The sequence below is a fragment of the Cyprinus carpio genome, chromosome B14 (assembly GCF_018340385.1).
Source record: "Cyprinus carpio isolate SPL01 chromosome B14, ASM1834038v1, whole genome shotgun sequence".
NCBI classification, from domain to species: Eukaryota; Metazoa; Chordata; class Actinopteri; order Cypriniformes; family Cyprinidae; genus Cyprinus; species Cyprinus carpio.
This window is the reverse complement of record NC_056610.1, coordinates 11,609,275-11,680,039: the sequence shown is the minus strand read 5'-3', so window position 1 is coordinate 11,680,039 and position 70,765 is coordinate 11,609,275. Positions and strand designations below refer to the sequence as shown.

Genomic DNA, 70,765 nt, shown 5'->3' with positions numbered 1-70,765 from the left:
ATTCCAAAGGAAAAAAAATCTTAGTGTGTATATTGTAAATTGCTAAAACTTCATTATGTTTATAGCTTTCTCTAGGCATTATAAACCTCTTTGGATGTAAGTAACCTCTTTTATTTTCATTTTGTATTGCATCAGGTTACAGAAGTAGAATGGGTTGTGAAGGCTGTCATGTTGACTTTAAACAGTCAGTCATCACAGTGCCAGAGCTGAGCTTTTTGGTTTGAGGCTGCAAGCTTAAGAAATTAGACAAAGCCAGTTATCTTCAGAGGAAGTCCATGGAAATTGGTCAAAATTGTTGTTGACAGAGCTGGGTAGATTACTTACAAATTGTAGTCCGTTACTGATTCCAAATTACATGACAATAATTGTAGTTAGTATAGTAATCGGTTACATTATATATTTTAAGTAATATAGTCAGACAAATTTTTGATTACTTTTGACCTAGCTTGTTTATAAAAGAGTAAGAAATATTCTATTTGTTGTAATTAACAACATGAAGTGCATTAAACATTACATCAAGGTTTAAAGAAAAGCTAGTAATTAATTAAATCATACAAATTGAAAATTAAGAAAATCAAACATTTAAAATAACATCAAACAAAATAAAACACTTACTAAAAAAAATGAAATGTTTTATTTGTTTACCTGCATGTCATGTGACCATTAACCAACATCAGAGAACCGTGAACATGCAAATGCAGTACATAATTACCAGTTTATATCTTAAAGTTTTTGTGTGAATGTCCATAAAACTAGAAGATGATCTGTATAGGCAAACGAGCATTTAAAAGATGACAAAGAGGAATTAGGGAGATACGATAAGTTATGAATTATTTATTGATATAATGCGTGATAGTGTAATCAATATAAAAGTACTGCAGTCTGATTACGAACATTTTGAAATGTAATTTGATTTCACAAGAACTTAATTTTTGGAGTCTGGTTACATAATCCAGATTACATATAATCAGTCACTATACCCAGCTCTGTTTGTTAACATTAGTTAGTGCATATCGTGAACTAACGCTGAATATCATTTATCAAATCAGTTTGGTCATTAATCAAAGTTAATTTTTACAAGAAAATACTTCATTTTTTCTACTTAAAGATTTCACAATCTCTTACTCGCAGATTCTGTAAAATAAATTTCACTCTGAAATTGCACAAATAATTACAAAGCAGTTCCTGTGTAATTTTTTCTGTGCATGTACAATTAACATTAGCCAAGAACAATCAATCAGTCAAGTCCTTTACAAGAACTATTGTAAGTATATATATATATATATATGTGTGTGTGTGTGTGTGTGTGTGCACGACGCACCAAAAAGCTATTCAGGAAAAATGTTTTCTAGTAGTAATTAAAAATTGCAATCGATGAAGCTGACTATTCATGGAACAGTAGACTATTCCAGAGTTTAGGACCCATCATATATAATTCATGGTCACCTTTAGATTATAAATAAAGCAAGGAACCTTTGATCAGAAGCAATTGATCAGAAGACCTAAATGTTCCAGAGATAACTAAAATACAGGGATGCAAGCCCCGACTGTGCCTTGCAAACATAAAGTAGATTTAATAAATTCAATACAATATAATTTTTATTTAATGCATCAACTGAGCAAATTCAACCTTATTTTAAAATATTATAGTGACATTTATTTAGCTACTGCACTTTATTTCCAACAAGCTCAGCTATAAAATCCATACCATCTTCTCCTCACACAGATGAGACCCTCAAGAAAATAACACTGTAGACCCCATCCACAAGACTTCACCTTTTCAGTCTTTTTGTCTCTGAAGTTTTAGGACAAGTTGAGGCATGTGAGTGAAACTGTAGCTGTCATAGCTTTTGCTTTTAACACAGAGTATTCTAGGACATCATACGGATTCTATCATTAGACTGACAATGGAAGTTGAACACGACCACAAGGTGCCACTTCTGATATTTACATACAGTATATATATATATATGTATATATATATATATATATGTATATATATTTATAATTTTTTTTTTTATCTATCTTGTTTGTTCATTGGCTGCATGCTGAAGAGTGATTATGTATTCATGAAGAAATTTCAGTCTGCTGAAGCCTGTGGATTGTTTGCTGAAATTCTGAGAAATTGGAAGTAATTCAACTTTTTGCACAGAATATTCAATAACAAATTAGGATAAGAATGAGTCTCAATTAGTTTTAAAATTCCTGGCAGGAAATTTTGTGCCCAGGATAAATGAAATTTGGTTGTTGAAGCAATAAATTGCTAAAGGCTGCCTGAGTCATTTCGGGTTCCCCTTGCTGAGAATTTTAGTTCCTCATGATTGCATTGAAAAAGAAACATTGACAAAATTGAAGGGTAATCATCCCCATGAGAAATAGCCTGACAAGTGAACCAAAATGCTTGGGTAAAATATTGCCTTGTTTAAATTCTTTTTCAGGGTTTGATTGTCAAATATTAGCTAAGAGAAACTAGTTTTGAGTCCCTGAAGGGAAATGTTGCTTTTGCAAGTACAGGAATTTTAGCTATGACAAACTCATTATGAAATGAGTAGTTGTGATTGGTCAATATAGCGTTTTATTTCACAAGCTCACGTTCTATCAGGGACAGGATTTTCTTTTTCGTAAAACATGCAATTTGCATAATCACATTTTAAATGTTTAATGAAAATGTGTATATTTTTATTATGTACTAACCACTTGATAAAAGCAAAAAGGCACTTAATAGCACTTAAATATTGTGCTATATTTGTAATTCGTAAATGTAGCAATGACCTTTAATGCCCTTTAGCCACTGATTATACTAGGATAATCTTGCATTCCTTATTGTTTAATTTAAACAAAACCTACACGATGCTAAAGTGATTTCTTTTAAGCCTTGTTGTGATGCTAAACAGTTGATTGCATGAGTAATTGTGCAGTATATTCCATATTGTGCATAAACGAGATGTTTATTAAAAGCAATGCTGGACTGTTGCATCTCTTGCGCAGTATGTGTTGTTGTTTTTTTTCCCATTCAGTTGGTTTATTTAGGCATCTGCTTCTGCTGGTTGCCATGAGCAACTTGTTCAGTCAGATGTTCTCTTCTCTGCTAGTAATGTATGCATTCTGATGGGCCTTAAGATTGCAACTGTGTCATCAGAAATTACGCTTGCTAGTCAGCTAACACTTGCTAGTGCTTGCTTATCATAATGTGTTTTAGCAGATGTGCCAAATGTTGTTGGAAATGTGTGGCAACTGTGTTCTGCTGATCTTAGTGAAATAGTCATTTAACATTTTATCATTTCTAACTTTCTCCATAACATTCACTTTCTACGGAGCCCCGCACATGAAATACAAGAAAAAATAAATAAATCAATGTACTAAAACGTGCACACGATTACTATTTTGTTCCCTTGATTTATAAATTGTGCGCACGATTTACTAATTCATTCCCGTGATTTTCTAATTCGTGTGCACACGATTACTAATTATTACTCTCGGTTTATAAATTGTGTGCACAATTTAGCAAATCGAGGTAACGAATTAGTAAATCGTGCTTACAATTTATAAATCAAGAGAACGAAATAGTAAATCGTGCACATGATTTAGCCTACTATTTTTTTTCATTTCATTTATGCTCCGTAACAGTTAACATGATTTAGCCTACTATTTTTTTCTTTCTTTATGAAGAACATTACAGTTTGCTATTACAGTTGAAGCATTACACACATCATTCTGACTGAACACTGACCACCAACTCCCATAAACCATTGCACTGTTGACCAAGGGTTGGATTGGCAACCATTGCATACAGAAGGTGCAATCGTCAGCATGCAATAAGAATGAGAGCGGTTAATATAATATGTTTATTAATGTTATTATTGTTATTATTATTAAAAAAAACATAGTTGCATTTGGATCACAAACAACCTATTACTGTAACCCTTTTTTATCATTATATTACATTACATTACATTATAATCTATTGCTGTAACCCTGTGTCAATATTTTTTTAATTCCTTTTTTCTGTAAATTATCCATGCTGTGTTGACATTTGCTAATCGCAAATTGTATTATATTGTATAATATATTATTATATTATATTAACCATAACCCTTTATAATGTAACATAATATACATTTATATATTTTCTAAACCACTTGTACTTATATTTATTCTATTCTATTCTATTCTATTCTATTCTATTCTCCACACATTCATTTCCCAAACGGCTTGTACTTTATTATTTTATACTCTAATTTTATGACACAATATATTTTATTTTAACAATTTTATATAAATTTTTTTGGAATTTACTTCTAATTATTGTATTTTATGCTTTTAGTCATAGGGTATATATTTTTGACACCATCATTCACAATGTATTTATTTATTTATTTATTTAATTTATTTATTTTTTACAAATGTGTGAGAAGACAATAAAACGGAAAAATACTTCTGCTGCTGAAAGAATACTTAGGCTGCTGAAAAAGTGGGCAGTCATTGTTTCGCTTTATAAAACTCCTTATGTGGCAGCACATGTGGCCACGGGCTAGATAAGCCCCATGGGAAACTTTTTCAGGACTGCCTCAGACAAGCATTGAACAGTCCCTCACCACTGATGGATTTCCGATGCGATCTCCACCTCAGCGGACATCAGAGGCGCTTGTGATTAGTCATCCTGGAATGCTTGTCCTTGAGGTGACTTTTTGGAAAATGTGTGTCATATAAAACTTAGGAAAAGGGCCTGAAGCTTAGTTTAAAAGTCTCTGATTATGCTTTAGGTAGGAGTTCTTTCATTTATTGAAATTATTTATAATAAATGCTATTTATTTCTGGCCCATCCTCTTCTTATTGACTCAACTGAACATTGACTGCTCAGTCAACAAATAGCTCAGGCAGAGTAGCTTGAAACTTTTGTTCTTGCGATCAATCCTTTTGGGACCCAGAACTCCTTCTGTTTCATATTAAAGTATACCAATCCATTCACTTTCAAGTTTGTAATCTTCTCCAGACCAGTCTTTTTTTAGGGGGGTCGTTGATGGGAGAAGTTGTTGCTAAGACTCTGTTCCTGTGTTTGCTGCTATTGATTTCTTGAATCTCAACAACTCTTTATTGATCTCTCCGTTTGCGACCCCATCTGTTGACCCACCCTTAGTTTTAAAGCAATTTGCCGCGGCGGTACCTCTGCTAAAACGCCTTCCTGAATTCTGTCGGAGATTATGTATACTGCTGTTTTCAGGCTATTTTTCTGTCAACCAGGACCTTTATTTCATGTCATGTCAATATCAGGAACCCAGATAAACTTTTGTGGAGGGCAAAACAAGTCAAAAACTAAAAAACGTAGACAGAACTCTTTAGAATTGAGTCTGTAAAGAACCATCCAGAATACCCTATAACAACAACTGACCAACATAATGATGATTTCTGTATTTTTTCTGTAAAAATGTAGATTTGTTTCATATTTCACAGATAGACAAATAGAAAAATATAATAAAAACAATAAAATTATACATAAATAATAGTAAAAAAATATAATATAAAATAATTTCCTTAAGATTAATTTATTTTTTAGTAATTTATTAAGTATTTGTTATATAAATCATCATATGTGATTATGCATATGAATAATCAAGATTTTTTTTTATAAATGCAATTGTTTATCTATTGCAATTACTTCAAGCAAAGCAAAGTATATAGCAATTTATATATTCAGATCATTTGATCTTCCTTTAGGATATTTTCCTGAGCCTTCAATATTTTCCACAGCATCAAAGTATCTAGGATTTTGTTTTTTAACCCTGTGGCGTATATAAGATTCTGATCAAATTATTTCTTCAAAAAGCAACTGACCTATTTTCTTTTTAGTAAATCATGAGTAGAGCCGGCAGCAAAGACAAATAGCATTTTTACTGCAACACCATAATCTGGAATTATGATTTCGTGATGAAACTGACACAGCCTGCACTGACAGCATTTATCCATCATGGTTCCATTCATATATTTGCAGCTGGATGTAGGGTTTCTTTCATTTCTTACTTTAAATCACAGGTCTTTGCAGATTAGATCATTCAGGTTGTTTTTCGCCTCTGTATGCCTCTAAAATGGCAGTCAATAGAATACTGATTCAAAATAAGGGCTTTCTCCTCTCTATGAAAAGAGCCTTGACAGGAAATATGTCTCCTTTAAATGTTCCTTTCCTGTTGCCTTTTAGTGTGAACCCTAAAGCTGGGACAGTAAAAGGATTCATGCAAAACAACTTCTTTGCTGTATGTCAAATTTGGTGCAGGAAATATCTTGATGAACCACATTCTATGCACATGGTAATGTATTTTCCTAAACCTTTTTTCACTCTCTTCCTACGTTTGTAGTTTTGCCATCATCAACCTGAAAGACTTTTGTATTTCTAACTGCTCTTTTTAATATATAATTTTGAGCATAACATTTTTTTAAATTAAATACATGAAATAGCATAATATTCAAGTCAGTTCAAGTTTATTTGTATAGCGCTTTTCATGATACAAATCGTTGCAAAGCAACTTTACAGAAAATTACGTTTCTACAGTATTTAATAGTAGCTTATCAGTGGTGACTGTCAGTTTATGTACATATGGCAGAAATGTACGGAAAAATCAATTACAGAAGTAATCAAACAGACGATGAACACTATTAACAGCAATTATCATATGATGCAATCATATAATATAGTTTGACGGGAACCTAACAAACCTTATGAAAAGTAAGCATGGTTTTATTATAGTGAAAGTGTAGTAACCATGTTTTTTGGCATAATGATTACTATTTGTATAACCAGAGTTGTACACAGTACTATGGTTAACTATGGCTAGTGTAGCAAAACCATGGTTAATTGTGGTTACCATGGTTTAACTATAGTAACCATGTAAAAAAAAAAAATAAAAATAGTAAAACCACGATTAATTTTTATAAAGGCAGTTGTAAAAGTCGGTTAGCTAGCTTACATAAAATTTCACATCTACAGTAATTGTGTATTTGGTCAGCTTATTTAGGCTAATAATATCCAAAAAAGCTATAGGCCAATGCAGCACATTTCTGTATTTTTTGTGTTGTGAGTATTTGTAGCGCATTTCTGTATTTAGTTTAGAGCCCTGCACATGCCTCAAATTTAGGCCCTAGCCTGACCCTGGCCCGAGATGTACAGGCCCTAGCTCCGCCCATGTCTGACAGCTTATCAGAATTACTGGTCCGAGCCCGTCTTTTTCCCATTTCTCCCAAAACAGCTTATAATACAGTTTCAGCTCTGTATGTATTGGCAAAGTAATTATTTTTCATTAAGTTAATTTAGAAAAACGTTTGGAGCATTTTTTGTTCGTTAAATATAAGTTTTTGTAGTTTAAAGTAATGACCAAGCGGCCAGCGGCAGACAGTGAACTGATCAAAGCCTATGTTTGATCAATTTAGCCTTTTCAAAATAAAATCTATAGGTATAAAACAGTTCAAGCATATAACAATGTTTAAACGTTAAACCTAAATAAATGTCTAGGCTAGTTTGTGTGGAGTGGAAGCTAAAGAGCGCGTTGCAGGAAATGGAGTCGCCAGTGCAATCGCTTGCATTTTTTCAGTGTAAAAAGCTTAAAATACGCTGTTATTTTTTCTCATAAAGGTAAGAGTAGTACATCATTCAGAACTGTAAAGGGTCTAGTTTTATTTGTGTGCACTCACACAATATCAACAAAACACTGTGCTTTTATAAAATAAAGAAAACAAACATGATGCGCTTTCCACTGACTCGGTCTTGAACAGGAGCGCTTCACAAAAATGCAACCAAAACACAGTGAATACATGCTTCACAGACATGACAAATATATCTGTAGAAAGCTTTAAATTACTACTTAATTAAATAAAACAAATCGAAAACAACAAATCTTTCATTATAATCATAATCCGTAAAGATGCACTTCTCTCTTAAGGCGCGTCTAATGAGGAGATTGTGAGTCAGGATCGTCAACTTCATCCTTGCAACATGGACTCAGAAAACACTAGATTATTAGTAAATACTTAAAATATCTCCTTACTATTTCCCCCTGACACATTTATGGTAATTTTGCTTGGACTTTGTGGCAAGCTTTAGCCTATTGTATGCATTTGAACACAGAACTCTTCAGCTGCTGGACAATAAACACCATCAAGCCGCTCTTGATAGTCGCTGTAGCATGGTCTTGTGTTGGCTCCACCAGTGTGGCAATTTTTTTTTCATCACTAATTGATGGATGTCTAAAACATAAAAATAAGGAGAAGCCTAAAACAGGCCCAAGGTCCAGCCCGCGTCTTAACTATGATGTGAAAATTGGCCTGAAACCCAGCCCTGGGGCATAAAAAAGTCAGGGACCCTTCAGCCTGGGATGAAATGGAGGGCTCTAATTTGGTTGTGTTGTGAGTATTTGCAGCGCATTTCTGTTTTCGCTTGTGTTGTGAGTATTTGCAGCGCATTTCTGTTTTCGCTTGTGTTGTGAGTATTGGCAGCATGTTTCTGTATTTGGTTGTGTTGTGAGTATTTGCAGTGTGTTTCTGTTTTCGCTTGTGTTGTGAGTATTTGCAGTGCATTTCTGTTTTCGTTGTGTTGTGAGTAATTTGCAGTGGCATTTCTGTATTTGGTTGTGTTGTGAGTATTTGCAGTGTGTTTCTGTTTTCGCTTGTGTTGTGAGTATTTGCAGTGCATTTCTGTTTTTCGCTTGTTTGTGAGTATTTGCAGTGCATTTCTGTTTTCGCTGTTGTGAGTATTGCAGTGTTTTTTTGTGTTGTGAGTATTGGCAGCATGTTTCTGTATTTGGTTGTGTTGTGAGTATTTGCAGTGTTTTTTTGTTTTTGGTTGTGTTGTGAGTATTTGCAGCACATCTCTGTATTTGGTTGTGTTGTGAGTATTTGCAACGTGTTTCTGTATTTGCAGCGTGTTTCTGTATTTGGTTGTGTTGTGAGAATTTGTAGCGCGTTTCTGTATTTGGTTTATTTGGAGTATTGGCCGCACATCTCTGTATTTGGTTGTGCTGTGAGTATTTGCAACGTGTTTCTGTATTTGCAGTGTGTTTCTGTAATTATTTGTGTTGTGAGTATTTGTAGCGTGTTTCTGTTTTTGGTTGTGTTGTGAGTATTTGCAGCACATCTCTGTATTTGGTTGTGTTGTGAGTATTTGCAGCACATCTCTATATTTGGTTGTGGTGTGAGTATTTGCAGCACATCTCTATATTTGGTTGTGTTGTGAGTATTTGCAATGTGTTTCTGTATGTGGTCGTATTGTGAGCATTTGCATCACATGTGTTGTCAAACTGATGATTTTTTCTTAGTTTGCTGGTGTTTTTTTGTTTGCATGTGTTTTTTCAGTTGCAGCGTGTTGAGCTCTCTTGGCCAATGTAGTATTGTGGGGGTGCATGAATTTTGGATCCTTCAAAATTGGTCATAGACAAAATAAGGTTGAGGAACTCTGCTCTATTGATTGCATAAATAGTGCTTATTTTTAATACCAAAACAATAACTCAATAAAAATAGATAATAAATTGTTGCTCCAATGGAAATAAATGAACCAAGACAGATGTTTATTCATTTAAAAATTTGTAAACCGGAGCCATGTCAGAATTCTTAAAATGTGCTTCATCAATATGGCATTGCTGCAGAGTGGCTGCATCCATATTTAATCCGATGTTGATGCTTACAGGCAACAAATAATATTTTTTATGCATGAAAACGAAGTTAAAAATACTTGTATGAGGGCAGTTCTCCAGAGAAAGAAAGATTTTATAATGACTTCCAGGATGTACTGTGACCAAGAAAAAGCTTTTTTAATGGTTTATTCAGTCATCTCTGTATTATTAACAATTATGTTGTCATCCTATATGCATCATGTGGGGAAAAAAAGATTTGTTTACCCTGAGGCAACACAATGCAATGGAGGGTTAACTCACTTTCTTTTTTCAATACTCGTCAACACTCTCCAAACCCTGTTTGTCCTTTGGGATTTTCTCTTTGATTCTCTGCTCTGATCCTGCAGCTCTGCTTCTCACAACATGTTAAGAAACCAGGGCGTTAATAGAAAGAACACCATAGTAGACACCCTCCATTCTTCAGGAGGGAACAGCAGAGCACTTGCTATTTACAGCACGTTCACCATCATCTGATTGATGGTGGAGATGTCGGAGAGACGCCAGCTCTTCGTCCAGTTCACCGACGTTGGGCCGCTTCTGTGGAGAGAGTGAATAATTATGACAGGTTGAAAGCTTAGGCATGAATGCGTTATGCTGACTCTGCAGTTGCCCTTCTCTTGTCTCTGTCTCTCTTTGTCTGTCGTCTTCTCTCCCATTCTGAGCTTCAGACAGGTAGCCCTTATCTTTGATGAGCACAGGAAACTCTAATAATAATGCAGAATGTTGTACCTGTATGAATAGAAGCAGTCTTTGTGTCTGCCGTTATCTGTTTTGCCACTACTGAACATATTCTTCTGGATATGCAGAACTCTTACAGTGCCTTTTTGTAGTTATATTTTGATTTTAATTTTGCATGATTATTTTCTACCCTCCCTCTAGCTTCATTAAAATGTCTGGTGCACATTGCAGCTTTTGAGGCGTTTACATAACACCATTTTCATCTAAAACAGAAAACGTTTTATGCATTTTGGCCACAACAACAGCATTTTGGGGGTGTGAAAATGCTAACTTTTGAAAAAAGATTTACCATTATCGTCTACGTGCAAACTACATAAACGTGAATTTGTGTGAACGGTGACATTGTGCATGTGTATTATGTATTCAGGTTGGCCTGGCATGCGTTTTTAGTTGCTTTCATGGATCTATTTGGACGGGGATCATTTTGACAATGTTGTCGTCTGTATGCAAAACTTTTCAAAAACGCAAGTACATCGTTGTTGTAGTAGATGGTCTGACAGCTGACCAGATTTTTCTTGACTTTTATGTTAAATTTTTTTATGGATAGGTTTATCTGAATTAGATGTTTCACAACCATTGACTGCTATGCGGGGGGAAAGCATTGAAAACATCAAATATTATCTAATTGGTTGGTATTTTGCGTTCAGTGTGGACAGACAAAAGTCTCTGTGTAAGACTTGATGACCATGTTTGGCCTCTTTAGGAGTTTAAAAATTGGTAAAAGTTTGTAGTTGGTAAGATTTTTAAAAAATTAATAAATAAATAAATAGTCTCTTATGCTCACCAAAGCTGCATTTATATGATCAAAACGTAAAAACAATATTTTGAAATATTACTAAAATGTAAAACATATTTTAATACATTAATACACTTTAAATGTGAATAATATTAAAAGTATATATATTTATTCTTATGATGGTAAAGTTGAATTTTCAGAATTATTCCAGTGTTAAGTCTCACACAATCTTTTAGAAATTAGTTTAATATGCTGATTTGCTGCTCAAGTAAATTTTCTTGTTATTATCAAAGTTGATAGTTGATAGACAGTTAAAAAATAAAAATTTGTAATTTGAATTTTTTTTTGGAGGAAACCGTTATACATTTTCCCAGGATTCTGTAATGAATAGAAAGTAATATTATTATATTATATTATATTATAAATGTATAAATTATAAATGTCTTTGTTGTCTTTTTTGATCAATTGAATGTATTAATATCTTTTAGAAAAGGAAAATCCTCTTTTCTGTGATACATCCCTGATACGCAGGAGTCAGTGGCGCTCATGAGAGATCTTTCAGAAACTCAGAGATCTTTCAGAAACATCTCTTTCTTAGAATAATTCAGTTGTGCAGTTGCTCCAGGGCCTCACAGCGATCACAGACTCATCCTGATGTGAGGCTCCCAACTTAAACTCGTCATTCTTAACTGGCTGGAACATGGAACTGTAATTATATCTGATATTTCAAAGAGATTATAAATCACTTTGACTCTGCTTAATGAAGCCTATTAGGCAAACACTTGCAGAATTAGCATTCTGAATTGCCGACTATTAGTATAGTGGATACTAATATACAAAGTACAGACATTGTGTAAACAGACGTGATGCTATTTGGTCAATTTCAAAGTCACAGTTATTGTCCCCTGCCTTAGTCTACCAAATTGCTAGATCTCCACTACGTTTAAAATGCAGAAACTGAAGTATGCATGCAAATGAATTGCACTGTGGATAATGTTAGCCCAGCTGTTTAGCTATTACTGAATACTGCATATTTTGAGAAATTTGTCATCCAGACATACTAAGTGGCATATGCACATTTCATTATGTTTACTGCACACATTTCTATTTCCAAACTTGAGTGGTCTGATAAAATGCTGAGTGCAGCATCACTGACAGATGGAGGACACACAGTGCTCTTTACACTGACAGAACAGCAAATTTATCTTTGTAGTGGATCTTCCAAATTTTAACTGTTTAAATTGTTTTAGAATCGAGAGAATCTGGCCTCCATTTCTCAAAGCCTGCATCTCTAAAAGAACATTTCAAGTCAGGAGGGCATGTACAGTTCATGACATGATTTTTAGATTAGATTTTTTTATGGTGCTTTTCAATGCTGGGGTGTTCTGTGTGGACGCCAGACTGATGCTATGTGATTGCTAAGATGTTTCCCTTACAATGACGTAACACACATCACAACTACTGTAGTACAATGCTTTGTTGAAATTAACTAGCAATTTGCAATTTGCGACTGTTTTTTAAACCGTAGAAAAGCAATTGCACCTCTGTTGTTTGAAATACATTGGTTCAATAATATATCACTGAAGTACAGTCATTGTACAGTCGTTTTGGTAGTGACATAAATTTTGTGTTTTGCAAAGTTTGCTGCTTCAATATTTGTAGATTATTTTTCCATATGTTTTTATGGTTTACTGAAAAACAGTGATAAGCATATCATAAGTTTTAAAGACTTTAATTGGCAAAAAAATATAATGAGTCAATATTTACAGTGTTGACCCTTGTTCTTCATAACCTCTGCAATTCGTTCTAGCGTGCTGGTTAGCTTCATGGGCCAAATCATTACTGATGGCGATCCATTCTTGCCTTATTAGTTCTCTGAGTTGATCACAATTTGTGGGCTTCTCTATGGGATTGAGAACCGGAGAGTTGCCTGACCACGGATCCAAAATTTCAAAGTAATGATCTTCGAGCCACTTCTTTATCACTCTTGATTTGTGACATGGTACTCCATCATGCTGGAAAATGCATGTATCGTCACCAAATTGCTCATGGATCGTTGGAAAAAAATCGCTGTTCCAGGACGTTTTGATACCATTCTTTATTCATGGCAGTGTTTTTGGGCAGAATTATGAGAGAGCCCACTCTCTTGGTTGAAAAGCAGCCCCACACATGGATGGTCTCGGGATGCTTCACTGTTGGCTCAACACAGGACTCATGGTAGCATTCACCTTTTCTTCTCCGAACAATCAATTTTCCAGATGTCCCAAACAGGGAGCTTCATCAGAGAAAGTAACTTTGCACCAGTCTTCTGCTGTCCAATCCTTGTACTTCCTGCAGAATTTCAGTCTGTCCTTGACATTTTTCTTGGAGAGAAGAGGCTTCTTTGCTGCTCTGCTTGACACCAGGCCGTTGTCCAAAAGTCATTATGACTGTCGGATTATTATAGTTTATTGATATGAAACAACAGTAAGCCCTTCATTTTTAATCATGTTTATATGCAGTATTTAATTGGTGTACACTTCACTCCTGTATACAGGTGGTACCTTCAGTCAGTTCAACATGAAATCTGATATTCCATTCCTGAGATCCATCCGTCAATGTGAATCTAAGACTTCTGTGGCTTTTTTAATCATCCGCCAAACAGAACTTGTCAGTCAGATTGCTTAGAAAAAGAACAGCACAGCTAAAATATCTGCATGGTTTGAGGTATAATTCATGTCAGTAGAACAAACGATGCATGATAAGATGTGCACCAAAGTTTAATGCTCAAGGTTAGGAGTTCACTCAAATCCAGTAATTACAACCAAAAGGGTTTAAAATGGATTAAAATGGTTGTAACAGTTCGTAGAACGGAAAGGAGGCGGGAACTGGCGAACATTTAAAGACTTTAATAATAAAATAAACAAACACAAAATAAAAGTAAAGTAGCAGCCGCTCACGGATGACTGGCGCACACAAAACACACAAAATATTGTCCTCGCTCTGCTCCCACGGCTCTCGGCTCCGCCCCACTCGTCACAATAGTGTTTAACCTCATTATAGGATTAGTGTTTTAAAAATCCACTTCTGTGAATTATAGAAATGAGCAAAATGTCACTGTCTCAATAATAGAACAGGAGGAAGCTGCAAACACAGCAGAGAAGACATCAACTGCACTACACACTGACCGTCCAGCGGTCTGAATTTGATAAATGTCTTTGTCTTCATTGAATGCTTTCCATTGTGCCTGCACATTACTGAAGCATAGTAAAATAACTCACAGCGGCTGTTGTTTGCTCCCCTGCCTCGAGTTGGAAGGGCTTTCCCCCTCCGTTTGATGTGTTACTTGCACACATTTCATTAAGAGCCCGAGTGCTCAGTTCTTTTTCATGAGTTCATGTTTATTAAAGCCATACACTGAGGCACAGAGGCTTTACAGCAAAATAAATTGAGGTAGGCTGCAGCTGGGTCTTGATTTACCATTCGCCTATTTTCTAGGAAAGACCTCATGGACGTTTTGATTAATCCACAAAGATGAACTACTTCCACGCTCAGACAAAATGAAGCAAGTCAGTTCCCTTGGCGGCTATCATGATACCGTACCCAGTCAGCTATTCCACTAAAGCTTCTATTTCTTGAATGGGGAAGCACTGAAATTTCCAAAAATGCCAAATCACTAACAAAATTTGACAAAGTGATTGCAGATTTTCCTCATCTCAGCTCAAATCAAGCTAAAATAACTGTATTTTACTGGTCAGTTGAGCTAATGCACACACAGTGCCTTTGTCAATAAGGTAATTGGCCATTTCAGCTGAATGTTGAGTTTTCCTTTACTATTATTGCCATATTGAACAGTGTGACTCCTATTCATTTTCAGTCAGTTTCTTACTGCTTATATCGTTCCTGAGATGATATATAGAAAGGCTGATTTTGTCTGTACACAAAGCTGAGCACTTAAGAGTGTAGTTCACACCAAAATGTTTTAAAAAAAGTATTATAAAAGTATCATAAATCATGATTTGTATGAGAAAGAGGCTTTTATGAGAGATTTTTGTGCTCAGCCCAACCCTCAGCTGTGTGTTTTACAAAAGGAATAGAGGTATCTGATTTATTAACAAACTGTTAATTTGAATTCAGAAGGTTTAGAACATAATTAATGAGTCATAATGATCACCGTTGAGATGCTTTTATGATGTTTTTTTTTTTTTTTTTAGTTTGAAAGCTTGTGATTGCATAGAAAAGTACAACCAGTGCAATTCTTCAAACTTTTGTTTCACAGGAGGGTATGACTCAAATGGGTGAGGGTGTGTAAGTGTAAGCTATCCCTTTAAATATTATGTAACTTTTTTTTATTATTATTATTATTATTATTATTATTATTAATAACATAATTTACATGTAAAATTACATTCTGATGTTTTGTTGGAGTGAGTGTTGGAAACTAAAATATGTGTTTATAGTGTTTGTTTCCTATACCATTTTTTTTATTTACTAGTATTTTACTTTTTTTGTTTATTCCATTCCATTGCATTTCTTTTTTTTTTTTTTTTGGAACGTGACTTGTACACTGATGCAAAGTGTGTGTGTGTGTGTGTGTGTGTGTGTGTGTGTGTGTGTGTGTGTGTTTTTCTCTCAACAATGCAATTTTAAAAAGTATTTTGTATTTAAGTTTTTTGAAAAATACTGTATCACTCTTTTGTTAAACATCTGTGAAGAAAATCAAAATCTCTCAGAACATAAGCAATGCATGGCATCTAGCATGCCTGGGCCTGTCAGAGGTGTTGTGGCTGTAGATTGCAGTTCTATAGATCTTGCTGATGGTGGATGTACTTGGCTTTCTATATAGGGATCTTCTTACATCATGTGTCTGGGGAAATGGTAATAAGTGTAGGGTTGCCATAACGGTGTGATTGCATCATTCATAGCACTGGCTGATGAAGGATTTTCCATAGCAAGCTGAATTATTACTCAAATGTAAGGTCTGTTTATTTTTCTGGACTCTTTCTTAGCAGTTTGCTTTGATAGTTTTAATGTGTGTGCAATTTCACCCTGGGTGGGCAGAGAATCGGTGCATTATGATTTTTTTCTCTCTATTCATTTACAAGGGCTCCTGCCCTGTCGCATTTCCCCTTTCTCTGCATCTCAATTTCCCACTGACTTGTTCACCTGTTCTTTGAGGTCGTGCCCAGTGCCTGCACTTTATGTATACAGGCTGTGGGATTTTAGCGTCATGCTGATGCTGAACACCTTTGATCTCTTGGACTGACCCCAGAAAGAAAGGCGTATGCTTTTGAAATACTGCATTCTGCCAGCATTCTCATGATCAGCAGCTCAGAACATTTCCCATTTTGTTACGACCTCCGAACAAAAAACTCAAACCTTACAGCATGAAAGTACAGGATAATATTCTGGAGATTTCATGGCTGTTAGAGAGAGGAGAGTTTCAGCATATAATACAATTTTAAAAAGGATTCTTCGCTGATGGATGCCATGCATGTAATTTGTGTAAAATGAATTTCTGTTTCAAATATGTATGTGCTATATATATATATAGTCTGCTGAAGCTATAGATAGCTTTTTTTGTATTAAATGGGATGGCTTTGGCTGTATGCCCATTGAAAGACAAGATCTGGTAGAGAAGCCTCTCATTCAGAAGTGGCACCATGTGGATATAAATGCCACAGAAAATAGGTACTAAAACTAGCAGCAATAGGCTATGTTGCCTGAATCTCTCAGGGGGCCGTGAGTCATGTGACGTGAGGAGATATAATTCAGAAAACCTCCTTGTTGGAATGGAAATTGCTACATCTCTGGGTCAGTGTCCAGTTTACAGAGGGTTTGACAATGTTGATTAGTGTGTTCACTAGACTATTGTATATTTTTCTGTTTTTCTCTCTTCCATTGTTTTTTAACAATCTTTTTAAATTTTCTTGCATAATAGATTACCGTTCAAAATATATATATTTTTGAAAGTTGCTTGCCAAGGCTTATCAGCCACGCCACAAGGATGCGCTGTTTCTATGTGTATTTAGCTTTGTTTTGGAAAAAAAATCAAATTTGCCGTGGATGATACAGAAGAGCACATGCAGCATACGGTGATATGGAGAGACACAGAGGAGACTGCTGACAAGGCGGTGATAGTGGAGTCATTATTTTTGTTTTTTTCGCTTACAAAAGTGTTCCCGTCGCTTCATTTAAACCAGATTGCATGTCTGATGGCAGATGGAGTATTCTGATGACGACTTTTTTTGTTTTCTTTTTCTGGACACTGTTATTTACTTGGCAGTCTATGGGACAGTCACAGGCCTCCCGGTTTTCTTCCAAAATATCTTAAATTGTGTTCCGAAGATGAACAGGGCTTTTATGGGTTTGGAACGACATGGAGGTAAGTGATTAATGACAAAATTTTCATTTTGGGGTGGAGTATCCCTTTAAGTTAAGGGAACGTGGTCTTTCACCTTGTTTAATCAACAAAACACTTAGAGGTGGGGTAAAGGTGGGGTGGGTCTACATGATGTGGAGGAGAGAGCGTTCAGTGCACAGGACAGACATTAGCTGATTGAATGAAAGATAGAGATGACGGATAAGAAACAAAAGAGGAAAATGTCTGCAGAACAAGAAGGCTTATCGGATCAGCTTTCCAGCACTGGAGGGAACTCAAGGAGCGGAAGGCCTGCGATTGGACGCAGAGGTTGCTTTGTTTCTTCTCGATAGGTGTGTAACACCGTGTTTGCGTCGCAACAGCTAAAGTCTGTCTAGTACAGTGGACGCGACAAAGCGACAGTTGAAAATCATTTGAAATTTGTGTCAATACGTCATTAATGGAACGCAGCAGCAGTTTTCTTTTGGGGATTTGTCTTGTCATGCCGCGCAGCATCCAGTGTAGACCATAGATATGTACTGTATATTTATGGTGTAGACAGCATCACTGACTATAATGAGTCATTATTTGAAGTTAACATGCCGTGTTGAATGGGTTTTTGCGTATGTAAACTTTTGTAATTGTCTGGTGAAGTAAAAAGACCACATTTAAGGTGACTAACAACCAGCCAACCTGAAATGTATGTCGAACTTTACAAATGGAGCGAATTTCAAATGGCATTTATAGTCTCGTTTATAGACACTTCGGAAGAGGAGTCGTCATTCTGAATAAAAATTAACAACTGAATAATTTCACAAGGCCGTTCAAAGCGTCTCAGCCAGTTCCCTAGATAGAGAACCAGTATGTCGTGCACACAAGTTCCTGCAATGGGGAAGGCTGTGGCTCAGTAAACACTGGGATATTTGATCAATCAATTTGTAAAACGTCATCATTGGTATTTATCAACAACAGGCGGTACCATTATATTTTGATATTATTTGTATGCTATTTAAGGTAACCCTATAATATGAAATGTATATGTTCTATTACAAATCCAGTCAGTATCAATGCTCCCTGTTGTGCAATGGATTGTGGAATGGATTTGTGCCAAAAAATGGTTGCTGAAACAGAAAACTTCTGTTTTATCACAAATTTAATTAATTGATATTGATAAATGGTAAATGATTTAAAAGGCATCATTTCATTTTTTGAACTTAAAATGTACTTTTCTTTTTCCATCAGGATGTGGCCAAAGGTTTCATTGGTGCTTTGTCATCATTGCAAGATTTCAGATGCAACCCAGTCAGTTATTCCAAAGCACCAGACACTGGCTCGTGACCAGACCGCTCCACTGCAACTACATACTGTGTGTACTTTCAAGACTAGGAGTTTATTGTTTTAATTCCAGATAATATGTGTAGATGTTTAGAGTTTTTACTACAATTATAATGTGCTTTATTGATTTCAGTGGCATCTACGCTAATATTAGTCTGTTTCTTTCTTATTACGGGGTGAATGTAGCCACCTAGATCCAGTCTGTATCCAGATCAGATGGTCACTTCAGTCACCTGGATCCAGTCCGTATCAAGCACAGTTGGTGGATCAGCACCTAGAAATAATATTTACAGTCACCTGGATCCAGGAGTTGTAGGGATCACAGCGATATCAGCACAGATTGGTTGGGGGGATCAGATCAGATGGTCACTTCAGTCACCTGGATCCAGTCCGTATCAAGCACAGTTGGTGGATCAGCACCTAGAAACAACCTCTACAGCCCTTAGCTGTCAGTCGTGACATGACAACGGGAACCAGACAAGTCCTTGCCGCTGCCGCCTCTGGCTTGCTTATTTGGGGACGCTTATCTGATTGCACAGACACTATTGGAAAAGATCTGAACTGGATGATGACATCACTGAATCACCAATAAACTGACTAACTGGAAAAATGACTTGTTATTGTCCTCTTGCATTATTGACAAACTAGTTTGCTGTTTGACTCTGTAAAGCTGCTTTGACATAATCAGTATTGTATAAAGCGCTATATAAATAAAGGTGACTAGACTTGATTTTTTATTATTTTATAAAGTGGTTTAATTTTTTTTTTTTTTTTTTTTTTTACTTCTGCCTCATTTTAAAGATGTAATTGTGGACAGTAGTAATACGTGTAAATGTTTGTTTGCCGACATTTTGTTAAATTTTAAATTGTGTATCCCTCTAGCTAAATATCTGTGGTGTCTAGCCTGGTATTTGGGAAGCCTAATTCCCACTTGCACACCTACATGCATCTAAGCTCGGAGAACAGAGAAACACATGCCCAGTTATTGGCAGCTCTGTCAAATTGATCTGGTATTGAAGCTTTGTAATTAAACTTTCTTTCATGTGGGAAGTTTGGATCCCACGGCCCAGAATTACTCCACCTCCAGAAACCACCTACACACCTTTAGCTCAATCTGCCTCTCCTTCCCTCCCCTGTTTTTCTCCACTCTTCTTGCAGCACAAACACAAAATCCTAAGAGATTGGGAGAGAGTTATTACTAATAAATGTGGACAAAAATAATGAATTTTTTATGAAATGCAATTTTTGTGCTGTGGTAAAGCTTAGCAAATTCAACTGTTTGGTTTAAGGCAACATTTTAATTCTGCTGATCTTTTTTTAAAAGCGCAACCTCTGAATCACTATTGTATGTTATTTAAAGGTGACGTTTTGATTTCACACAGGGAAATAAGGGGCATTTATGTCAGCCAAGCAAGTACAAGGCAATATTAGGTTTTTCTTTTTATTTGATTTCTTTTTTATTGCTTTCTCTTCTGTCTCCCCCAAGCTGGGTTGGTGTCAATCTCCAAGTGTACTAGGAATACTATTTATTTTTATTTTTTTCCCTCAACCAATGGATCCTTTTAAATTGAGTGGCTTTGAAGGTGTACTGCTGGTATTTCTGAAGCTCTTCTTCCAACTCCTATATATTTTGATGAAATAGTTATATTGTCATTCATGTTTAAGTTGTGCGTTTTACAATCCGCAAATTTGTCGGAATATCATGAAAATGTTTTTCAAAGAGTTAACCAGTGGTTGATAACATGTTCTGGGCATTTTAAGCATGTTGCTATGCAGTTGCTGCTGCATATTTGTTTATTATGTTTTTAAGGTTTTTTTTTTTTTTTTTTTTTTTTTTTTAGCATATTTCTATGCACCTGCTAGGGTGTTTTGTATGCTAGCTAGGTGGTATGTTTAAACTATAACTTTAAAGGGATAGTCCACCCAAAAATTAAAATTCTGTCATTTACGTACCCTAATGACGTTCCAAACCTGTAAGACTTTCTTTCATTTTCAGAACACAAATGAAGATATTTTTAATCTGAAAGATTTCTGTCCCTTTTATTCACATATTGATCAGTAAACATCAACAGTACTTACTTGACGTGCTAGAACATACCTCATTGGTTTTTACTGAAGCTCAGATGTACTGCGTAACATAAAAATGAACCTCATTGGTTCTGACACGTCAAGCATGCTTGAGTTTCCATTTGCAATAAGTAATGTGTGCGTTGATCAATGTAAATATGCGAATAATAGCCTGCTCATCATAAAACACGACCAAGTCTGTTAAGAAAATTTGGACTAAACTGCTGAACTTATATGGATTAGTTTTATGAACTTTTTGAAGCATGAAAGTGGTAGTTGTGTAGACTGTCAGTGGAGGGACAGAAATCTTTCAGATTTCATTAAATACATCTACATTTGCGTTTAGAAGATGATCAAAAGTCTTACGCGTTTGGAACCACATGAGGGTGAGAAATGATGACAGAACCCATTTTTGGGTGAACTATCCCTTTAAGTATTTTGATGTTTGTAAACACCACTATTCATTCGTAAATCAATCTTCTTACATTATTTATGACATTTGAGATGTATTTCTTGCAATCACGCAGTCAGATTACTATCATGCACACTGTATCAGCTTCATGAACACCCAGGTAAACACAACAAGATGCTTGTCACTTGAAGCAGTTTTTACATTCATGACATAAGGATTGCTAATGGCACGGAGTGGGAAGGAAGTTTTCCCATCACTCGCTCACACCTTTTCCTTCCTTCTCCCCAGCATCCCTCTCTTTAAGTCCCTCAGCCGCTCGCAGGCCAGATGGCCCAGTCATCTGCGCTTTCTTCTCTATTACATATTAATGTGTTTGTCTCTATTCTGTTTCCTGTGTCATCTCTAATACCTCCTTGGATTTCCATCAGTGGATGTCAGGTGGATCAAAGGCAACACATGCATAAGAAGTTGCAGGGTGGAGACACATGCTGAGGTAGACTTCAAAAGACACAGGAGTACCTTAAGCTCTTTGCCCTGACTTACATCACAGGCAGGTTAAGAACCGGACGATCAGTGCCCAGATCAGAATCAAAGGAATTCTGCATAATATGATAGCCATACTAGAGTATTTCAGGTTAATATCACCCCTCTTGATGAAATCCAGGTCCTATTTAAAACCAAAATCAAATGGGAAAAAAGAATAATATCTGCATAAAGAAAATGAAGCCTATTTTAAGATCATTAAGATTTTTGTGGTGTGACATTTAAGCATATTTCTTTGCACAAATTTCAAGCAGATAATAATTATTTGTTAAAAATCTAAAATGTTCTAAAATATTTGTCTTGGTATTTTGGAGTTCAATTAGTTACAGACAGTTTTTGTAAGATTAGCTCATATTATTACCTGAAACCCCCTAAAATGATTCTGTAGTGCATGAAAGAATGTGTGTGAAATATTGCCGTTGTTTCATCATCTTTTTAATAATCGCTCTTTCCCATAATTGTCTTTTTTTAATAACCTCTACACTTTGCAATCAATGAGCAATAAGGATACAGCAACAATAAAGAGCTGTTATGGAACACCACCAAAGATGAGTTCATTAAATTGAGTTAACGGGGGAAGCGTTTTGTGACACAGAAATAAAGATAATTTGTGGTGACATGTTCTCTGTTTCTGATGTCAACCCCCTGGTATGCTTATCTGAGCTAAAACTGTCGTGTCATAAACAAATGTTATTTAATTCAGCCATGCTGGTCATGACATTTTTATCTCATTTAGCACATTTAGCACTTCTGTGCTAAGATGTCTTACTGCATGAAGATACTGTAAATTAAATTCAATGACATAACTCTCAAAGGCGAAGTAGAATTTGTGCCGACTACATACTGTGAAGTACTTTCTTGTATTTTTCTTAAAGATTATTATTTTATTTTTTTTCAAAGTAAGGTTATTACAGATTATTCAAGGCTATCTCAAGACCAATTCGTATGTATTTTATGAGGTGGCTAATTCGTACGAATTTGTACAAGCTCACTCGCACAATTTTGTACGATTTATCTAGAGCCCAGTGATGGGTAGGTTTAGGGGCTGGGCTAGGGGTAGGCCATTCGTACGAATTTATACAAATTGGGGAACTCGTAAAATACGTACAATTTAGCAAAAATCTTAAAAATTCATACGAGTGAGTTCATATGAATTAGCCACCTTATAAAATGTGTACGAATTGCCATGAGATCAAGTTGGATTATTGGATTATGCTTTACAAGAAAATAGAATTTTAGTTTTTCTACTTCAGAATTTCACAGTTAATTCAAAGAATTACTTACTGTTTCTTTGTAAGTGTTTGTGAAATTTGCTAGCAAATTCTGAATGAAAATTGTTTCTGTATTAATTTTTCTCAGTGTATATTTGTCTCACACCTCATTACTTACACTTAATATCACAAATGGTGTCTTGAAAGGTTATTTGGCTTTATTTATTTATTTATTTTTTTTTTTTTAAATATTTAAACCCAGACTTGTGTAAAACATTGTAACTTTAAAAATGCCACTGCAATATTATTGCTGTTTATTTGTAATATAGGAATGTAATGTAAAATCAAACACATTGTAATGTTGTGATATGATATCCCATGCATTTTCTCTGTATAATGCACATAATTAGCAGAAAGTAGTAGGCCATCTGGATATTTCATGCATTCAAACAATTTGCATTCTATACACAGTATACATGCTGCAGAAGGTAGCATTTATTATTTAGATAATATTCCAAACATATCCAAGGAGTTGGTGGGTGGAAAATATGTAAATGACATGAAGTGGGAAGTGAATGTACTATAGGCAAAGACAAAAATGGGGTTAGAGGTCAGAGGTCATGCTAGCTGCTAAGTCCTTTAGTTTGTTTGACGGACTATAGGGATTCTGGGCTGAATATGATAATATAATATGATATAATATAGTATAGTATAATATAATATAATATAATTACAGTTTTATTTTATTTAATTATTTACATAAATACATTTTAAATTATTGGCAGGTATGCTTATGCTTAGGTATGCTTCATTTGTCTTGTACGCCAGACCATCCTTATCAAGGATTTCCAAATTTTCAAATCAGTAAAAATGTGTCACATTTGAATATTCACATTTAAATATGCAAAGATATTCATGCGGAATTCACACCTGCGAAAAGCCCACCGTGCCGCAAGGAATCAGTGAACAAGAGCACACTGAGACTTGAAGCAACCTGGAAACACAAACCGTGTCTTCACTGAAAAAAACATTGCGGGCGGAATACAAAATGCATGCAGATTATTTGATCTGTTTTCACAACCTCCGTCGGAGTTCATTTTTAAAGATGTTTAGGAATATGCAAATATGTAATTGCGTATTCTCTTAGAACAGTTTGTGCTGCCTTCATTCTCAGCTGTTGTTTGGATCAGAGCAAGAACATTGTAGACAAAATGAGACGTGCAAGTCTCACTCAAATAAATAAGAAAAAAAAGTCCTCTTAATGCTGGAGAATGAAGAATTTCAAGCATTGGTGTTTCACATTAATTTTTTTTTCTCCTGAAACCAAGGCACTGTAATCACATCTGGAAAAAGGTACTCATTAATCAATAAATCTTAATTATCATAGTAGCTTCAAATGAACCACAAAAAGTCTTTTCGAGCTTCCTTCTCAAATGTTGCGTCACTCATTAGGAGTTAGGAAATCTGTCAGTAAATAGTTCTTGATTAGGCGGCATCGACAGGTGTCAAATAGCACAAATAAGACATGAAATGCTAATAAACCCAACTCAGTTGATGAACATTTCTTTATTAAAACATTCTGGAAAGAGTTGAACACTTGCTCAGGCAGATATAAGAAATAATGAGTGAATAGAAATGAGATTTTGATTGGATTGGGTTTTCGGCTACTTAAAACGTCTCACTCAATATCTTGCATGAACGGCTCTAGGAATACACTAAATTAAATGGTTAAAAACATTTCTGGACATACTCCTCAGGGGATCTCATGCATCTGTGGGTGTTACAGCCCAAGTCATAATGAACCATGACTTCAGCTAATAACCTTATCAAGCCCATCTTTCTGAACACAGCTGATGAAGCAACAAACCTCCTGTAATCCTTGCTGACCACTAATTAATCCCCATGGTGGGAGGTTTATGGGTAGTGAGGGAGCAGGTTTACAGCCATAAAGGTTCCAAATCAAGACCAGACCTCCTGACCTCCAGATGGGCTGGACTGCATGCCAATTAAGGAGCCTGCAGTAAACATTAAGTAATGGTTTGTTTTTCTTCCATGGCTGTTCACATCAAGCTTATATTACCTGAGATTGGTTTCGCTAACGATGCCTGTGCAATACCCACCGACCTCTGCGATTACACAGCCCAAACATTTGATTGATTTCTGTATCTATCTGTATGTAGCACAGGAGCTTGTTTTCAGGGCTAGAGATCGGCCTCATCGCACACCAGGGCCATAATAATGATTTCTGATATAGAGAGCACAGAGTTTAGTTTTGTGTCGTCTAGAAAAGTAAAATGCCATCACAACACATTATTATTATAATTTTTTTGTTGTTGTGGTTTTCAGTTTATGTTTTTGAAGTCATCTACAATATATGTTAGTGTCAAAATAAACTTATAATAGATTATTAAACTTACAACATTTTTCACATTTTTACACAATTTATTAACGGATAGTGGACCCAGAAATGAAAATTCTGCTATCATTAATTCATTTAATCATTTACATTTAGTCATTTTGCAGATGCTTTTATCCAAAGCGACTTACAGTTGGGGGATACATAAGCGATTCTTCTTAAAGAGGCAGACAGGAAGTGCTTGTAATACCAAGTTTTAGACATTGTTCAAATAAGTACAAGCTAGAGAGAGAAAGAATAAATAAAGAGAAAGACAATTTTTTTTTTTTATTTTTTTTTTTAAAATGAAGTCAAGTAGCTTCGAAAGAGATGAGTTTTCAGCTGTCGCTTGAAAATTTTCAGGGATTCCGCATTCTGGATAGGGGTGGGAAGACCATTCCACCAGCCAGGAATGGTGAATGAGAATGTTCTGGAAAGTGATTTTGAGCCTCTCTGTGATGGTACCATGAGGCGTCACTCACTAGCAGATCTCAGACTTCTGGAGGGGATGTAGATTTGAAATAGTGAGTGGACGTAGGCGGGTGCTGAGCCTGTGGCTGTTCTATATGCAAGAATTAATGTCTTGAACTTGATGCGAGCTGCAACCGGTAGCCAGTGCAAGGAGATAAAGAGAGGTGTAACATGGGCTCTTTTGGGCTCGTTGAAGACCAGTCGTGCTGCTGCATTCTGAATCATTTGTAGTTGTTTGATTGTGCTTGATGGAAGTCCAGCCAGGAAGAGCATTGCAGTAGTACAGTCTAGAAATGACAAGGGCCTGGACAAGAAGTTGTGCAGCATGCTCCGTTAGAAAGGGTCTGATCTTTCTGATGTTGTGCAATGCAAACCTGTAAGATTTATTCATCCTCATACAGTTCAAAACCTTTTTCCTTCTGTAGAATATTTTGAAGAATGTTGGTAAGCAAACAATTTTGGGTCCCACTGAATTCCATAGTATGGACAAAAATACTATGGAAGTCAATGGGACCCGAAACGTTACCATCATTCTTCAAACTATCTTCTTTGATGACAAAATTAAAATTATGGTGCCATCAGAATGTGTTCAAACAGCTGGTAAAACCATCACAAGTAATCCACATGAATCCAGTCCATCAACTGACATCGTGTGAAGCAAAAAGCTTCGTGTTTGTAAGAAACAAATCAATTATTAAGATGTTTTTAACTTCAAACCATTACTTCCGTCCATAATATACATAATATCATGAGAGAAATATACATCAAGCACCATTTACAAGTGAAAACAGTTCTAACCAAATATGTGGGTGCATTTTGATGTGAGAGGATGACAGGGATGGACTTTTTCAGGAGGAAGTGTTATTATAGATTCACATTTTGGCCAGAAGTGACTGTACAAAGTTAAAATGCCTTGATGGAAATGTTTCTTACAAACATGCAGATTTTCACTTAAGATGTTAATTGATGGACTGGAGTTGTGTGGATTATTGTGATGTTTTTATCAGCAGTTTGGACTCTCATTCTGACGGCACCCATTCACTGCAGATCATCCAAGCGATGTAATGCTACTTTTTTTGAAGTCTGTTATTATGTGGGTATATATATGTGTTTGGTTTGTTGAGGTTTTTTGGATTTTCAGCACATTTTCATTGTTGGGTGAGCTATTCCTTTAAAGCACAAGATTCCAATATGTCCAGCCCCAAATTTCAGTGCAAAATGTCAAACGTTTCTTGAGGTCTTTAAAGGTAATGTGTTGAACAACCAATTTCTAGAGTTGAACTCGGGGCAGTATGTAAGACAGCTCAACAATGAACTTGTCCTCTCAGTAGGGTGACTTCAATGATCCTGACTTTGTCATGGATTTGTACATTCTTTCGGATAAAATCCACTTCTCTGTTTTCCCTGTTAGTAACAGCAGGGACCGTTTCTCAGCCTATTATTACACAGCCTCCCTGATAAAAAGACCTGTGGCGAAATCACCCAAGGCAGCGCTATTTCGGTCATGATTATTCACTGTCAGTTCTGTGTCATGTTCCCACTTGGGATGCGTGTTGTTCACAGTATAAGTCTGTTGTCAAGTTTTATGTTCCAGACATTTGGCATTAGGAAGTTTTCTTGTATTATTTTAGTAGAGTGGCATTTGTATTTACACCTCCTACTGTTGATGTGTGGGTATCCAATGCATTTTAACTTTTATAAAAGTGATCATTCTACTTTTTACTTGACTCTTGAAACTGACGTTTTAAAAAAGTGAGTGTGATACTTTTTACTACAACCTTAGGGTTAGGAGTCAAACTCTCTGAACCACACCCCGGAGCCAGAGCCATTTACGGCGCCCGGGGAGCAGTTGGGGGCCATGATTTTCCCCATTTTTAGAGACCGAACCCACAACTTTTTTTCAAATTTAAAACTTTTTTTTTTTTCTAGGCCATGATTTCCCCCTTTTTAATTTTATTTTTTTTTTTTTTTACTTTACTTTACTTTACTTAATTCTTAAGTGAAAAACTTTTTTCCAGTGGATCAGAATTGGTTTACTGGCAGTGCTCATGTTTTTGACCTTGTTCCTTCAATGCAACAGAGAAATAGTGTTTGGTTCTGGGATTAATGTATCAGAAATATAAAAAACAGAACGTAATTCTGTTTAGCACATGCATATGTAATTCTGTTTTTTACATGTATAAATTAAATGCCATTTTCTGAATATTTGTTTCATCAGAATTTCAGCATGGTCCCATTTCATGTATTTATTTTTTGTTTATTTATCTACATACTATTTTATTAACCACTTTTTAGTTACAGTACATTTTTTTAGACGTTTTTCCCAAAGCGATTTATTGCACTCAAGGTTTGCTTTTTTATCAGTTTACACATTCCATGATGATGATAATAAAAACTCATAAATGCAATACTGCTAAAAGAATTGTGCTTTACAAAGTTATATTAGGAACAGTGCATATTTATGGTATTATGGCCCTAGAAATCTAGGGCCTGAAGTGAGAAAATAGAATCTCTTAAAGGTTCAGCGGTGACCTTTTCAAATGAAGTGATGAAAAATAGGCTGAAATTTTCATATGCAAATGGCACTTGAGATTGTTTAGAGATTTCCTGTTTGTTTTGTATGAAGGGACTTGTGAACATCTTGTAAGGAAGGTTTGGTAGATCTTTCACATAGTTAATGATCTGATGTCAAAGTGACTTTGCAAAGTGGCACAATCTCAAAATATATGAATATTCACCAGCTAATATATCCACTAAGAATCTAATCAAGTGCACTGTGTGAAATCAAATACTTTTCTCTTTTACACTGGGCAGAGCTTTTATTCTTTGTGTTTACAAGTCTTTAAGGGAAGATAACTCACTTCACATGAAGCCATTACATCTAATAAATGGCTACCAATATGTCACCCTTAAGTATGTTTATGTAAACTGAAACAAAAGTGAGAATTAGCCCTTTAGCATTTGGGTTGCCTTTTGAGATGCTAAATTTAGGAGAGTAGTTCAGCGGGATTTTTTTTTTATTCATCAGGCCATTCGTGTGTGAAAGCCCCTACCTGTCTCCCCCGGATTTTTTACAGTAATGTTATAGAGCCTGACGCATACTGAAGTCTAACTCTGCATGATTAAGTCAAAAGCCACCAGCTTCCCTCTTGAGAAGCACACAGCTGCCTGTCCGTATACATTCTGAGCGAAGTGACCACTCAACAAATCCACACTTTCTATTTCTTCTATTTCTTTTCCACAGGATCAAAACTAATTTAGTGGTAGTGCTTGTGTTTATGTGGGAGATCTATTTACAGAATGACAAGCTGCGCAAATCCACATTCATTATCAGCGTAGATTTGCGCAGCTTGTCAGTTAACAACAGTTCTGTGTAGTAACAGCTGCTCTATGTGAAATCAAGCACCTGATGGAATTTACCGCTGATTAGAGAACCGGCTTTACTGACGAGATGCGCATTAATTATCGGCCGATATTTATCGTGCACCCCTTGTAAATTATACAAGAAATATTACAGAAACATACTGTAGCTCTTACTTCTGTTTAGCGTGTACATGTGGAATTTTAAAATCAAGTTTTTCTTTAGAATATCAGCTATGTTTCCTTTACCAGCATTACATTTAATCTTATTCTTAGTCTTAGTCTATTAATATATATTTGAATATATTTTATTTTAAAATATATTAATCTATGTTTAATGCTGAACAGGGTTGTTCTATATTCCTCTTACAAATCCAAATGCATTGAGACTTAGAATCTCATTTTGGCCTCTGTTGTTGCTTTATTAATGAAGACCATGGGGAAAAAAAAAAAACAGAAAACAAATAAATCTGAAGAAAAACAAAGAAAACCAAATGCAACACATAATTGTCTGTTGCTGCTGCTTACTTAAAAATATCATTGTTTAATGAGAGTCTTTGGTATAAGAGCCAAATTAGGCTGAATCAGTGAATCCCAGAAGATCCATGTTTGTGTTTCCAGTGTGAACACATTTACATTCTTATATTTTATTGGTTTGAGCACCATGGACAGCCCTCTGAAGTCTGTGTCTTATTTGTTTGTATCACAAATGCATGTGGTACATTTTAAGGTTGTAATAGAATAATTAACAAATTCTGAGTGATCTACTGTTGTTCTTAAACGGCTTATCTGAAGTTATGTATATAGATTTGATTCTTGTAGGAACAAATCAAGCCATGTTCATTAGATCCGGCTGAGGTTTGTTAAATCACTGCTCATGTGTTACAATAATACTCTGTAGATAGATTTTGAGTAATTTAATTTAGATTCCTTTTTTGTTTAAATTTGCTTTAGAACAAGAGAATAGGACAAATAGGACATACAGAGAAACAGTACAACATAGGAGAAAATGTGCTGTAAATACAAAACAAATCTGACAATAAGCAAACAAGCTAAGCCAAAACAAGAGCACAAACAGTGAAATTAAATTTACATGTAATTATGTGCAGTGTTGGTGTGAGGTTGTTGAGGAATATGAGTTGTACACCTCTCTCTCTGTCTATATATATATATATAGACAGAGAGAGAGGTGTACAACTATATATATATATATATATATATCCCTTTCATTAAGGACAGATTTAATTTAGATACTGATTAAATTGTTTATTAAAATCTGTGGAGTTTTAGAGGTTGCAATACAGACTGGTCAATTTGCAAAAACAATAAATGCAATTATCCCACTTTGTACTTCCAGTATGACAGCAATATCCATTCAGTCTTAGTAAATTACAATGGATTATAGAGATTTATATGCTCAGTAATACTTTTTTTTAATTTTTTTTTTTATTTGCCTGTAAATTCAAGGTGGTGGTAGTTAAGCTCCTTTTTTCATGGAAAGAGTTGACATTCCTTGCTTTACTAAAATAAAAGAATCTGTATCTCTTTTATGTTTCCCACCTGCTAAATTATGCCTGCTCCTGAGAAGATGCATCATTTGTTTTTATTATAATCCTGTTTTTTGGCAAGTGTTGGCCAGGCAGAAACAATGAGGGTTGATTGCGAGGGTGTTTTGCTTCTTATTTAGAGTCTTTGTGTTGGGCTTACATGGGTTTCTTTTTTTTTTTTTGAAGAATAACTGCTGCTTATCCCCTCTAAGTAAACCACACTTGCTGCTTTGTTTGGAGGCCACACATCAAGACCTCCACACTGGCAAAATCTAGTCGTTGTTGTAGAGTCTGTTCTGTACGCAGCTTGAATACTGATATCAACCCAGGTTCAGGAAGTGTTAAAGGGCAGCTCTCAAAGGAACATCCAGCACAAAAATTGCTTTTTGTCCAGAAAGGCCACTGGGTAGTACAGACAAACAAACAAACAAAAATATTTATAAACTTCCCTTAAGGCCCAAACAAACTCTTGGGAACCACAGTGTAGCTACAAATTAAAAATCTAAATATTAAAATCATGTATTTTTTGTAGTTTATTTCTTTTTTTGCTACCAATATGCCATCTCCACATGATATGACTTGATTATTTGCTTGCTTATGGGATAAAATAAGGTATACTAATGTGATTTTGCATTTGGAATCATAATAGTGTGCTAGGGCATTGCTATACAGTTGCTAAGGGGTGTTTTTTTTCTGCTTTATTGTACGTCAGATGAGAAATTATTTAATGCATGCCTCAGTAACAATTTCCATTTGAACATCAGGGTATAATGAATTACAACTACTTGGTAGACACAGTCCATTAAATAAGAAGATTAATGGTCAGGCATGAGCCTCAATTTAGCCAGACCTTCCTTTCTAACATAATTTAGCATTTTCAGTAACACCCTGTCTACACCAGACACGACCGTTACCACACCGCAACAGCTAAAATCTGTCTACACTGGACTAACTACACTGACACTGCTTGCAGAATATCTTTTGATGCTGCAACGGTCCTGATATGACATCATGCTCTACAGCATATTTTAAAAAAACTTAAATTCAACACATAACAAATAATAATACATGTAAAATGTAAATACATACAACTTACTCCTATTTCCTGCAGCGCTGAGGTTTAAATTTATGTTCTTTTAATTTAGCTTCGAGGTTATGCTGTTACCTATGGATCTGCTGTTGGTCACATGGTTTCATGTGATGCCATTTTGCAGGTCAGAGTTCACCAAACTTTTGCATTTGCATGCAAATGAATGGAAGTCAATGGAACGAAAAATGCAGTGTGACCACCCCTTTAAAGGGGACATAACACACACAGCTTCGCTCAATCTCATGTTAATCTTGAGTACCTATAGAGTAGTACTACATGCTAAATATCTCCAAAGAGTCTTTAGTTTTATCATATTTATAAAAGAAGTATTACAATTTTCCCTGAAAACAGTCGAGCTCCTTGGGGAATGCCATGGGCGGAGCTAAAGAGTCAGGAGCACTTGCGTGTCAGTTGCCAACTAAACAGAAATTTGATGCAGGTTTACCTACCGTCTGCGCTTCTGAATCATGACTGGGATCTTTTATCGCTGGGACCGCTCCATCTTTCAGTATCAAACAATGTGCAAATCCAGTGTCGAACTGGGCCTTGTCTATAAAACAATTGTCACCAAAATTTCATCAGGGATGCTTGAAAAAAACTTCAAAACCTATATGAACCCGGAAGGTTTGTATTTGACACAGAAATACTCACGTCCAAATCGTTTTTTGAAACTTGTATGAGAATCCAACTCTTTACCAGTGTAAATAACTCAGAATGCATAAAATAGTATTAGACCCCCCTACTTGCGATTTCAGTTGCGTCAGTACAGTACCTGCATCACGATTTACAAGTAAAGTTTTAGCACCAAACTTTCAGAATGAGTCACTTCCATGAGCAGGCGTCCTTTGCAGCAAACACATCTAGCATATAAGCTACTGCTCTGACACACAGTGTTCTATGATAATTGTGGTGCATGTTTTTAATTTATTATTAGAGACAATAATTACAGTTATACACCTGGATGTTCCTCCTTGAGTGGTCATTAACACATGCCATAAGCACTAGAGCTGTGCGTGGTATATAGGTAATTATATCTATAACACACTTAAAATAACCCTGTCTGTGTTCTGTTAGATGTGCTCACTGTCCTCTGATGAGCCTAATGAGATGTTAGCGTTGCTTAACAACAGACGAATGGATGAAAGAACCCGTACCTGACAGGAATTCAATGCGGAAAGCTGATGTGAGGTCAGTGGTGCATCAGGCTTCAGACCTGTAGATGTTCCATATGAAGCTGTAATGAATCCAGCAGGTTTGTTTCTGCATGAAGCAGCATCTCGTATTCTAAACAAGATTTCACAAGACTATCACAGCTCACTGTATTGCATCTGTGATATCTGATGTTAATTCTCACTCCCACCATCTGAATTACTGATGCACATCCTACCCAGATGGCCAGCTCTCAGTACTGGATTATAAGCATTGGCATGGATGCAGTGAAGCCATGGAAGATTGCACTGAAAAGATGTAGTGCTTTCAGACTGTAGATAATGGAATGCAATGGCCACAAAAAGCGTCTGGATGCTTAACCACTTAAAACACTTAAGCCACACTTAAAAATGTATAATTTCCTTTGCATTATACATTGCTGGCCAAAAGTTTGGAATAATTACGACTTTGTGATTATTTAATCAAAAACACAGTAGAAACTAATATAGTGCAATATTATTTGAATATAAACATATTTAACCATTTTGTATATATTTTAATATATAATTGCTCATGTATAATAAATATATTATGTATACATAATATATAATATAATTGTTTAATATATAATAAATTATGTGATTTATTCCTGTGATGCGAAGCTGAATTTTCAGCATCATTGCTCTTCAGTGTCATATAGTCCTTCAGAATTCATTCTAATATGATGATCTGGTGTTCAGTTATTATCTGTTATTATTGGTGCTCAGTTGTTATAATTGAGCAGAGATTTAATTATTATAAAATTGGTTATAATAATTATTATAATAATGATTCTTATTATGATCAATACTGAAAATTTATTTTATTTCTTTTATTTTTTGGTGACATTATAAATGCCTTTATCACTTTTGTTCACAATTTAATGTGTTCTTACTGAATAAGAGTATTCATACCCCAAACTTTTAAATGTGATAGTAGTATCACAGTTTTCATAAAATATTTAGCAAATTTTACATTGATAGTAAATAAAAATATTTGTTGAGCACCAAATCAGCATATCAGAATAATATTAGAATTAAGCATTTACAACTTTAAAAAAAAAAAATCAAAATCATAAAAAAAAAAAAAAAAAAAAAATCTTGAGCATTCCAAACTTTTGGACAGCAGTGTCAACAAATCAAATATGAAAAGTGGCACTGGTAACTGTAAAAACATTCTTAGATCGGGAAGAAGGAAGAAGGAGAACCAATGAACATTTAAACAAAACTTTAATAATAAAAGAAACACAAAACTTGAAATAGCGCGACTGCCGCGTGCAAACAGAATGCAATGCCTGGCAGAGGCACTGGATAGCCCTCGGTGGATGGCCCGACACTCCTCCACCGCCCGGTGGACGGCGATGGCTCCTCCAGGTTCAGGCAGCCGGCAGGAGTCCCCCATTCCCTGCTCCTCCCCATCATGGCAGATGGCAGCAGGCTCTGGCCTCAGGCGAATGGCAGCGACTCCTCCTCTCCCTCATGGAGGGCAGCCATCCCTCCACATCCCAGGCGGCTGGTAGCGAGTTCGTCCGCCTCCTCGGCAACTCACTCCAGCCTACCGCTTCGAGTGTCCATGGTGGCAGACTGCTCCGCCATGCTCGATGGCACCTGGGTGGTTGCGTGCTGGATGGGGATGTGTGGAGGCGTGTCCCTCCTTCCTCCTGGGTTTCGGCACCAATGTAACAATGTTCTTAGATCGGGAAGAAGGTGGCAGGAACCGGCGAACATTTAAACAAAACTTTAATAATAAAAGAAACACAAAACTTAAAATAGCGCGAAAGCCTCTCATGGTGACTGCCGCGCACAAACAGACCCAAAACAAAATAAAGTCCAGGCCTGGTCCTCTCTCATCTTACACTGTCGTCACTCGTCCTTTCATCCTTCCGGTGCTCCTCTGTGCGACTCGAGACCGGTGAATGGCGCAGGTTTAGTGCATTTTCACTTACTCCTCTGGCCTCTCTCCATTGCCATGGCTCTCGACCCCGACCAATTCGTCACAGTAACACTTTAGTTAAGGGACCAATTCTTACTATTAACTAGTTGCTTATTAACATGCCAAATATTAACATATTGTTTAATAGTACTTATAAAGCACATATTCTGCATGACCATATTATATATCCCTCCATCCAAACTTAACAACTACCTTACTAGCTATTGATAAGCAGCAATTTAGGAGTTTATTGAGACAAAAGTCATATTTAATAGCAAGAATTGGACCTTAAAATAAAGTGTGACCATGGTGTTCATTTTAAAGAAATAAAACACATTCTTGACTAAATATTAGTTTTATTTGTTCAAAATTTGTTATGATTAAAACTTATGTAATAGTGTCCAAATACTTTTTAGGGGCTCTATATTAGTGCCCCCATGTGTCCTCCATCTGCATTGTTGTGGGGAACCCTAAGGTTGTGGGTTCGAGTCTCGGGCCGGCAATACCATGACTGAGGTGCCCTTGAGCAAGGCACCGAACCCCCAACTGCTCCCTGAGCGCCGCAGCATAAATGGCTGCCCACTGCTCCGGGTGTGTGTTCACGGTGTGTGTGTGTGTGTGTGTGTGTGCACTTTGGATGGGTTAAATTCAGAGCACGAATTCTGAGTATGGGTAACCATACTTGACTGTATGTCACTTCACTTTTTTTCCTTCCAGCGACTATAATGACAGGAGACAGACCTCAGGTGCACCTAAACAAGAGAGGCGCAATATTGCTCTAAATTTGGCCTGATGCCCCACATGGGGAGGCCCACATCTGCACTCTCTCTTAAGTGTGAGTGCAAATGTTTCTGCAGTGACTCATTTGCCATTAAAAGGGAACAATGGTAATATATTCAATCTACCATGTGTTTACTACCTCTTGAGATTAGTTGCAGAGTGTCATTTGTCTGTGCTCTGCACAGGGAATTCAAGAAAGCAAGGAAAGCCTATTAAATACAGAAGGGATGATTAATGCATATGCTCATTATTTTGCATGAAGTTTACAATAATTAACCTTCATTCTCATCACGGAATGTCAGTGTGTAAGTTTCATGCTCTGAGTTGGCAAAAAAACAAACAAACAAAAAAAAAATACAACAAAAAAAACAGGTTTCATCATAACGTCAGGACTGGTCAGACTATGTTGGGAAAACTATTCAAAAATATAGCAAGGTCATTCCGTGTCAACTCAACCAGAAGTCCCTGACTCCAATTTTTATTTTGCTAGTAATCCACTATTTTGTAAGGGGGGTAAAAATTGCAATTTTCAGCTGAGATTCAGAGCCAAATTACAAGGGGGTTAAAATTGCTTCAGAAAGATGGAAGCATCATAAGGTTATTTTTACACAGACATTGGTAGGCCTGTTAGTAAAATCTGTTCATTTTAGCAATCTTCGTTGTATTATCTGCCAATGGTGACCATTAAAAAATGGGGAAACAGCACTTTTCAAGTTTTTTTTTTCTCCAAAGTTTGCATGCCTGTAACTCAAGAAGTATAAAATATATCTTGATGTCCTTTTAGATATTGGGTCTTCACAAACTTTCATTCTGGCAGCTTCATTTTTAAGGCCCTATGTAGTTTGGTTCCAGAGATATTGGAAATTTTAATAAAGAAGTATAATACATATTTTTGATTGTTGAACATTTTTTTTTTTTTTTGATGGATATATGTACATTTTAACAATTTACTCTTGAAGCCATATTGACATTCCAGTATCTCTAGAACTGAACCATATAACTTATATATAACTTATAACTTAACAAACTTTCATTTTGGCATCTTCATTTTTAAGGCCCTATATAGTTTGGTTCCAGAGATATTGGAATTTTAATAAAGAAGTATCATATTTTTTCAAATTGACCCACATTTGGTTTTTGACCAATGAAAATATGTACATTTTAACACTTAACTCTTGGAGCCATATTGAAATTCCAATATCTCTAGAACCGAACCACATAGGGCCCTAAAAATGGAGCCAAAATGAAAGTTTGTTAAGACCCAACATATAAAATGGCATTAAGATAACTTTAACACTTTTTGAGTTACAGGCATGCAAACCTTGGAGAAAAAACTTGAAAAGTGCTGTTTCCCTATTTTTGAATGGTCACCATTGGTACATAATGCAACAAAGATTGCTAAAGTCAACATATTTTACTAACAGACCTACCAATCTCTGTGTAAAAATAACATTGTAATGGTGCCATCTTTCTGAAGTCATTTTTAATTTGGCTCTGAATCTTAGGTGAAAATTGCCATTTTGACCCCCCTCTACAAAACAGTGGATTGCTCTGTAAATATTCATCCATGACATTTAATATGTGGGCTATCATCACTATACATGTTTATCTTTGTTCAGAAAAAAAAGTTAGAAAAATCAAAAATTTAAGCTGGTGAAATTTCTAAAATTTGGTTGATTTGACATGTAATGACCCAGCTAGGGTTAGATTACCCTAAGCTGACTCAACTCTGTGATTCCAACTACTACTGAACAGTAAGCCAAGCTGAAAGATATTGTTTAGAGAAAGTAGATACTTATGGCAAACGTAGCCTTCTGCATTTTGTCTACTTTGTATTTTTCATAAATATGAAATATTAAACACAGCAGCTGTAATTTGATCTAATATATGTTTAATGCCGGTAGCTGTGTGTCTGTGTTAATGAGAAAAGAAAGTGGGTTCTTTGAATGCTATATGTACTGTCGAAGATGAAACATACATAAAACTAGTTTAAAATAGTGTTAGGAGAAAAATTAGTACCTGATATTAAAATTTTGAGTCTGCATAAAATATTTTATATATTACTGCTCTTGGTATTCTAAAGATACTCTTTGAATAAGAATGAAAAACAGCTCCAAAAGACTCCAAAAGGATTTTTCCTGACACTTTTGATGAATTCATTTAAACAAACTCAAAACAGGGATAGAGAAATAAATAATAATATATAACCTGATTTTATTTTAGGCAACATTTCTCACTTTCATTTAGTTTCACTTGTACTAAAATAACTAAAACTCAAACTGAAATTAAAATTAATAAAAACTATACACACATATTTAAACAAAAACTAATAAAAATATAAAAGTATACAAAAAACTTTAACATTAAAAACACTAAAATAATAAAAAAAGAAAACATTAAAAGTGTTTACAAAAAATATAATAGTATCTCAATGATACTAAAATAACACTGACTCAAAATATGATTCATTCATGAGCTACATGAAGTTCTGTTTTTAGATGAAAACGAGGCTCAATTTCTGAAATATTGTCAGGGAAAATGTTACATTGCCGCATGTGTCAAAGCCAACCTGGTACTGAAAAGTGTCAAGATTTAATAAATAACATAGCAACCAACTTGCTTCTATTTAAAAAAATAGCTATTTGTTGCCATGCTAGTGCTGAACATTGGGTGCAGGAAACTGATAAAATGCTAAAAATACAGACTAAATTAGACTGACATACATCCAAACAGCCTCTTCTGCTTCTCTTTCCAAGTCACAGGCGACTTGTGAAACTGGAGTTTACTTTATGATTCAGTTGCAGCTGTTATGAGACTTTATTTAACAAGGGTGCAAACTGTGTCCAATGGTCCAGATGGTGGTCTGAAGCTGTGTTGATCCCTTCCCTCAAAAGAGAGCAGAATGTTCAGTGTAGTGTTAAGCACAGGGCTGATTATTATTCAGAAAGGAAGACATTCTTTGTGAAGTTCTACCCTCTTTACATCCAGCATTTTGGATAAGTTGCCAATGGGTGAGTACCAGGTGAATCATAAACACATTATGGCATAATGACGCCAAATTGAGTGCAACTGTTCTGCTCTCTCTCTCTCTCTCTCTCTCTCTCTCTCTCTCTCTCTCTTTCCTGCGGCATGTCCCACATATACACTACTGTTCACAGGGATTAAAGTGTTCCGTTGCTACGACAGATTTCCATCAGTTCATAAAGATGGTCACTTGCTTCATTCCTGAATGATTCAGCCATTCGAACAAATTAATTGAATGAATGATTCAGTGATAAAATCAATGGCTTTCCACCACCTGCTGAGGGATTTAGTTTCATTTTTAGCATATAATGAAGCTAAAAAATGTCTTTATGAACTGACGGAAATCTGTTGTAGTGATGGATGTTTTTTTTTTTTTTAAGATCATTTTGTAAAATATTATTTTATGTTTTTATTTTATTTTATTTTTTAAATAAATTTAAACTTTTTTCCTCCACCAAAAATACATTACATTTTTCAAAAACTTTTTATCAACCCTGAACTTTTGAATAGCTATGTATACCAATGCAACATACCAACATACCAATGCATTTATGCATAGAGGCTCAATGTAAAATTGGTGCAACGCAGCGTGAGTGATTTCCAGCAAAGGCAGGAGTGAATCTATAGTTAACGTGCATCGTACTGTGTGTGATTTGATTATGATTACATTTCAGAATCTTTATGATGCAGACCTGATGAGGTTAGGTGTGCCTATGCTACTTCCATTTTCATGAGGTTTCAAACAGAGGTCAATTTAATTTATGACTGCGGCACGCTGTAATGGTTCTTTCCCCTTGCTTGGGAGAATCTATTTCAAAAGGCTGCACAAGAAACATTATTTAGCTTGTCTCAAGCAGCATCAAGAGGAGAAGTACAATCATAAGTCATCAGTATGTCTCTTTCTGCTCTAATGGCCCTGATGCCTTTTATCTGACCAGAGATGGAGAGCATGACTGTGAATGGAAGGTTTGAATTAGCCGTACATTTGTTCAGCTCATAAGAACAGTGAGGTTCATCTTGTGAGCACAGTGGGGAGGAGCTGGATTGAGTCCTGTTAAGTACAGCAGCAACCAAAGAAGTAAACTGGGAAAAAAAGAGGAAGCAAATTCTTGAGTTTAAAGGGATAGTTCATCCAAGAGAGAAAATTCTGTTATTGTTTACTCATCCTTATGTTGTTGCAAACACATATTTTTTATTGGCATTGATTTTCACATGTGTCATGTTTTAATGTGGTATTCCAGAGTGTTATGGACTGCTTCACCTAAAAGAAATTTCTTGGCTAAAACCAAACCAAATATTCTGGGCATTTTTGGCTAAAAATCATAAGTGCTCATCTTTGGCCAACCTTTTAAATACCAGTTTAGTATGCTAAAAGTTCAGTTGCAGGGTATTTTTTTATTAAGTACATAAATATGTAATTTGTATTTAGCATGAAATAAATGTATTTCAAATACATTTTAGTATATATATACTTTAGTATATATATAGTGCTCCTGTAGCTCAAGTGGTAGAGCATTGCATTAACAAGCGCAAGGTTGGGGGTTCAATTCCCCGGGAACACATGATAGGTAAAAATTGATAGCCTGAATGCACTGTAAGTCGCTTTGGATAAAAGCGTCTGCTAAATGCATAAATTTAATTTAATTTAATTAATTTCACTAGGGAATATAGAAGAAACATAATTTTATATTAATGGCTGAAATTTTTGTGGATTTGTATTGACAACTGCTGGTCACTGTTTATATTTTGTATAAAAAGATGATACTATGGACTTTTTTAAAAAATGCTTCCACCTCATAAAAGGTAATTGTGGCTTTTATCTCAAAGATAACATTTATTTCACAAATTCCTTTTTTTTTTTTTTACTCTGAAGCAGAATCCATAGGTTTTGATATGACAAGTAAATTATATATATATAGTTTGCTGAAAATTCTTCTTAGCTCTTTTGGGCAATTATGCATTTTTAGGTAATATGAAACACATACAGTTGTTTGTGCACTCAGTGTATAAGAACATGCTCGACAAAAGCTCTACACTAATATCCTTCAACTAGTCACCCTACTGTTGTGATCTTGTTCTGTGTTACAAATGAAATAAACATCTTACTTTTAATCTCTGTTCATTTTGGACTAACTTAAATAGTCATGTTGTTTCCCCCTCCTCCTCGAACTCTTAACATCTAAGATGAATTTGACATGAGTAACACAATGGATGTTGTTCTTGCAGATTATATTGACAGTAGCAAAATCATTACATTCGTTTTGTAAGGCCTTATTTTCTTATTTTCACAGCATCACATTTGTGAAAATGTTTAATGAATACTTGTGAAAATGCTTTAGTGACTCAACATGAAAACCAACACTGCCTCCAGACAAACTTAAAGTCTGCAGCTTTAAGTCTTACATAACATCTTAAAACTGATCATAGGTGGTGTTTTCAAAATCAGACCGGTGGAAGGGGGACGGATGGACGGTTGGCACAATAAAAAGCAGAAAAGGATGGAAGGATTGATTGAAGATGATTGACACAGACTGCTGGAGCCGTAAACCGTAGACTGCTTTGCTTTGCCGCATGATGCTCAAAGCATCTTCAAGGCTGCAGTAGATAAGACGTCACTGGACACATCAGATATACTTCAGATTATTTCTTCTGCTTTGGATTCATTGCAGGTTTCTTCCAAGTCAGTCATACTGTGCTGTGAAATTATGTCTCTGACCGAGTGCGATCCCCTGGTGGGAGGACTACACAGAGGCGTCAGCTGGTCTTGTTCATTGACCTTGTGCATGCAGGGAAGGTTTGCATTGCCGCACAGTGTGAGTAAAGCCGCCCCACACCTGCAGGTTTTGGGACTGTAATAATGGCGGTAATGCTGTTGGAGGAAACCTTTCACACTCACACTTGACATGATATCATGTTTAACATCCAGGATTCAGGCAAATCCAGAATGCTTGTTTGCAAGGATTGTGGACTGTGTGTGTATTTGACATTGAAAAAATGTTTAAATATGTGTACTTTTGTTGATTAGATGAAACATATGTAGAATAGATTTGAATGTCTCAGTTTTTTTCTCCATCTACTGCTTCTTAGATTTTTCTCCTTAAAAAAGACCCTAATTATCTGACGTTTTGTCTAGAATTCTAGATGCTTCTTTACAATGTCTCATACTGTGCTAACATTTTTAAGATGCCAAATCCAGCAATCCAGAAGCAGGGATTGCAAGGTCAGTATGAACTCAAACATTTTTCATCAAATTCTTCAAATCATTCATTTTACCTTTATACACTAGTGTTATACTATGATTCAAAAGTTTGGGATCAGTAAAACTGTAATATTTTTTTAGTGATTTTTTTTTTAAATACTTATTCAGCAAATATGACCAATCAAGAGTGTCACTAAGGATATTTTATTGTTTCAAAATATGTTTATTTCAAATAAAGCTTTTTAAAATTGTATTTATCAAAAAGAAAAAAAAAATCCATTAAAAATAATAAGAAGAAATGTTTCTTGTGCATCAAATCAGCATATTAGAATTATTTCTGAATGGTCATGTGATAATGAAGAATTGATTATTGAAAATTCAGCTTAGCCATCACAGAAATAAATTTCATTTTAAAATGCATACAAATAATTAACAAATAATTTAAAATGTAATAATATTTCACAATATAACTGTTTTTATTCTATTTTTTCAATCAATAAATGCTGCTTCTTTCAAAAAATCTTACCAACCTCAACATTTTGAACAACAGTGAATGAAAACTTGTGTCCATTTTTATTTTTCCTAAATAATTTTAAGAGAAAACATCTGAGACAAAGTTGCTTAAATAAAACAGCCACGTTGGTTTTGTTGTTGTTTTAAAGAAGACTTTTATGCTTTTTATCCTGTTTTTACAAGATGTAATATACATCTCAAGTGTCCCCAGAGTGTGTCCGTGAAGTTTCAGCTCAAAATACCCCTCAGATCATTTATTATGTCATTTTGAAAAGGCCTATTTTGAGTGGAAGCAGAAACAGGCTGTTTTTGTACATGTCTCTTTAAATGCAAATGAGCTGCTGCTCCCCGCCCTCTTTTCCAGAATAGGGCTGTGCCATCTGTTTGGTTTTGATTATCATGCCTATTGCGTCGAAATCAAGCGTTTTAAAGCATATTAGTTTACGCTTCTGATATTTGTTATACACATCTGAAGCATGCACACAGAAAGTGGCTGTCACGTGACATGTGAGTACTAAACTCTTTCATGTCTTATTGCAGTTAAACTGTCAAATCCAGACAAGTTTATGTTAAAAACACACGAGTTACAAAAACAGTCGGTTATGTCTGTGAAGATAAACAGCTGGGAAAGAAATTGCATGTTTATATTAGATCTATGTGGCAGCAGCATACTATACAGTAAATAAATCAATAAATCCACTGCTCTCTTGTCTCCTCTGAGACTGGGACAATAAATAGTGTTCTGTGCTTGTCAGTGCATCAAAAATCAGAACAGTTAGCATGCTGTGTTCGAACTTTCGCCATGGTGTTACAACTGGTACAATGTTGCCGCTTGCAAAAACAAAATGATGGCGCCGTTGCTGGAAATTTGTGGATTAAGGGGGAGTAATATTATAATAAGATGCACTTTCTACATCACAGGGGGAGCAAAATCTTTTTTTTTTCTCACATGCTTGCAGAGGAAGGCTTACCAAAACAAAAATACACTTGGTTGTTCATTTTCACCTTTTCTGGGTTGGGAGATGCACCGTTGATCCAATTATAGCACTTAATTACAGAAAAAGTCAGATTTTCATGATATGTTATCTTTAAACATCTAACATTTTGCAGAGAGTATAAATCAAATATTGCATTCCCTGAAAACTAGTCCTCTGTTAAGAATATTTAGATATTTTGTTCTTAAAAGTAAGACAAACTTAATTTTTTTAAAGTGTAACTTCATGGCAAAAGCCTTCTGGTTCATGCCTGGTGTTTGGTTACACAGACAGACCATAGCTATCCTAATTAGCATTACACACAGCATGGGCGCCCTGCTCATGCTGGCTGACATTTTGATTCAGGAGCGTGAGAAGGAAAGCAATCAGCGACCAACCCCGAGCATCCAGCGGTGATCACCATCCATTTGCGACATGTTTACACTGCTGCTTCCTCTTCAACCCACATAAACAAGGATGCTTTTTGTGCATTTACAAAATTACAGGTTCTGTTCCGTCAAGAGTTTTATGTGTCTTCAGAAGTGTGATAAAGCATGATCACAAACAGCAGGCTAGCGCTTCCTGTGTTCTCTTAAACTTTTTGAAACCTGGAAAAGAAATTAAATTGGTCTTAAGATGTCTAAAAAGCTTATGTATCTTTGATCCTTATATATTGTTTCCATTAGATGTAAGCCTAAGGACATTTGATGTCGACTTTGTTGGACAATGGAGAATAATAGTTCTCCTGGGAGAACTTGACAGATATTTGTTTACTTGAGGGATAATGTGAGAAATCCACCCTCAAAGCCGTTTGTCTCACTTTGGCTCAGCTTGAATTTCAGCACAAACAATTCACACTGTGGGACTACAGCTATTAAAACTTATTTCTCGGTCCTCAGGAATACTTGATTCTCATTGGTCAAATACAGTGTTATATATATTTGTAAGCTACATAATTGACAGTCCCTGGCAACCAATTTCCTACGTTCCATCTGTTCGATATATTTGTCTTTCGATCTTTGTCTCTGTGTCATTCTGTCCATCTGCATGGTAATGATACTTTATAGTTTTACATAATACCTCATGAATCTTTTGTTTTGACTTTGTTTGTTTGAGCTCAAGCCTTAATTAGGAGCAACTTTGCTTTCTCTGTGATACTGATGGCTTTTCCTCTAATAATGTGCATCTATCAGTGTAATGATGCTGCCTTTGGACCCTTTATCTGCTTAAACTGACATGAACTCAATATTTGCTCTGTTGTGTTGGATGCAATGCTGATGGCCTTCAGAAAAAAAAAAATGTGACTTAGCTGTGAATAAATCATATGGTCATAACATTGGGTAGATGCTGTCCAAACACGCGTAATGCAGGAAATTGTCATACATATAAATCAAATCCAACATCTGATATTACGCTGGATGAACAACTGTTTGCCAGCAGTGACAGAAAGACAACAGTAGATCTGCCAGGTGCCTCTAGTAGCTAATATTTTTAGACAGAGATGTATCAGCTGATAACTTCATATTGTTCAGGGGGGACAGAGATTTATTTCATAGATAGATGCTTCTCCAGTGCTGCAAATGGATGACAGGGCTGTTCCCATGAGGAGTAGGACAGGCCAAATGTCATTGGTGTCTGCTGGAAGAGAGCAAGGCAGGATATGAGCCCATTATTCATTTCAAATGTCAATACTTCACAAAAATAGGGGCTCATGTGTCTCAAAATCTAGTGAGCTGTTTATCTAGATCAGTTTTGGGGCTATCATGGGCACACTCCCAATGTGAAGTCAGCCTCTAATTGCAAAAAGTGACATCATACTGTCCTCTAAGGTGACTTATATTGACCACAATATTATCACATTCATTATGTCCTTAATAGAAAGGCAATCTTTGAAAAACGTACCCAAGATAGAGGCAACATCTGAGGGATTCAATGAATTCAAATATTTTTAGATTCTTTTTTTTCTTTATTAAATAGTTATATATCTAACGTGTGTTAAGTAATTAGAAAATTTAGTTATTGCATTAGTCACATTGTAGTCTTGTGTAGCCAGACCTTCAGACCAATTTCTATCAGTGAGATTTGTGTGGAAACCGACTGGTCGTCGCCTTCCATTTTTGCCAGATTCTATAACTAAGACGTTCCTGCCCTGCAGGCATGGATTTTGTCGGCATAATCTACTTATTTTTCCCTTGAGAGAAACCTATTGGCTTGGGTCTCAACTTTGTTCATGCATTCTAGGAGTCCTTAACTTGAGTGCTCCTGCAGGGATGGGGTATATCTTGTTTTGTTCTGCATATTGTCTTGGTGGTCTTTTTGAGTAGTGTTTGTTATGGTTCTGATCATAGGTGATCAATGATGGATGGGTTTATCTTAAGCGTCAGCGATGCAACAGTACCATTTGACAGGGAGTAACAGAGTAAACAGGAGTTTCCCCAACATGCATCCTTGATGAAACACGAGTTTACATTTTGTTGATCTCATAAACATAATGGCTTCCTTCTTTTATGAAGGTGTTTCTAGGTAGACCATTAAAGAATGTGACACATCTCCTGGAAATCCTGTGGAATTGAAACAAACAGATCACAGTACAGCTTCTGACTGCAGATGTTTCAGGAAAGATATTTTTAAGTCATGAAGTAGTTAAAAATGTTGCATTCATTTTTTTTTTAATATGCATTGTTCATGCATTCTAGGAGTCCTTAACTTGAGTGCTCCGAGTTGTTATTGTGAGTTAAGCATGATGTATGAGTGATGTAAGATCTCTTTCAAGTTTAAAAATCTCTTTCAAGATAAAAGCAGGTCAACTTGATTTTACAGTGATGCTGTAGAAAGAGACTTTCTGTATACTATTATAATAATATATTTGTATTTATATTATTTGTTATGTTTATTCTTTTAAATAATGCATTAGATTTAACATATATTTAACATATTAATATATATATATATATGTGTGTGTGTGTGTGTGTGTGTGTCACAGTCCATTATTAACTATTAACTTATTATTCATTATTAACACTTAAACATTATTTGTCCAATGGAATTACTAAAGGTTTTTTCCTGATGCTTATCTTTACATAATTATATTTCTCATAGCTTAAAACCTACAAACCTTTACATGAAGTCATCATCATTAATTTTCTTTGTGAGAAGAATGTGTTATTTGCTTCATTTTCAGTGCCACTAATGCATTAACATCCAGCCAGGTTTGTCTAAAAACATCAGAAAACCTTGAAACACTCTGGAACGACTGGTGCTGCATTCATGGTGCATTATTTCTCTTAATGATCACAGCAGGTGGTGGAAACCCTTCCTAAAAAAAGACCATCTTAGTACCATGACAGTCTAGATGAACAATCTTGTGTGACACCCTAATTGGTTCAGTCCCCTCAGTAAACATATGGCACACGCTTCCTGAGGTGCACACCCAACAGAGCCTCACGTTTCATTACCACCAATACAATTCTGATGCCTGCTATCACAACGCTGCATGCCTGTTTCTATTTTTGTATGTAAACTGTTGGTTCCATCAACCACAACCCCTGTATGTAAAAAGGTATTTCCATCAAGCACTGCAGTGATGTGTGGAATCCGTGGCTGTAGACAGGCCTGTCACTCTGTCGATTGTGTGTGGGATAAATGTTTGACAGATGTGTCTTATTCAAAGGCCGCAGACAGAGGGTGAGGCCCACGGGCCGATACTGACTGCAAATGATAAGAACATTGGCCCACACAGTGTCAGAGCATGTCAAACTAAGGGCAGGGCAGCCAAATCATGATATTGACCATTGGGTGATTGAACTAGGGATTTTTTTTGTTTGTTTTTTTTTAAGTATCTGCTCTTGTGCATTGGCATCACTCATTTAGAAGGCTATATTTTATGCAACAGGTGTGCTTCTGCTATTAAAGTAAGATTAATGGTGATAGTTTGTCATTTTGGGTTGCCATTTGAAAAGTTTGGATGTCACCAATGCCATCAGTCAAAAAATGTGGCCTGGCAGGACAATTATTAAGGATTTTCTGCTCTATACACGGCTTTATTATTTTCCCATTACTAATATTAGATAAAAGAGCAACTTTAAGAAATTTATAGACATACCTGTCAAAGATCTGTTTTAGAAAATGAAATGCTTTTTTTTTAGCCCCATGACATTGTACATTAACTAAATTAAAACTATAGCTGCCATGAACAATTTTTTTCCCTAACTTTATAATTTATTTCAATAAAAGTTATTTTATGTCAGTATTAAATGTAATGTTAATATATACACTTACACACAGACACACACACAGACACAGCCACAGACACACACACACACACACACACACACACACACACACACACACACACACACACACACACACACACATATATATATATACATGTTTTTCTTCTGTGCATTCTCTGCATTCAATACAGATTCTATTTTTAATCTCTCTTTTCCTTCTATCACTTTCAGTGGTGGCTCTCTCCCTCTCACTATTCCTGTGATGTACAGTAGCTTCCCGTTTTGTGACCTGGATGTACAGCGAGCTAATGGAAGCTCTGTTTCTGTATGCATCACATGCAAGACTGCAGTAAGTGTGCATTAGTATTCCACAGGCAGCTATAGAGTAAACTGATAAGGGACAGTGTATTTGCTGCACACAGTGTGTGTACGGTTCAGTGCAGTTCCATGACGCCTCTGGCAAAGACATCTAGACAGCTATAGATAGTTTGATCTCATTGTGGAAATCTCTAATTCCCATCTACTTCTGCAGGAAAGTGAGAATGTAGGCAATGAAGGCAGAAGCATGCATGGTAATTTAGATCAGTCTGATATCTCACATATGCCTTGCTGCATTGATCCGTTGATTTTAAGAGCAACCTTTTAACATGCAGGACCCTTCTCTTCTCTCTTTTTGTTTGCATCTGTGTCTGTGTGCGTGTGAAACAAGTGAAGTCAGTGAAAGGTCAACAGCAGCATACATGGACACTGGCGTTGCGTGATTCACGGCTGTGACTACAACCCTAAATGTCCCTTCACTTTCAATTTACCATGGTGTCAGACACAAGAAACCACTGTATTGGGCCAGCGCAGCATGAACGAGTGAGAAAGTTCTCTGTATTTTGTAGGGTCAAAAATGATCAAAAGGGCCTTCCGCCCCACTTTAGTTCCAGAACTAAATACAGTACTCAAGTACTGGGACGATTTTACGCAAACTTTTTCCCAGTACAATTTAAAGGGTTGCATTCGTGTGCTAGGAAGTGACGTAAGCTGGTCGACAGTGACATCATATGTGCACGGCGTTCAACAACGAATACAAAGAAGAACAACGTTTACAACAGGAGGATGAAGGACGCTGTGATCGGAGCTGTGTTTTTTATTGTGTCTCGCGGGTTTCACAATAATGGACATGGAATGTCGACATATACGTAAAGCAATTGAAAGAACGGAAAGGAGGACTAAGATTCTCCAACAACAACTGGGAGTGCTACATTTGCTACAAGTGCCTGCACTTCATACACAATGTTTACAGTATGTTTACACGGCTTTTTAAATCACATGGTCAAGGAAGAGATAAAAGAAGATTGTAACTGTAGCTCGCTCTCTTTCTCTTCGGTGACTCTTTCCTTTGCTGACTCTTTTCTTCGCTGGAGCTCTGCCTTCTCTCTCTCTTTTTCTCCCTCTCTCTATTTCCCCTCCTTCTCTTTCTCTCTCAGGTAATATTTTACATACATGTTGGGAACAATTAACTATATGTTTTACCATCCTTCATTTATTTTGTAACCAATTCAAGTGTAACCATAACAAAATACTGTTATCAAACCATTTAAATGATAAATTATGTGCTAACTAGTCTTGATTCAATATTAACCTTGAAATGCTACCTCTTGCAATACAATATAGTCACTTAATAGCAACGCTTACCCACATATTTAGCTATTCTAACGGCACTTATTTCCATTGTTGGTATAAGTGACAGTGGGTGGTAATGGACTAGAAATGTACAGTTTTATACCATCATGCTGACAATGTTTCTTTAGTCCTGCAATCCAGCCTGAACCACTGTATAGGTAAACCACCCTTACAATTTCATTTCATTTCCTTTGCCAGGTGTTTCGCCTAGAAATCTCCTAGGGAGAAAAAAAAGTTGAGACCTTGTTTAACAGTTCGAGGTTAGTAAGATTATATAAGTTATATATATATTATTTATTTCAGCAAGGATGCACTACACTGATCAAAAAAAATAAAAAAATAAAAAATAAAATAAATAAATAAATATAAAATAAATAAAATAAAAAATAAAAAGCAGCAGAGCAACACTGATAAGAAGAAATGTTTCTTGAGCAGCAAATCAGCATATTAGAATGATTTTTGAAAGATCATGTGACACTAAAGTGTAACAATGCTGAATGATGCTGATGCTGAAAATTCAGCTTTGCATCACAGGAATAAATTACATTTTAAAAGATATTGAAGTGGAAAACAGTTTTTTTTTTAATTGTGATAATATTTTACAATATTACTGTTTCTTTTCTGCATTTGTGATCAACTAAATGCATCCTTGGTGAGTATAAGAGAATACATAAAAAAATAAAATCATGCTCACCCCTAACTTTAGTTGTACAGTAAGAGCATAGAACTATGAAATGAATGTGGAAAGCAGCCCAGATAATTTGATTTTGCCAATGTTTGTTAAAAAATGTTTGAGATCATATTCAGGTCTCTGAATTTTGATTGCAAACAGTATATTTGATTAATGTTTTTGAGTATCTTTGATTGCAGCAAACAATACAGTATGTGAATTACGTGTGTCTTTTTCTCAGGAGAATTATCTTAGAAGTACTGTATGAGGCGTATGTGAAAATCTCCATTTGATCTCTATTTAAACTCATTGCTGTCTTGAAGAAAAAATTAAGATGTTAAAGACATTTTATCTCCCAGAATATTATCTCCCGGGATTTTCACAAAATACAGTTACATACCTGCACAGACTTAATCCAAGATGGTTTTGTGTGATGCAACTCATGAAAAACACTCCATTAAATCTCTTTGCTGTCTAGGAGAAATAAATTAGATATTAAAAACATTTTATTTGTTGTAGGGGATTCATCAGAATTTTAGGATAGATTCCATTTACATACTTATGAAGGATACATCCTAAATGATTTTCCTGTGGCTTATGAAAAAATGTTGCAGCTCCATTAGGTCTATTCTGCGCTAGTTGCCGTTTCTATCAGTTATGAAACATTCATAGATAAACATATAACAGGGATCACAAACTCAGCTGCAAACTAGATCTACAGCTCTAACAAGGAAATTTTTAATAGAAGTTATTTGGATTTAAAAGCATGCCCTTGGAGCATGAAACACTGTTACTGCAATGCATCCTGGGATAGACTGCCACCCACACAATGTTGGGCGTTGTCAGCTAGAGAGAGATACAAACAACGAGCCACCGGGGTCTCAGCAGGCTTTACTTTCCTGCAGCTCTCAGCATGACAATCTCTTGAACGAGCACATACTTACTTTCCCCTTCAATTGTCATTTACAAGCATGTGAGGCCTGTTCAGACCAAGGACGAGAACTATAAAGCTAACAGCAAAGATATAGTTTTAAAAATCGTTCAAAATATAAAAGAATAGCATAGCCACATCACAACTATAATGGTAAAATGCACAGAGGAATGATATCGTTGGAATGCCTTTCACAAATATTTTTTTTTCCAGCTGTTAAATGATGAAACACTGACAGCCTATCAGAATCAGGGTTTAACAGCTGGGGAAAAAAATAATTTTGAAATTATTCCAACAATATCATATCTCTGTGCCAGTTGCATGTTATTATGGAGCCCCTAAAGGGACATGGTGGTGAAAAAAAATTGGGGTGAGAGGAATTTGTTTTTAAATTTTTTTGCATTCTCTCAAAACTTTTGCATTCACTCGCAAAACTTTTTTGTTCTCTCGCAAAAATATTTGCATTCTCTCACAAAGATGTTTGTGTAACCTCGCAAAACCAGTTCAGTTCGGACAAACACTTTCTATTTATTTTACAGCTTGCAATGGTTCATGCAGCTTTGAACAGTATGTTCACAATATAGCGTTTCATTGAGTTTTATTTTGAACTTGGACTCAAGTATAAAGAAATGCAGTCAGTGCTTAGTTCAAGGCATGGTTTTGTAACATCCTAAAACACTTAATGTAAAACACTGCAGGTCAAATTCAGTACACACCTTATTAATAAAGCACACAGACAAGCAGAATAGCCCCGAATACGAACGTAACCTGCTAAATTGCATGTTAAGCGTTTTATCCCCCATAGAAAGAAAATGCTCAATTAATAGACTAATTAATGGACTTGGTATAAAAATGCTGAATTCGGTATACAGTTTATTAATAAATTATACTACATAGCCTACAGGAAAGCAGATAAACATGAACAGAAAGCACTCAATTGCAAGTGTTTTCCTACCATAAAGAAAATTTGGCTTACTGAAGACAGTGATAAAAAAAGACCAAATATGCTATAGAAATTATTAAAAATATTTTCTGTGTACATGCAAGCAGATGAGCTCAGAATATGAACTGAATTGCATGATAAGTGTTTTCTTCACCATAGAAAACTATGCTTAACATGGCTTAATATAAGAAGACATGTTTTGCGCAGCTTGTCAGTTCTGTAATCAGATGTAAATTTATTGTTTCTCCTTGTTGAAGCATGCACGTGTAGAGATTTACCGCTGATTACAGAATCGGCTTTACTGACGAGATATTTATCATGCATCCCTAATAAACTGTGTACCAGATTTGGTCTTTCTTATATTACCATCTTCATCCATACCTTTAGCGTTTGGTTATTTGCGAGATTGACAACTGCATTCTGTAACCGAAGTCAATCTCTTCCAGTTCAGTTAGCATGTGCTGTGTGAATGCAATGCAGCTATCTGTCACACATGCTTGTCTTGTGTGTGCTGTTTTTATTTATGTGTGGATCCTGTAAATCACTTGACAGAGTGATTATATCATCCAAAGGTGTTAGATCCAGTCACAGTTTTGTGTTCTGGTCACGACTTTCTGCACTCTATTTGGTTAATTAAAATTTGACAGATTAAATCTTACCTTGATTAGACTCATTTATTAAATGATGTCATGTCAGTTGCGATAAGACTTTATGGTGTTATGGACGTCACTATCTTTGACATTTACTTCAGTCACTGTGGTTACAGGGTTATTCACAGTTATTGCTATAGAAAAGGTGCTTAACTTTTGTTATTTGCGCATAAACAGTATGAACATGACGATCTGAAAGTCACACCTGTTCATAAAACACAAAAAGCACAAAACATCTGAGCATTTGTGCTCCATTAAACTATTGATAACAAGCAAAAGCATCATTTATATACTAGCATGAGTTCATAGAAAATATTTTGCTGGTTTAAACAGTCCAGCCTGGATATAACTTTAAAAGCACACACTCAGCAGCTCAGAGCAGCATGAATAATTTACAGAATGCTCCACTTTGATGTTCATCACTGGCAGCTGCTGATTTCCTCATCATGAACCCTAGAGGAGCAACGAGAAACACACTCATCCTCTTCAGATGCAGCTGTTGCCCAGATGAGCCTCCGCCCCACTGGATCATGTAGAGCCGCCCATCTAAACTCACTGACCTCTGCGCCGTGACTCCAGGGGCTCATGTTTAATTCAGTTTGACCTCACATACTCGTCCTGCTGTGGAACACAAGGTTAGAATATATATCTTGGGAATTTCAGATATACATGGTTTTCTCATTCATTCTCTCTTTTTGTCTTTTTCTGTAACCAGTCAAGAGACTTTTATGTAATCTCCAATATAGATAGATTAGCTAGATTTGTGCCAAAAGTGATATAAAGTGGTGAGAAAAGTATTATATGGTCAAGTTAAATTATTATCAAGTTAAACTGTAATATATTTTAAAGTAGTAGTTCATCCAGCATCAAGGTGAAAATTCAGTTATTAATTCTGTTGCTAATAATTCTCAACTACTTTACAGCTCTGAAATGAAATAAGCTTTTTTTTTGTTGTTTTTCTAAATGCTTTTGACCTTTATGTTTGACATGGTGTGGAGGCTGAAGATCACACACAAAAAAAAAAAAAAAAACTTTATGTTTGAAAACACACACACACACACACACACACAAATATATATAAAATTAAATTTTCCTGTGATGGCAATGCTTAATTTTCAGCAGGCATTATTTCAGTCTACATTATGTCACATGACCCTTCTGAAATAATTCTAATATGATGATTTGGTGCTCAAACAACAACAACAACAGAGAGGTTACAGATAGAATATGTGATCTGTCAAAATGTGGTTCTGAACGAAAGTTTAAATACAAGGAAGTGATTTATTGCTAACCTGAGTGGGAACATATCAGTGAGGAGCACATTATGGCAAGAACAAATCATTCTGTGAAACTAGTGAAGTGAGAGGTGCATTTATCTGTTCACCCTTTTCCTTCCTTTTCCATTTTTTATTCTCTCACCCCTTTTACTGTATTTTCTCCCTGTTCTCACCCCCAGCTCTCTCTCAACGCACACACAGAGTGAGTGTCAAATTAAAGGAACCAATGAAAGGAGACATGCAGGTGTGCGTTTGCAGCTGTGAGGGGAGAGATCCTCATTGTTTACTTGAGCACAATTGCGCTCCTTTTCCTTCACTTTTTTGGTTTTGTTTCTTTCTTGTGCTGTGGAAATAGAATCACACAGTTGAAGACTTGGCCTTGCAGCACTTGAATCAGAGGTTCTAAAATCAGAATCAGCTCTTAGCGACACAATAATAAATACTATTGGCTGCTCTTAATTAGTGCGTCCTGAATGTAATTTCTTCCTTGTTAGAACACAGTGAAGTGCTTTTTGAAATCTGTTTAGCATTTGCCGCAGATGTTAGCCAACACAATGTGCGGTTTCATCCAAAACTGACCCCTACATGGCTTTTGCTAGTTAACGTTGATTTAATCACTTGTTTGTGTCCATCAAACATGAGAAGAACAAAGCACATTTATAATATTCATGAGCTGCAGTGTTCATGCAGAGCTGAATGAATGTGCCAGCAGTAAAGTGTCTCAGTTCCAAGGGCGAAAAATTGTGATTGTTTACTTAAGTCGTATTTACTGATTAACTAAATGTGTACTGAAAATTTATGTTTTACCTGATTTACCATTTACCATATAACTACATGACTTGATCATTTATCTATTTTACCTTTTATATGTGCAAGTTGGTTTCTGAAAGAAAACTAGTAAACATTTGTTTATTTGCATTAAGAGTTTAGTACTTTCAGTGGTGAATTAATTGGAATTCATTTTAATTTTTGTTGTTATTTTTATTTTATCATTATTATTTTAACATTTTACACCCAAATTGTCAGTACTGAAGTGGTGAAAAATCACATTCTCAATACTGTAATATACAGTCTGGACAGTTTAAATTAAAATCAATACCTCTATAAACATTAAATGTGACCCTGGCTGTGAAAACCCAGCTAAAGTCATATATTTGTGATTTACTGTTTTCTACATAAAATCATCCTTTATAAGGTAAAGAACATTTTGTGAAAATGTAACTCATAGTGTAATTAATGGTTGAAATCTTAATGATTTTTGTTTCTTGTAATTTGTTTTTGTTAGTTTTTGATGGTTTTCGCAGACAGGGTCACAAATAGTATTGTGATCTATATACTGTATTTAAATTATCTAATTATTTAATTAAAATATTAATTTAATAATAATGAGAGTTTGGAGGGAAGTATGTAAAGCAAATATTGTCAGGAATATCTATAAATGTGTCAGGAAAATGATCACAAATATCCTAATAGTTAAATTACTGGCTTCATTTTCTTTATGCATGTAGAATTTAAATTCTTATTATATGTAAGTTGATATTATTATTGTTATTATTATTATTTTAGGATGAAATATAGTCTAGAAATAGTTTGATTTCATGTGGTTCAGCCTTATACATTCATATTGAACATTTTAATGTACATTTAATGTACATTTAATGTTATCTACAACACAGTAATGAAAAATGTCAGGACCAAATCAAGATACTAGTGAAGAACTTGCCAAGTTGACCTTAAATATGACCTATGCCCTCAGGCTTTACAATTTTTAAAGTGATGAATGTGAAACGTCAGGTCAAGTTTACTTCAACTGGTGCCAAAATCCTCAGATGACCTCTTACTGAAATGTTAAAGGGATACTCCACCCCAAAATGAAAATTTTGTCATTAATCACTTTCCCCATGTTGTTTCAAACCTGTAAAAGCTTGTCCATCTTCGGAACACAATTTAAGATATTTTGGATGAAAACCGGGAGGCCTGTGACTGTCCCATAGAGTGCCAAGTAAGTAAACACAGTCAAGGTCCAGAAAAGGTATGAAAGTCGTCCTCAGAATAATCCATCTGCCATCAGACGTGCAATCTGGGTTATATGAAGCGACAGGAACAATTTTTGTAAGCGAAGAAAACAAAAATAACGACTTTATTCAACAATTCCTTTGTCAACATTCTCCTCTGTGTCTCTCCATATCACCGTATGCTGCGTATGCTCTTCCGCGCCACAAGGATGCGCTGTTTCTAAGTGAATTTAGCTTTGATTTGAAAGAAAACAGCACTTTAATACCTTTCATGGACCTTGACAGTGTTATTTACTTAGCAGTCTATGGGGCAGTCACAGGCCTCCGGGTTTTCATCCAAAATATCTTAAATTGTGTTCCGAAGACGAACAATGCTTTTATGGGTTTGGAATGACATGGTGATTAATGTCAAAATTTTCATTTCGGGGTGGAGTATCCCTTTAATGCAAGAGGTCATGGAATTTTATTTCAATTATTTGCCAGGCTTTCCTTAGACTCTCTGGAAGTGTCCTAACGATTAAAGCACAGCTTTATGTCATTGATTCAGTCCTTCTCGAGGCCTCTCTTTAGCACTCTTGGGCTTCTCCCAAACAGACAGTGGCTTTGATGGCTGACTTGAATTCATTGGACTTCAGTTAAAAGACTTGATGAGTGTCAGAGCTGACAATTCTGGCACATCAAAGCACTCATATCTCAGCTGTCAAGGGAGGCTATCTAAAACTGAACCCCAGTCTTTTACCCTCTTTTAAAAACAGAGCTGATCTCACAGTCTAAGCTAAAAGCAGTTTATTGTAGCCAGCTAGCTTTTGAACCAACTGGCATGGAAGAAAACATCTAACAGATGCCTCCTGAAATGGAAACTTGATCTACAGCAGAGCTAAAGAGTAAACAATCTAGTATCTGAGTGCATTTCCTCAGCCAGTTCTTCAGTAAAGATTTTCTCTGCTCCATTTTACTGCATTGTACTGACTCCATCTCAGCCTTCTGGTCATGTTTCCACAAACTCTAATGCAGAGCTCAATTGGTTTCCTGGAAAATCCATTGCAGGTAAAAGAGAATAATTCCTCCCCCATTACTTTCCAGTTACTCTTCTGCTCCATGCTGACAGTTTCCAGAGACCTGCATTGCCATGTATCACGATTTCTCTCACTGTTTGTCTAAAACCCCCACAAGCCCCATCTCTCAGCCCTCTGTGGACGATTGCCTTCTTCTCTTTCAAAGTCTCTTGATTAAACCATGTTCATAACCATCAGCCTCGTATTCATCATAGAAACCCCAGTGCCTATAACAGGCTCACATATTGGGTAGTTTGTCTGAACACCACAAAAGAATGACATAAAAGTGGGATTTCTTTTATTATGGCCTCAATTATGGTAGTAGAGCTCGGCTGTCATCTTGACAAGGTGTTTGGCTGCACTAGAATTGTGATTCTTTACAGTTGGAATTATTGGTGATCTCATTCAATATAATGCTTGCATAATGGCTCAGTGGGTATTATTGCATTTTCTTATGGTGATTTGTAATATTTCTTGGTTGAATGGGAATGAAAAAAACAAGTAATGATGGAAAGTAAATTTCTTGCTCATGCAGAGCTCATGTCACAATAAAAGTGCTGTGGGTCATTACAAGGGTGTTCTTTATGGTTAGTGTGTTGTTATGTGGTTGCTAGGGTGTCTTTAGGAGGTTGCTAGGGGGTTGCCCAGAGTGTTTTGAGTGGTTTTTAGTGTGCATCTTGGTGTGGTTATATATTATCCAAATTTAAAAAACAATATGATACTGTATAAAATTTGACATTTAAAATGTTCAAAAATATTTCTATTTTAAATAAATGTTAATTTGAACTTTTTTTTCAAGAAACAATCTTTAAAAATGTATTTAAAAAAAATTAAACTGCACAAATGCTTTCAACATTAATAGCATTAGCAATAAGAAAACACACACACACACACACACACACACACACACACACACACACACACACACACACACACACACACACACACACACACACACACACACACACACACACACACACACACACACACACACACACACCAAAATTAGCATGTTAAAATGATTTCTGAAGGATTATGGTATATATTCCAATAAAATATTCATAGTTTTGTAACATACATACTATTATCTAATATTATTTAACATGTGATAATACTAAAATATGTGAGTAACAAATTAGAATATTAGAATGATTTCTGGTAGATCATGGGAAATCGAAGACTGCTGAAAAAACAGCATATATATAATTAATATATAATTTGCATTTTAAAACATTAAACTGGAAGATTTTAAATAGTTATATTTTACTGAATTAAAGGGCTGTTTTTTGTATTATTTTTTACTGTTCTCTAAGGACCACTTATAACGTTGTCAAGAAAATAATGTTATGTTATATAATAATGTTTTTATATGGCATATAAAAACATCATAATTTAGAAGTAATAAACTATTTTCTGTTGTGTTTTGATCCCCTCATCAGAACGCTCTCTTTGAACAGGCATGGCGGATTGTAGACTCTGAAGTAAATGCCCACTGCTATGATTGGCTAATAGTGTATGTTTGACAGCTTATGTCATTCACAGATGACTGCTGTGTTTAGGTTTAAAATACATAAATACACATCGCATTAGCATAAGCACATATCAAATGACCTGTAATGACAGACAAAGCAGTAGTGATCATGTAAAAAAAAGTTACTCACACTTGTGTGTTGTGACATTACTGTCAGATTCAGTATAGTCTGCACAGCATTGTCTTTAAATTTCAGTCTTTCTAAAAATCCCACATCTAACTGTGCATTGTTTGTTAATGAACCTGCGGTGAAATTAAGTGAACAAAGGACCAAGTTCTTACTGATGTGGTTTAGAACTTCATCCACTCTTTGTTGGGATCAGAAGGAAGGCAATGCAAAGACTTGGCACACTTCTGCACAGTGTCTTGTTGTCTTCGGAGCATCTTTATCATTTGATTTCTGTGTAGACCTAATTTGCATCTCTCGTAAACACTACATGTGCGAATCGGTGGGTGGGGCTAAACAGGCAGCGATGTAGAAGCAGGCATTGAGGTCGTACGAATTAGCCACCTCGTAAAATATGTATGAATTGCCATGAGATCGGGCTGGTTGATCTTCTTCTGTGGAGGCGGTGCCTCTTCACACTTTTACATCATAGAGTTGTACATTCCACAAGCTGTCGTTTTGGCAGACTTGCTTCAATATAAGCTGTTTTTAGACTAACGAGAAAATTTTGTGTTTTGAAACTCACAGTATGTTTTAATACCACTATAAGCTCTTATGTGTCAAAAGATCAAGGGAATTTTGATTTCTCAGTTCATGACCCCTTTAACATTGTTTCTAAAAGCAATGCTAACACATGAATATGCCCTACAGTACATGTTAGTATGCCATCAGAGTACATATCCTCCCATAGCGATACATTCACACAATGGAAGTGGATGGCAAGGCTCCAGTGCCGTCACCACAGTTAATCTATAGGAGCAAAAACAATACATTGTTATTACTTTGATAGAAGATTTGCTATTCAGACAGGGTCCCCTCCATGCATAATGAAATGTATTCCCTAGAACAATCTCTTTTATCTGTATATGCACGTCCTCTCTTGTGCCCCAACTGTGAAATAATCTCCCTTTCAGAACATGTTCCCCATCTTGCCATGACTGGGACTAAGCACGGCACCATTTAGAGTGAGCGAGTCATTCGAAAACATGCATAGCTGTTGCCTTGATGCTACCAACACAGCTAGCTGCTTGAATATAATCAATCATTCAGTTGGCATTCAAGTCATTTTCCCTCTCACGGAAAACATGTAAAGGCATGGCAGGCTTCTCAAGTCTCCCTGTGAGGAGTGAAGTTACAGATCAAAGAACAATAGGTTTAAGTCTTCTAGATGAAAAGAAAATCTCTCAGCGCAGAGGTGGTTGGAGGATATACACACAGGGATTTCATTCGCGATGGCAGTTAGCAGGCAGTATTAAACTGCTCCAGGTCTGAGTGGCACACCGATGCGACACACTGCTAACAGTGAGCTGCGACTGGAGGTTTGAGGGGTTAGAGTGCGGTCAGGGGAATTAAAGGGGGCTTTATGGCCATTATGAAGATGTAATGTTGAGTCCTTGGATGACAGGAAGTCAGATGATCGCAATCACGTTTTGCTTTCCTAGACGCTTGGGTATGAATGTGTTACATTTATTATGGTTCTCTGATGGCCTTCTTTGCTTGTGCTGAATGGGGCAAATCAAATTAGTGGTGAGACTTATATTTTTGTGCATTGAATAATTTTATCATGAATATTATGAGTGATCGTGCATTTTTTAATGGTTTTTAATACTATGAATATTGATATATAGGAAACTTTAAATGAATGGCATTTGTCTATTTTTATTGTAACTTTTGATCAATTGAATCTTGTTTTTTTATTTTTGGCAGATATGGTGGAAATCTATTTTATACATAGAATAACTGTATCATTAATATCATTAATGATTTTATTACATTAAAAAGAACAGTATTTGTTTAAAATAGAAACCTTTTGTAACAATTGAAAAGTTTTTACTGTAATTTTTACTGTAATATAATTTTTACTGTAATATAAAGAAATACGTTTCAAAAGTAAAAAAAAAAAACCTTTCGAACACATTATTATTATTATTTTTATGGCAAAAATGAAGTTGCCATAAAATGTATCTATTTAATTTATCTATTTAATAACACATTTTAGCATGCATTTTTATTGGTTTTACTATTATGAATAGGCTGCATGCATTCTACAGTTGTTAAAATTATTTTTTTTTCACATTAGCTTCTCTTAAATGGGGCAAATACAGAATATGTATGTATAGTGAATATGAATAGTTATGTAATGAATAGAATATGAATAGTTATGTAATGTATTTATTTATTTTTTTCAGTGACAAATAAATCATTTTTATGGTCTCAGTTTGTCATCTTGTTCACAGTAGCGTTCAAGTAGGCCATAAAATTCTGCACAATTTAACATCTTCGTTCTGGGCTCTTGTGTACTCAGTTGACATGTAGTTTGGAGAGATTTTGAAAGCTTTGAAGAAGTCTGAGCGCTGATGAGGAGCAAGTGTAAAAGATCCGTCTGGCCTTTCGTTCCGTCTGTCATTTATCAACGCCGTCTGACAGCCTGATGCAAATCCAGTAGGAAGTTTGTCTCTATTTTGATGCCACTCACAGAGAAAATGTTCCCAGGGCAAGGTGTCTAAAATTGCTGCAGAAATTAGAGTCTGAAAAAATGTTCAGCCAACCTTGGAATGGAACTACAGAGTATGAAGAGTGTCTTTCTGTATAGCAACAGGGATACAAAACATGTGAGGACAACAGATTCATAATAAGAGATGCTACAAAGGGCCTTTCACGTTAGGGAAATCTCTTAAGAAATATGCTTGTGGCAGGTTTTTGTGTGATGCTGCACACAAATTATTACAAAAAGACGGAGGAAAGCAGCTTTGAGAACCTATGCAAATGAAGCAGCGTGCTGTTTCAAAAAGGTGTGTATGGAGGTGACAGAATGGTGTGTAAATCATATTCACTCAATCAAGTCTCTTCTGTGAAGCAATACTATTCCAGGACTATAATTCCAAATGCTGTTCAGTGATGTTTTATTAAAATCACATTGGTTACGTTTTAGTATAATGTCACATTTTGAGTCAAAAGTCACAAAAATTTGTTGTCTTTAGCTGTGATATTGTATGCTGGTTTCAAACCACCTATATTTTTATTTTATTTTTGTAAATTCTGTCCTCCTAATTAAAACACCAACATAATCATACTTTTGTAATATACACTGCTGTTCAAAAGTTTGGGATCAGTACGATTTTTAATGCTCATCAAGACTGTATTTATTTAATCAAAAATACAGAAAAAAAGAAATATTGTGAAATATTAATGCAATTTATAATATAATGATATTGGTTTCCTATTTTAACATACTTTAAAATATAATTTATTTCTGTGATGCAGTGCTGAAATTTCATCAGCCATTACTACTTCAGAAATCATTCTAATATGCTGATTAATTATAAGTGTTGAAACTTAATTAAGCTTAATTTGTTTTTATTTATTTATTTATTTTTTTAACCTGTGATTTTTTTTTTTCTTGGATTCTTTGATGAATAAAAAGTTTAAAAAGAAGTCTTTAATATCACATGAAATATATCAGAAAACATTCTAATATACCAATTTGGTGATTTGGTCATTACAGTGTTGAAAACATTGTGCTGCTTAATATTTTTGTTTTTAAAATATTATTACTTTATATGTCAACTTTGAAATGTTTGCGGTTTAGTTTTTTGTGCCATATAATGGTTTTAATTTTTAAATGTATGACTTTATTTGAAAACATACAATTGGCTGTTTTATGATTTACTATACATACATACAGTTTTGGCATGTTGTCACAAAAGGTCAAAATATGTTACATTATTTTTTTTTCCTCCTTTGCCAGCAATGATAGTGGAAATACCTTTAAAATATGTGCCTATACAGAAAAGAAGTGTGACATCTAGTCCCTATATCTCAAACCCAAGAGTAAATCCTGTCTTTCCTTATAACAGTTCCTATACATCTGCACTCATTATCCCATAGGACCATGGTCTTTCTGTGCGCTGTGCCATGCCAGATGGACAACGTTCCCTGTCTGCAGGTGAGAAGAAATCAACCCCCGATGTCTCCACGGCTCTCTCAACGCCTCCTGGATCCTTATTGTGCCACCTGGCACCAGGGCCGAACTGCTTCACGACACACTCAGCCTGAATGTCAGCATCAAAGCTTTATTTATAGATGTCCTGTGCTGTGATTGACCCACAATTATCTGAAGGCTCCCAGCATGACATTGTTGGGGGGGTTAATCAGGAGTTAAATGAGAGTTTCCTCTGTTTGTCTTGGTGCTAAGGAGGACCTCCAGATCGCTTGTTAACGCTGGCTGCATGGCAGAATCTGACTCATTTCACTGTCAGCTCTCTGTTTGTACATTCGTGAAGCCCCAGGCCTGAGAACAGACCCCTGTGCTGAGAAAAGACCCCCTACCTTGTGTCATCTCCTCTCCTGTCTTTGGCAAAAAAGTGGCTTGTTGCACAATATGCTGGGCTCTGACATCAACCGCAAACCCGGCAAGCATGATTACGCACACACACATATTCAGACAGGAGCAGCAGCACACACAAGCTGGAGAGGCCGTGTGACAGGGCCTGTCACCTTACTTCCTGTGAACTTGGATCTCCGAGTCTTTGCTGACAGGAATAGAAGGGGCAGAGGGGAGCAGGAGAGGGGTAAAACACTGTCATTCCTGTAGTTCTGTCCCTTTTTAACTGACAGGTCTCTTGCTAGTAAAAATGTGATGCCGGAAGGTTAGATGAGTGGCAGAAACATGTTCAGTGGTGCCCTGAATTCTCACTTTTTGGTAGGTCGTGACTTAGCTAATTGTTTGGCTTCTGTTGGTTGTTGCATGTCTATTGATCTTGAAAGACATACTGTAAACATTTTAACAGCTCACTTTATGAGTTTATGCATTATATTTCATTTTTACAACCTTTGTCATATTCACTTATCACCTATAATCTGGTTTAACCATATGCTAAATGTGAATTTAAATCTTCTATTTTTCCCCCAGCACAATCACACCTTCTTTTTTGTAAACTTTGTTTGTTAACAACTTAAATTTCAGTCAGACTGTCACAGAAAACAATCATATGGTTTCAGGTTTGAAATACACAAGTCATATGGACTGCTTTTATAATGCTTTTATGGTTTTTGTAATTTTTGCAGCTTGACAGCATGTTTTCCCATTTGCTCTCACTGTGCTAAAATTGTGTTGTGAGACATCTTTAAACAAGGATAAGTAAGTGATGGTAGATTTTATTTTTGGTTGAACTTTTTACAGCATCATCCACTTCGTTTTTGTTGAGATACACTCTATATTTACTTTGTAAGAAGTTTTGAATGAATTGACAGTCAAGTGATTATCACAGCTTGAGTCAGAGTGTGACGTGATACTGTGATGTGCCCATCAGTTGCTGAATCACTTCAAGTTTTGATATGGGTATTTTTCCAGACAGTCATATTTTACCAGCACCACTGAGGTTTAACTGGCAGCAAACCCCAACTGGCATCGATCACAAGGAATGACATCATATTCTGTCTGCATATCCAATTTCAGGGAGGCACTGGTGCATAAAATTGAAGAATGGGGAACAGGGTTGATCTGAACCATCTATCACATAAGACTCACCCACCCACACACACACACACACTTCTGAAGCCATATTAGCAAGGATCTCTTATAGATGCAATGGTTTTCATACTAAGATAATGATATGTGCTTTGCTGCACACCTGCATGAAACTCTTGACATTATTAGACAGGGTTTGGCTAATTTTTAAATAAAAGGGACTAGTTAAAAATGTCCCCACAAGTCAGTTTGTGACATGCTAGCATTTATGTTGACATTTTAAAATGATTTGGCCCAAGTATAGCCATACATACATACATGCATTTTATGAATTAAATTATTTTTGTATTAAACATCAGGGATAAATTTTTTTATATAATAATAATAATAATAATAATAATAATAATAATAATAATAATAATTATTATTATTATTCTTTTTATTTTATTATTATTATTATTATTATTATTATTATTATTTTACCTTTTTTAATGACAATTTAATTACATTAATTAGTTAATGAGGTAACACTTTACAATTTTCCATTTGTTAACATTAGTTAACTGTTAGTTAGCAATAGCATTATTAATCTTACTTAATATTAATTTCAACATTTACAAATCCATTACTGAAATCAAAAGTTTTTATTTCCATGTTATGGACCTGTCATGAACATGAACTATCAATGAACTGTTGTATTTTTATTAACTAACATTAACAAAGATTATAAATAAATACTGTACCAAATATATTGCTTATTGTTAGTTCATGTTAGTTAATGTATTAACCGTTATTAACAAAGGGACCTTATTGTGTACTATAACCAATAATTATATTTTCTATTACCTAGACCCTTACACTCACAAAAACCTTTTTTATTTTTTTTTTATTTTTTTAATGAAATATTATTATTTTAATATTTATTTTTATTAAATTATATTCATAACTTAAGGGTCTTCTCCACTGTTTTCGTTTTGTATTATTATGGTAACCTTTTAGTATAGGCACCAATTCCCACTATTATATCTTAATTATTAGCATGCTTATTATTAACATTTTGGCTATTTATTAGTGCTTATAAAACACATATTCTGCATGACCATATTCTACATCCTTAATCCTACCCAATACCTGAACTTAACCGACTATTAATAAGCAGCAACTTAGAAGTTTTTTTAAGTAAGTCATAGTTAATGTTTTGTTAATAGTGAGAGTTGCACCTTAAAATAATGTGCGACCATAATTATCATTATTATAATTTAATCATAATGAACCCATGTGTCACAGCCACACCATCTACACTCCCTGAATCGGACACTTACGCCACGCCCACTCGTTCCCAATCACCTGAATTCTGAACACCTGTGCATCATCACCAGTGCCACACATAAAGCCCTCAGTCACCATCACTCATTGTCTGGTCTTGCACCGATCTCCCAACTTACCTGAACGCCCTTCGTCGAACCTACCTGACCTGTCTGAACCCTCTTCATCCTCCTCTGCCTACCTGTTCCCATCGTCTTCGTCGGAGTCACCATCTGTATCACCTTCACCTCAAAGGAAAGTTGTGTTACCGCTGTGTTGTCCACGTGTCAAGATTACCCTGTGTCTGAAACCTCTGAATATCATTAAACACTATTGCACTGAATCCTCTGTGTCCTCGTCTGTGTCTGACAGAAGACCAGACCTCATGCAGAGCGAGGCGAGGACCGCACCGCGGATCCCTTCACTGAACTGGTTCATGCTATACGGTCCTCACTCATGCAACTTCCCTCACCTGCTGTCAACTGCTCATCGCCATCAAACACCGCTACAACTCCGGTCACTTCTTCAGTTGCCCCTGCGAGTCCCATGGCCAAACCAGCGACATACAGCGGCGCAGCGGAGGATTGCAGCGGGTTTCTGCTACAGTGTTCACTCTACCTGGAGTCCAACGCTCACTTATTCACCACCGAACGCAGCCGAGTTGCTTTTATCATCAATCTGCTCACAGGTAAAGCTCTCCAATGGGCTCAATCTCTCTGGGAATCGAATTCCTCTGCTACTGGATCTGTTACTGATTTCTGTTCCCAGTTAAAATCCGTCTTTGGTCAACAAACGTCTGAATTATCTGTCCATGATCAACTGTTTACAATTCGCCAACAGAGAAATTAGTCCGTGAGTGATTATGCTGTTCGCTTCCGTACCCTCGCTTACATCAGCGGTTGGAATGAAACGGCCTTAATTACCGCATATCGCCACGGTCTATGTGAGAAGATACAAAGTTAGATTGTTGTATATGAAGATTCACTGGGACTGGAGTGTCTAATCCAGAAATCCATCAGAGTCGCCCAGAGACTCACTGCATGTCAACAACTCACTCCCGCTGTACGTCCTCCGCCCGCTCTACCATCTGTCTCTCCTCCAGCACCTGAACCCATGCAAGTAGATTCACACCACCTATCTACATCCGAACGTCAACGGAGGATTAACACCGGGCTGTGTCTCTACTGTGGGGGAGAGGGACATCTATTACCATCATGTCCCGTCCGACCTCCACGCCCAGCGGTGAGTACCATCCATCTACCACCTCAAACTGCTCAATTGACTCAAACCTGGGTTACTCTAAGACATCTCCATTCTTCTATTTCAGTACAAGCCCTCATCGACTCCGGCTCAGTGGGGAACTTCATCAACCAGCAAACATTAAATCGTCTAAGTGTCAAGCGTCATCGAAGCCCCGTCGAACTCAGAATAACTACCATACAAGGAAAGCCGCTGGGCCGAGGTCATGTCCGCTATTTCTCCCCCACAGTCATCCTCCGCGTGGGTTCCCTGCATGAGGAAGACATCACGTTCATGGTGCTGGAGGAATCCACCGCAGATATCATCCTGGGACGCCCATGGCTTAACCAACATCAACCACACATCCATTGGCCCACAGGTGAGATCCTGAAATGGGGAAAATCCTGTCACTCTACCTGCATCACTCCACCAGTTAAAGTTCCCAAGGTCATTCCATCCATCAGGAAGTCATCCCTACTGGTCCAGTCCACATCAGTGGAAAGCTCCGAAACTCAGGTGGAACATACCATCCCTCCAGAATATCGGGCGTTCCAGGATGTGTTCAGCAAGCGGTTGGCAACAAAACTTCCACCTCATCGGCCATGGGACTGCGCTATCGACCTCCTGCCTGGAGCAACCCTTCCCAAGGGACGAGCCTATGTATAGATTATCGCCATCTCAACTCTCAAACCGTCAAATTCAGCTATCCTCTTCCCCTGGTCCCAGCTGCATTAGAACAACTACGCGGAGCAAAAATCTTCACAAAACTGGACTTGAGGAGCGCCTACAACTTAATCCGCATCCGGAAGGGGGACGAGTGGAAGACAGCTTTCATCACTCCTTCCGGGCACTATGAATACAGGGTCATGCCGTATGGGTTATCCAACAGTCCTTCCGTCTTTCAGAACTACATGAACGAAATCTTCAGAGAATACCTTAACCAGTTCGTAATTGTCTACATTGATGATATCCTCATTTACTCCACCTCCAAGGAAGAACACATCCAACATGTCATACTTGTACTCCGAAAACTCCGGGAACACCATCTGTACCTCAAGTTAGAAAAATGTGAGTTCCACACGCCCTCAGTCCAGTTCCTGGGATACATCATCGGCCCACGTGGCGTGAAGATGGACCAGGGGAAGGTGGAAGCCATCACACACTGGCCCCAACCTGGCTCCATTAAAGAACTCCAACGCTTCCTGGGCTTTGCCAACTTTTATAGGAGATTCATCAAGAACTACAGTATACTCAGCTCACCTCTAACCTCACTCCTCCGGAACCGGCCCAAGTCTCTGTCCTGGAACCCCATGGCCACTGAAGCTTTCCACCATCTCAAAACAAGCCTTCAAGACCGCTCCGATCCTAGCTCATCCTGATCCCAACCGACAGTTCATAGTGGAAGTGGATGCCTCATCGACCGGGGTCGGAGCGGTACTCTCCCAGTGGCAGGGGGATCCTCCACGACTCCATCCAAGTGCCTTCTTCTCGAAGAAGCTATCCCCGGCGGAGCAGAATTACGACATAGGAAACCGTGAACTACTGGCTATCAAGCTGGCTCTGGAAGAGTGGCGTCATTGGCTGGAGGGAGCCAAGGTCCCTTTCGAGGTGATCACTGACCACCGGAACCTGGAATACCTCCGTGAAGCTAAGAGACTGAATCATCGCCAAGCTAGATGGGCCTTATTCTTCACGAGATTCGACTTTAAAGTCACGTATCGCCCTGGCTCCCAGAACAATAGAGCTGATGCTCTCTCCCGCCTTCATCAAGCAGACCCAGAACCAGAATCTCCCGAACCAATCCTCCCTCCAGCCATGATTGTAAGTCCCATTCAATGGGATCTTAATCGTCTGATTGAAAAAGAAAACCTTCAACACCCTGCTCCACCGGGAGGTCCAGAAGGGAAACTCTTCGTCCCTCCTCAACATCGGATTACCCTTCTGGACTTAGCTCATACCTCTCCGGGATCTGGACATCCAGGCAGGAGGCGGACCCTCTCGCTCCTGCAACAACGTTACTGGTGGCCCTCGATGAGTCAAGATACCTCCCGTTACCTCAAAGGATGCTCAGTCTGCGCCATAGCGAACACCCCTAGGAGACTCCCGGAAGGTAAACTGGTGCCTCTGCCCATTCCTGAACGTCCATGGACCCATATAGGTGTGGATTTCATGACTGACCTCCCCCTTTCTCAAGGCAATACTTGTGTGCTGGTAGTAGTCGACAGGTTTTCGAAATCATGCAAACTCATACCTCTCAAAGGACTTCCCACAGCGTTTGAAGCGGCAGAGGCACTATTCCACATGTGAGTTCCGTCACTTTGGCATTCCAGAAGACATCATCTCCGACAGGGGTCCCCAATTCATCTCCAGAGTCTGGTCAGCTTTCTTCCGCCTCTTAGGGGTATCCGTCAGCCTCTCTTCGGGATACCATCCACAGACCAACGGCCAGACTGAGCGAAAGATACAAGAGATCGGGAGGTTCCTGAGGGTCTACTGCCACCGTAATCAGGACTGTTGGAGCCAGTACCTACCCTGGGCAGAATATGCACAGAACTCCCTCCAGCAGTCTACCACCGGGCTCACCCCCTTCCAATGTGTCCTCGGATACCAGCCTCCACTCTTCCCATGGTCGGGTGAGCCCTCGGAGGTCCCAGCGGTAGATCACTGGTTCCGACAGAGCGAGAGGGTCTGGGACTCGGCTCACGTGCATCTCCAGCGGGCAGTTCGGAGGCATAAGGAGCAAGCGGACGCTCGTCGAAGACCTACGCCACAATACCAACCTGGACAGCTGGTCTGGCTCTCGACGAGGGACATCCGCCTCCGGCTGCCCTGCTGTAAGCTGAGTCCCCGATACATCGGACCATTCAAGATTGAACGGCAACTGAACGAAGTGACCTATAGACTCCAGCTGCCTGCACAGTACCGTATCTCACCTTCATTCCATGTTTCACTCCTCAAACCATTCACTGAACCTTTGTCTCCTCCATCCACAGAGCCTGGTGATGATGCCGTACCTCCTCCTCCCGCCATCGAAGAAGACAACAGCATCTTCCGGGTGAGAGCTATCCTCGACTCTCGACGACGGGGTCCTCAACTTGAATACCTTGTAGACTGGGAGAACTACGGCCCGGAGGATCCTGGACCCCAGCCTTCTCACCGACTTTCACAGAGACCATCCAGACCGCCCCGCTCCCCGTGGCCGTGGTAGACCCCGTCGTCGCTCAAGATCCCAGCCGTCAGGAGCCGCCCGTGGGGGAGGGGGGTACTGTCACAGCACACACCATCTACACTCCCTGAATTGGACACTTACGCCACGCCCACTCGTTCCCAATCACCTGAATTCTGAACACCTGTGCATCATCACCAGTGCCACACATAAAGCCCTCAGTCACCATCACTCATTGTCTGGTCTTGCACCGATCTCCCAACTTACCTGAACGCCCTTCGTCGAACCTACCTGACCTGTTGAACCCTCTTCATCCTCCTCTGCCTACCTGTTCCCATCGTCTTCGTCGGAGTCACCATCTGTATCACCTTCACCTCAAAGGAAAGTTGTGTTACCACTGTGTTGTCCACGTGTCAAGATTACCCTGTGTCTGAAACCTCTGAATATCATTAAACACTATTGCACTGAATCCTCTGTGTCCTCGTCTGTGTCTGACACCATGCATAATCCTTAATTCTGAAATATTTTTTTCTTTCTATCTCATTATACTTCTTACTCAAATCACATCAGAGGTAGGATGTAGGTTATTTTAAGTTTTGTTATATATTCCTCACAATGTAGGTAAAACCTGAGTTCTTGTCTTTGTTTCAAACACAGAATTAGGCTAATTATAACTACAGTAGCTGAAAACCCATTGAGGCTGTCATTTCGTAGCTAATTACCAATTTCCCATTAACACATAGAGATTGTAAATATATACTGGGTGAAAAGGCTGCAGTTGTGTCACAAACAATCACACAGACAAGCTGAAATTATTCTTGGACTAGTGCGTCCATGACCTCGCTGTTAACCTTTATTAGTTTAACAAATTGACAATTTGAACTTCTCGTTCAAGTTTGACCTCTCTGTTGTATTAGTTAAAGCTGTTTAAATCAA

The 70,765-nt window shown here is 36.7% G+C and overlaps 1 long non-coding RNA gene across 1 annotated transcript; it reads right to left on the bottom strand.

The window, feature by feature from the left end:
• Positions 1-10,060: 10,060 nt before the first annotated feature.
• Positions 10,061-33,234, bottom strand: LOC122139618. Its single transcript, XR_006156424.1, has 3 exons — positions 33,053-33,234; positions 32,348-32,448; positions 10,061-10,190 (listed from the first exon to the last, which is right to left on the bottom strand). It is a non-coding gene; the product is annotated as an uncharacterized LOC122139618 (long non-coding RNA).
• Between the last annotated feature and the right edge of the window lie 37,531 nt (positions 33,235-70,765).